This window comes from Chiloscyllium plagiosum, unplaced genomic scaffold, assembly GCF_037043375.1.
Source record: "Chiloscyllium plagiosum isolate Xiang-an unplaced genomic scaffold, Cpla_swu_hap1 HiC_scaffold_39, whole genome shotgun sequence".
In the NCBI taxonomy this organism is placed as follows: domain Eukaryota; kingdom Metazoa; phylum Chordata; class Chondrichthyes; order Orectolobiformes; family Hemiscylliidae; genus Chiloscyllium; species Chiloscyllium plagiosum.
In genome coordinates this window covers 39,314,188-39,383,751 of record NW_028270177.1, presented here as the reverse complement: position 1 = coordinate 39,383,751, position 69,564 = coordinate 39,314,188, and the positions used below count along the sequence as shown (strand labels likewise).

The 69,564-nt window shown below is 43.9% G+C and overlaps 1 protein-coding gene across 1 annotated transcript; it reads left to right on the top strand.

Moving 5' to 3' along the window:
- Positions 1 to 45,790: 45,790 nt before the first annotated feature.
- On the top strand, positions 45,791 to 68,005 carry LOC148138669 (complement C1q tumor necrosis factor-related protein 3-like). Its single transcript, XM_087981144.1, has 4 exons — positions 45,791 to 46,069; positions 46,153 to 46,215; positions 59,633 to 59,726; positions 66,607 to 68,005. Exons 1-4 carry the CDS (start codon positions 46,052 to 46,054, stop codon positions 67,005 to 67,007), a joined length of 576 nt encoding a protein of 191 aa, XP_087837270.1. The 5' UTR covers positions 45,791 to 46,051; the 3' UTR covers positions 67,008 to 68,005.
- The last annotated feature ends 1,559 nt before the right edge of the window (positions 68,006 to 69,564 follow it).

Below are 69,564 nucleotides of genomic sequence, written 5' to 3'. Positions count from 1 at the left end.
AATCTGTTCACAACAAATACACATTTATATGTAAACAGCAGCTTTCACATATTGAATTCTCCCATTTAAAGGGCCAGGTTAAAGGTTTGGTGTTTGCCTAATGATTCTCACGCCTGTCTGTATGGATATGACAATTTGGAATAACGCAAGTATTTCTGTGCATCAGATCTTTCAATAAAACTTCTTCCAGCATTTCAATAAAGCTTTTCAGTAAATCTTCTTTCACACACAGACGCATCTCCTCTCTCTCTCTCACTCACTCACACACACACATATTCCCCCCCAATACACACATAAACACACATACAGACAGGTTCCCACTGGATACATAGACACAAGCGTCCCACCGACACACACACACACAATCGTCCTCCAGATATACACACACAGTCACAGACACATCCACCCCACCTCCAGACACGTGCGTAAACCCCTAACACACAGGCACATGCATTCACACACCCACAATGCAAATGCACGGGTTCCCCTGTCTCACACACACAGACACATCCCCCATGTGAGCACGCATGCTCAACACATGCAGATGCGCCCCTGACACACACATGCAAACGTGCCCTCCCCCGACGCACACACACATCCGGACACGCCGCTCCATCACAGAGATGCAGACGTGCCCATTCGGACACACATGCAGATACACCTCTCCCTGACACGCACACACACAGACAAGCCTCCTGACATACACACCCACGAGCACCCATCCCCTCCAACACACATGCCCACATGCAGATGCACCACCCTGACACATACACATGCGCCCCCTCACCTCGACCTGTACAAGCTCATGCGAGTCCCTGACATGCACACACACACCCCAAACACATAAAATGCATCCTCATGTTATGAAGATGTGGGTGTCCTATACCTTTAAGAAAGTTAAAAGCTAGCAGAACGACCTGACTGCACCAAGCGTTCTGAACAAGATACTATGTCACCTTTTGGTCCAGCAGCTAGCGGGCTGGTTGCGTGGAGACAAAAAAAACAAATTTGAATTTGGCCAATCAGTTTAAATTATACCCCGATAAATTCCAAACTCCAATTGAGTATATTGATAATATTAAAAGCCAATGACACAATCCGATGCTTTGGGGGTATAAGACTGGGGAAAATTGAACAGTTGAGGGAGAACTGCCAAAAGACCAACAGATGCAGACTGCCGGAAACATAGCTCTTTTAAAGGTACCTTTATTGATCAGTGATCTGTGAAACATAATCCCTCAGAAGAAGAAAAGAAGACAGAGGAAAATATGAAAAGAAGATTTGACAGCTGGCTGGTTTTGACATTTGAATTTTTGGTCAATCTTAATCGGGAGTTTTATCGAACGAGTATTATAGAAGGGAAAGTAAAAGATAGGTTAGAGGAAGGAGTTGTAAATAGTTGTTAGTTAATTATTCTCTCTTATACTTTAAGAAATAAAGTTGTTAATTTTTCCTTCAAATAGTGACCTTTGGGATAATGCTTGGCTTCTCAAATTTTCACAGAAATACTGCATGGAATAAAGCTTTTCTGTGTTGCTCCTTTAAATTAAGCAGTGTGGTTTATCTATGTCGTAACACTCCCATCACACACATACATGCCCCACGACACACACATGCGACCAAAACACACATGCAGACGCACCCCCAGATACACACACACCTACCCTTATCAACCACGTGCGCCAGTGCCACCCAACATGCAAACGCACAGGCGTTCCCCTGACATACAAATGCAGACACTCCCCTGACACACATGCGCACAAACATGCGTCCCCACTAGACACAGGCAGACATGCCCCTGATGCATACATGCCAACGCAGGTGCACCCTTGAGACATACATGCCCATGCAAACACACACTGACACACACGTGCCCACACAGACACGCCCCCAACATGCACACAAACACACATGCCTGCACGTGTTCAATCAACATACATGCACACACCCCCGACACACCCATGCATGCAGATGTGTCCTCCTGACACACACATACATGCAGACATACCTGGAGATGGAACAGTCCCCTAAGACACGCACAAACACAGGTGTGTGTCTGTCCTCCCAGCTCACATGTGCCTCTCTCCCTCTACATAACATGAGCACATGCAGATGACCCCTCCCAGACGCGCATACAGATGCGCCCCCGACACACACACACATGCAAACTTGTCCCTCCGACACACGAGGCACCCCCGATTCATACCCATGCAGATAGCCCCCTCCGTCACATAGATGCAGATGCCCGACACACACACCTATTCAAACTTGTCCCCCTAACACACGCCCAGATGCAAGTGGGCATGTCCTTCACACATGCACATCCGTGCATCCCCCTCTAACATACATGTACGCATGCAGACATGCCACCCTCACACACACATGCCCACGTGGACACACACATACCCATCCAGATGCTCTCCCCAACACACACTCCCACTTAGACGTGCCCCTGATAGACATATGTATGCATACCCTCCTTGACACACATGCCCACACAGACACACCTGACACACACCCACTCAGACGCGCCCTTGACACACACACCCATGCAGACACACCACTGACACACCCACGCCAACACAGACATGCCCCCGACAAACACACGCACACATTCGCTCCTCTGGCAAACACGCCCACACAGATGCACCCCTGAGACACACGCCCATGCAGACACGCCCCTGACACACACCCATGCAGACACACCACCAACACACACACTTCAACGCAGACACGCTCCTGACACACGCCCACATAAACTCGTCCCCAACACACAAGTCCACACAGATGCACACCTGACAGACACATGCAAGCATACACACCCCTGACACACACGCCCAGGCATATGTGCCCATTACAGACACATGGCCACACACACACGTCAACGCAGATATGCCTCCAAAAACACACGCCCACGCTGACGGACCCTTGACACACACAATTACGAAATGCACTCCCAACATACACGCCAACACAGACATGCCCCCAACACACACATGCCAACATAGACGATCACCCCCCCCCAACTCACGCCATACAGATGCGCCCCCATGGCATACATCCATGCAGATGTGCCCCACGACACATGTGCAAACAGACATACACACGAATAGACACACTTGCCTCACACGCATGCGCCCAATGGTGTCCCTGATACATACGGGCACGTATATGCGTCCTCCTGACAACATACACACACAGACATACATACGCACTCGTGTCTCCCCCAACACAATCACAGACACACGCATGCCTCTCGCCCTCAACACACACGCAGATTTACAAGGTTGTTGCCAGGTTGTGCTGGGATGGGACTACATTAGGCTAGGATATCTGGTCAGCATGGACGGGTTGGCCCGAAGGGTCTTTTACCATGCTGTACATCTCTACGACTCGACAGACATTCACACGTATGTGTTCCCCACAACACACTGATGTACATTTCTCCCAACAAGATGCGTGTGTAGATGGCCCCACACAACATACACATGTCCCCCCAGTACACACATGTACGTGACCCCCCCACCACACAGACACCTATGTAAGTCCCTCCAACACACACACACACACACAAGGACAGGTTGGACCGAAGAGTCTTTTTCCATGCTGTACATCTCTGACTCTATGACTATGACGTGTGTCCACCATACGCGTCTCTCCAAAAAACACACACATGCATACGTGCATTGTCCGCAACACACGTATGTAATCCCCCAACACACACGTGTCCCCCTAACACATACACTTATGCACATGTTCCCTCAACACACACACATGTATGTGTGTCCATTTCAACACATATGCACATGCCCCCTGCAACACACTCACATGTCCCCACAATACACACACACACACCCAAACACATGCACGTCTCCTGCAACACAAACACACACACACCCACATGCGTTCCGCCAAACAAAACTTTGTGAGTGTGCGTTCCCCAACACACACTCACGTCCATCCTCCCAGCACGCAAGTGCTTACCCAACTTGCACTCACACGTGTGTGTCCCCCACAACACACACACGTAGGTGTCCCAACACACACATGTACATGTGACCTGCCCAACACCCAGTGTGTCCACTGTAACACACACTCGCACGTGTATCCCCAACATACATACGTGTACGTGTCCCCCAAACACGTGTACATGTGACCCCTAACAAGCAGACATGTATGTGTCCCAAATAAAACACACATATGCATGTCCCCCAACAAACACACACATTTACAGCTCCCCCAACAAACACACCTCGTGAGTTCCCAACACACACTACGTTCCTAAAACACACACACACATACGTATCCCTCAAATACATATGCATGCACATGCCACAAACAGAGACACATATGCACGTCCCTCAAACACACACAGATGTGTGCATCCCTCAAGTACACACATACAGGCGTACATGCAACGTCCCTCAAACACATACATGCACCTCAAACATACGCACACGCATCCCTCAAACACACACACACATGCATGCGATCCTCAAACATACACATTTGTGTGTCCCTGAAAAACACATGTGCACACCAGCACACCCTTAAACAGAAACGTGCTTGTGCATGCGCCGCTCAAACACACACATACACGTGCCCCTCAAACACACATGCATGGGCGTGCGCAACCTTCCATCACACACATGTATCCTTCAAATACACACAAACACATATACACACACACGAGCACGTCCCTCAAACACACACACGTGGCATGCAAGTATCCCTCAAAAACATGCATGCGTGTGTCCCTCAAACAAACACATGCATGTGCATGTACACATCCCTCAAACACGCACACACAGGTCACTCAAACACACACACATATCTTTCAGACACACACAAATATGCATGGCCCTCAAAAACACATGCATGGCATGTGTGTATCCTTCAAAAACATGCATGCATCCGTGTCCCTCAAAAACACATGCATGCACACATCCTTGAAACACAAACGCAGATGTGTGCAAGTCCCTCAAACACACACACACAATGCATGCTTCCCTCCAACACACATGCACATCCTTCAGACACACACACACCAGCACGTCCTTAAACACACACACCCGTGTGCGAGCATCCTTCAAACACATGTACACATGGGTCCCTCACAAACACACACACTCCCCTCAAACACGTGCACATCCCTTAGACACACGCACATCCCTCAGACACACATGTCCATCAAACACACACACATACACGCATGTACCTCAAACACACATGCATGGCACACATCCCTCAAACACACATGCATAGGCATGCACAACGCTCAAACACACACACATATGTACATCCCTCACACGCATGCCATGCATTCCACAAGCACGTGTCCCCCTGAACACATTGGTTTCCCCCACCTCAAAACACACACACACACACACACACACACACACACACACACACACAAACACAGCCACACACACCCTCCAACTCCTCCGAGACTTTCATTTCCCCGGCTCCCAATGCCTCACCTTCACCATGAACATCCAGTTCCTGTACACATCCATCCGCCATGACGAAGGCCTCCAAGCCCTCTGTTTCGTCCTCTCCCACCAACCCAACTAATATCTCTCCACCTCTTTTACCTTCCTCTCGATCTCATCTACAACAATGAAATCCTGGAACATTGAGAGAGCCAGTCCTGTCTCTCTCTCAGCCAAGGGAGAGAGTGAAAACTGCAGATGCTGGAGATCAGAGTTGAAGAGTGTGGTGCTGAAAAAGCACAGCAGGTCAGGCAACATCTGAGGAGCAGGAGAGTCAATGTTTTGAGCATGAGCTCTTCATCAGAAATCGGGGATGGGGGGGACCAAGGGGGCTGAGAAATAAATGGGAGGGGGTTGGGGCTGCGGGAAGCTAGCTGGGAATGCAATAGGTAGATGAAGGTGAGGGGTGATGGTGATAGGTCAGAGTGGAGGGTGGAGCAGGTAGGTGGGAAGGCAGATGGACAGGTAGGACAGTTCAACAGGGCAGTGCTGGGTTGGGGGTTGGATCTGGGATAAGGTGGGGGGGAGGTAGGGGGAAATAAGGAAACTGGTGAAACCAACATTGATCCCATGTGGTTGGAGAGTCCCAAGGCACTGATGTCTAAAGGAATCTTGGGGTCAAGTCCATAGCTTCCTGAAAGTGGCCACACAATTAGATAGGGTGGCAATGAATGCACATGGCATGCTTGTCTTTATTGGTCAGGACATTGTGTCCAAAAGTCGGAATGTCATGTTACAGCTTTTTAAGTCTTTGGTTAGACTGCACGTATGGTATTGTGTTCAATTCTGGTCAGCACATTACAAGAAGAATGTTGGAGGCTTTGGAGAGGGTGTAGCAGAGTTTTACCAGGATGCTGCCTGCATTATTAGATTAGATTACTTACAGGATGGAAACAGGCCCTTCGGCCCAACAAGTCCACACTGACCCGCCGAAGCGCAACCCACCCATACCCCTACCCCTACATTTACCCCTTTAACCTAACACTATGGGCAATTTAGCGTGGCCAATTTACCTGACCCTGCACATCTTTGGACTGTGGGAGGAAACCGGAGCACCCGGAGGAATCCCACGCAAACACGGGGAGAACGTGCAAACTCCACACAGTCAGTCGCCTGAGTCGGGAATTGAACCCGGGTCTCTGGCGCTGTGAGGCAGCAGTGCTAACCACTGTGCCACCGTGCCGCCCACTATAGGGTATGAGCTACAAGGACAGACTGGAAAAACTAAGACTGTTTTCTCTGGAAAGGTGGAGCTGAGGGGAGACTTGATAGAAGTCTATGAAATTAGGAGATGCATCATAGGGAACACGGTCAGAATCTTTCTCCCAGAGCTGCAAGCTCTAATACCAGGGGGCATGCATTTAAAGAAAAACAGGGAAGGTTCAAAGGAGATGTAAGGGACAAGTGTCTTTACACAGATTTGTAGGAGTCTGGAACACGCTGTCAGGGGTGGTGGAGACAGATATGTTTAGGGGCTTTTAGACAAACACATAAATATGCGAGGAATGGAGGGATATGGATCAAGGGCAGGCAGAAGGGAATAATTTAATTTGATGTTGTGTTCAGCACAACATTGTGGGCTGAAGAGCCCATTCCTGTGCTGTACTCTGTTCTATGTTCTAACGCGGTGGCAAAGTGTTTGCCACACAGGATGGCAAGGTTACCCCCACGCTCCCACCCCCCAAGATCGTGATGTGCGATGCAGTTTGATTACAGACAGCGTAGAGGTCCTTCTCAAATTTTGTAGCTCCTTTGGGGTGTTTGGTAAGACAGAAATCTGATTATTAATAAGGTGAGTTGGATAGTTCAGAACGTGTTTATGTGTTCAGTAAGAATCCCCCTCAAATGGCACCACAGCTGCCTGGCAAGAAACTCACTTTGCTGCTTATGAAAGTATGAAAGATGGAGCGAGTTGACTCAGGCATCTAGATGGGCCTTGCTGAACTCCTTGTCTGATTCGCCACAAATTTCGCTCAAACTCCGATAAGATTCTGCCCATTAGAAGTTTAGATTAGATTAGATTAGATTAGATTAGATTACTTACAGTGTGGAAACAGGCCCTTCGGCCCAACAAGTCCACACCGACCCGCCGAAGCGTAACCCACCCAGACCCATTCTCCTACATTTACCCCTTCACCTAACACTACGGGCAATTTAGCATGGCCAATTCACCTAACCCCTGCACATTTTTGGATTGTGGGAGGAAACCGGAGCACCCGGAGGAAACCCACGCAGACACGGGGAGAATGTGCAAACTCCACACAGAGAGTCGCCTGAGGCGGGAATTGAACCCGGGTCTCTGGCGCTGTGAAGCAGCAGTGCTAACCACTGTGCTACCGTGCCGCCCATATGTTGTATTTAACATTTCTCAGAAACCATATGGTTGCAAATAATTGCTGGTCTTGTTTGCTTAAACTCACTCCAGAGTGTTTTTCCAACTGAAAGAGGGTTCTTTCTGCTTGGACGTTGTTTGGATTCTCAATTGAGAAGAAACCTAGAAGCTCCCTTAACGGGAAAAAGCTTTCCAGCTCCAAGCTCCTGCTTCCTGAAATGAAGCCTTGTTTTTGGAACCAGTGTGGTACCTGGAGCCCTGGGCCGGCTGCACTCTCATTTAGAAGCCTCAGAAAGAGTTAATTGATAATTCCTGAACAATCACATTATTTGCAACCATATGGTTTCTGAGAAATGTTAAATACAACATAAATCCTCCCATAAATCCTGTTTCTCAAAATTCCCTCCAACAACTTGCAAACCACCAACGTCAAGCTCACTGGTCTATAGTTCCCTGGCTTGTCCTTACCACCTTTCTTAAACAATGGTACCACGTTAGCCAACGTCCATTCTTCTAGCACCTCACCTGTGAGTACCGATGATACAAATATGTCAGCAAGGGGCCCAGCAATCACTTCCCTACCTTCCCACAGTCAGTGGGTACGATGTTGTGGCCATTACAAAAGAATGGCTGCAAAGGGATCAGGGCTGGGAACTAAATATCGAAGGATATGGATCCTATTGAAAGAACAGGCAGGTGGGTGGAGGGAGCAGGATTTCCTTGTTAGTCAAAATCGAGACTAAATCAATAGCAAGAAGTGATATGGGAGGGTGCGGGTGGAAGGCAGAGAATGTGTTTGTATAGAATTGAGGAACTGCAAAGAGAAAAAACAACCCCAATGGAAGTTATGTACAGACCTCCAAGCAATCGTCAGTATCTGGGGGAGAAAATAAATCCGGAGATAGTTTGAGAGGGAAAAGCTTGAATTGGATGTAATGGTATTATAATGGAGTGAAGGAGAGTACAATGACATGAGGGAGAATCAGGCCAGAGTTGATTGGAAGGGAATCAAGCAGAGAAGACAGTAGAGCAGCAAGGGCAGGGGTTTATGGGGTCATTTGGGAGGCACAGCAGAAATTCATCCCTAGGAAGAAGAATCAGACTAAAGGGAGGACAAGCTGACCATGGCTGACAAGGGAAGGCAGGAACACCATGAAAACAAAGGAAAAAGTACATAATGTGGTGAAGATTAGTGGGGAGCCAGAGGATTGGGAAGACTTTAAAACCAGCAGATGCTAACTAAAAAAAGCAATAAGGGGAGAGAAGCTGAAACATTAAAGTAAGCTAGCTAGTAATATAAAAGAAGATTGCAAGAGTTTTTTAGATATAGAAAAGGTAAGAGAGAGGCAAGAGTGGACACTGGATTACTGGAAAATGAGCTGGAGAAGTAGTAATGGGGAGCAAAGAAATTACAGAGGAACTGAATACATACTTTGCATTAGTCTTCACAGTGGAAGACACCAGTAGCAGACCAGAACTTCAAGAGAGTCAGGGAGCAGAGATGAGTGCAGTGGCCATCACTAAGGAGAAAGGGGCTAGGGAAGTTGAAATTTCTGAAGGTAGATAGATCACCTGGACTGGATGGACTGCAGCTCAGGGTGCTGAAGGGAAGAGCTGAGGAGATCTTTCAGAAAAAAATCACTGGAAGGTCCCAGAGGACCAGAAAATGGCTAACATAACACTTCACTTTACAAAGAGAGAGACAGTGAGAAAGAGAAGACAGGAAATTATAGCAAGGATGAGAGGATGAGACTGTGGAGTACTTAGAATTACATAATAAAATAGGACTGAGTCAGCATGGCTTTATCAAATAATGCCTGACAAATCTGTTCGAATTCTTCGAGGAGATAATGAGCTAGTTAATCACAGGTCAACCAGTGATGTGATTTATATGGATTCCCAGAAAGGAGGCTGCTAGATAAGACAACAGCCCATGGGTGTTTGGGGCAAGGTAAAGACATGGATACTGGATTGGCTCACTGGTAGAAAACAAGGAATGGGATTAAAGGGGTCTTTTTCAGGATGACATCCGGTGAGTAGTGGAGTTCTGCAGGGACAGCTATTCCCATTATACATTAACGATTGAGACAAGGAACTCAGTGCATTGCTGCTAAGCGTGCAGACGACACAAAGATGGATGGAGGGTCAGGATATGTTGATGAGACAGGGAATCTGTAGAAGGACTTGGACAAGCACGGAGAGTGGACAAAGAACTGGCAGATGGAAGACAATGTGCGATATTGAGAGGTTATGCACTTTGGTAGAAAGAATACAGGCACAGACTATCTTCCAAATGGGAAAAGACTTCGGAAATCTGAAGCACAAAGGGATACAGTAGTCCAAGTTCAGAATTCTCTTCAGCTTAACATGCAGGTTCAGTTGGCAGTTAGGAAGGCAATGCAATGTTAGCATTCATTTTGAGAGGGCTAAAATATAAGAGCAGAGATGTACTGCTGAGGCTTATAAAGCTCTGGTCTGACCTCGTTTGAAACACTGTGAGCAGTTTTGTGCCCCTTATCCAGCGAAAGATGTGCTGGCTGAGGAAGATTTCTAGAGGAGGTGCACAAGAACGATCCTGGGAATGTAGGGTTTGATGAATTAGGAGCGGTTCAGAACTCTGGGTATGTACACAAGAGAATTTAGGATGAGTGGGGATCTGATTGTAATTTACAGAAATACAGAAAGGCCTGAATAGAATCGTCATGGAGAAAATGTTTCCATTATTAGGAGAGACTAGGAGCCAAGGACACAGCCTTGTGAAGGTATGACCCTTTACATCTAAGATGAGGAGGAAGCTCTTCGGCCATCTGAGTAGGGAGCTTGATAGGGAAATGGGAAATAACATTACTCTGGGTTCACATCTCATCCAGACAAAACGGGATGAACTGTGAAATAAGTTGGAATAGCCTCAGTCAGTTCCAAATGAACTGGGCCTACAATACAAAACTAGCATTGCCCAACAGAGTGTGGCTGGTGGCAAAAGAAATTTAACACTAAGCAGGTACACACGATGTCTCTGAGAGATGGAGGCAGAAGGGTCTGCTTATTTCAAAGAGTGGGCATGGTGGAGGGAAGAGTGGATGATCTCTTTTTATTCATCCTGGCCACCTGAACGAGGTACCATTTAATTATTCAACACAATGTCTTCAATAAGGTGGGTTAATTGGGTGGAGGCAAGGTCTCCTGCTCATACATCTGTCCCCTATTAAGGCACAACATCTTCAGGTGTGAGAAGGGAAGGTGAGAGGAATCACACTGACATTACCACAATCCACAGCATCAGAAAGTTTCAGAAAATCCCCAGGTCACCTTAACTTTCCAAGTGAAGAAAGATAGTTTATTATAAAAGCCATGACAATGCTGAAGTACAGGTGACTGTCTTTCACCTCCATCTCCTCAATGTTCATTGCATCCCGACATTTTAATAACAAATTCTCTCAATTTGGAGTTTGAAAAATGCTTTCAGTAATGACTTTAAATGTCCATTTTCTATTTTATCAGAATTGGATGTGGTTTTTGATGTGCAGCGCTGCACAATGAATCATGTGCTGACTCCTGTGGTTCCGATCGTGTATGATGTCGTCAATGTGAATCTCGGACAGGGGTACAGTAACAACACTGGAAAGTTCACAAGTCCCAAATGTGGGCTGTACTTTTTCAGTTACTCTTCACTGCCAGGGAAGGGGCTGAAGACAGATGTGGCCCTGATCATGAACAATAAGACAGTCAGTGTAATCCCGAGCATCCTTCCAAGTAGCAATTCACAGCTGTCAGCCAAAACTGAGCTCCTGAATCTTCAGAAAGGAGACCAAGTGTGGGTCAAGCTAGTTTCTGGGAATCTCTGGAGTCGAGATGGATCATTCAGCTTCCAGGGATTTATACTGACTCATTTTGTTTAATAATGGATTGGAAAGATTGAGAAAAATGCTTCACTTCAGTGTTGGTGGGTCAGAAGCTTTTGCCACAAATTGGTCAATATTTTCTGACCATCCTGCCAAACCTTACCAAAACAGCTCACCTATAACAAGCTAACCGACACCAAAGTGGAAAATCTATCCTGATTATCTCTGAGAATAACATTTGATTTCAAGAGAATTTATGAATTAACAAATGCTTAATATCTGCTATATAGCATGCTTCAGGAACTTATCCTGTTAACAAATATCTCTTTAGATAATGGCACAGACAGTAAGGGAGACACTGAAAGACAGGGACTAAGAAAGAAGGTCAGACCGAGGGAAAGATATAAGAACATAAGAACTAGAAGCAGGAGGAGGCAATTCAGCCCCAGAACCTGCTCCACCATTTGATACAATCATGGCTGATCTCATCTCAGCCTCAACTTGCCTGCCCACTCTCCATAACCCGCCACCCATTATTAATTAGCCATCTGTCTATCACCTCCTTAAATTTACTCAATGTCCCAGCATCCACCACCCTCTGCAGCAGTCAATTCCACAGATTCATGATCCTGTCAGAGAAATCAATTCTCCTCTTCTGTTTTAAATCTGTTCAATTGGTTGAAGCAAACTCAGTTTTGAGATGGTGGAGATGCAGATCCCAATGCAAAAAATATATCACAATGAAAAGCTTTGAAAGTAAGTTCTCCATGTGGGAGCTATACCGAGAGAAAAAGTTGTAGAATTGACACCATGCTGGTAAAGCTTATGGCGAATCCACATTCGCATGTGGTGTCAAAATCTGTTCACAACAAAGACACATTTATATGTAAACACCAGCTTTCACATATTGAATTCTCCCATTTAAAGGGCCAGGTCAAAGGTTTGGTGTTTGCCTAATGATTCTCACGCCTGTCTGTATGGATATGACAATTTAGAATAATGCAAGTAGTTCTATGAATCAGATCTTTCAATAAAGCTTTTCAGTGAATCTTCTTTCACACACAGACACATCCCCTTCACACACACACACACACAGACATATATCTCCCAACACACACATACACACACACAGGTGCATCCACTCCACCCACACACACACACACACAAACACACACTCGTTCCCCAGGTACACACACACAGACACAGATATATCCACTGCCCCCCCGACACGCACGTAAACCCCCAACACACAGGCACATGCATTCACACCACCACAATGCATATGCACGAGTACCCCCATCACACACACAGACACATCCCCCCTGAACACACACACACGCGCGCACGAATCCTTGACACATGCAGACACGCCCCTGACACACTCATGCAAATGTACCCTCCCCCTACGTACACACGCATCCAGATGTGCCCCTCTGTCACACAGATGCAGATGTGTCCAGCCTGACACACTTGCAGACATGCCTCCACTCCCGACACACACACACCTACACACACCCCCGCGCACACACGTCCCCCTCCAACACGTACGCGTGCATGCAGATGCACCACCCTGACACATACACATGCGACTCCAAGACATGCACACACATGTCCCCAATAGATAAACGCCCCACATGTTACGAAGATGGGGTGTACTGTACCTTTAAGAAAGTTAAAAGCTAGCAGAACGACCTGACAACACCAAGCCTTCTGAACAAGATACAATGTCACCTTTTGGTCCAGCAGCGAGTGTAGCTGGTTGCCTGGAGACACAAAAACAAATTTGAATTCAGCCAATCAAGTTTAAATGTTACCCCAAAAAATACCAAACACCAATCTAGTGTGAATTGACAATTTAATATTGACAATATTAAAAACCACTGACACAATCCAATGCTTTTGGGGTATAAGATTGGGGAAAATTGAACAGTTGAGAGAGAATTCCAAAAGACCAACAGATGCAGACTGCCAGAAACACAGCTCTCTTAAAGGTACCTTTATTAATCAATGACCTGTGAACATAATCCCTCAGAAGAAAAGAAGACAGAGGAAGATACGAAAAGAAGATTCGAAGGCTGGCTGGTTTTGAAATTTGGTGATAAATCTTGATCAGGAGTTTATCGTTCAAGTATTATAGAAGGGAAAGTAAAAGATAGGTTAGAGGAAGGAGTTGTAAATAGTTAAAAATCACACAACACCAGGTTGTAGTCCAAAAGGTTTATTTGGAAGCACGAGCTTTCAGAGCACTGCTCCTTCATCAAGTGATCACAATCACCTGATGAAGGAGCGGAGCTCCGAAAGCTAGTGCTTCCAAATAAATCTGTTGGACTATAACCTGTTGTTGTGTAATTTTTAACTTTGTACACCCCAATCCAACACTGGCGTCTCCAAATTGTAAGTAGTTGTGAGGTAATTATTCTCTGTTATACTTGAAGAAATAAAGTTGTTATTTTTACTTTAAATAATGACCTTTGGGATAGCTCTTGACCTCTCAAATTTTCACAGATTACTGCACGGGATATAGCCTTTCTGGGTTGCAGGTTTATATTAAGCAGGGAGGTTTACCTGTGTCGGAACAGTTTCGGGGCTTGTCGTCGGGTTTTGAATGGTTTAGGGGGCTTTTGTCCGCGATTTGAACAGTTTTGGCCTTGGGATTGTGATTTGAACAGATTTGAATAGATTTGGGGATATGAAACATCCCAGCAGATTTAAACATCTGCAGGTAGGGTCCTAGTCTTTAAATAAAACGTAGGTGATACAATTTGTTTGCTTTCAGTGATTTGTGGTTGGTTACATTAAAAGTGAGAGAAATGGCTCTTAAAATTGCTAAAGTGGTTCTGGGATTTGAAGATAATTCTCAAATTTTGCCAAGAAAGTTTAGAAGGAAAGAAAAAGGTCATAATTCTAGAATTAGTGAAAAAGTTAGATTTGGGTTTAACCAAGGACAAAAGTAAACCTGAAATTGTAAGGGAATTTCTCAAACGGGTAGGTGTGTCAGAGAAACAGACAAGTGCAGTAGAGGGAGAAAAACTTCAATTACAATTGAGAAAAAGGGAGTTAGAAGATAAATAAAGGGAGAGAGAGGAGAGAAAGAGAGGAAAAGAGAGAGAGGGGGGGGGTCTTGGCTGAGCAAGGAGAGAGAATTTGAACTTGAGAAGTTGCGATTTAGTCAGCAAATTCAAGTTAACAGGATAGAGATTAAAAGAGAAGGCAGTGATATATACAAATATGTCAAAATTTTGCTACATTGTATTGATAAAGATGTTGAAACCTTCCTTATTTCATTTGAAAAATTGGCTACGCAGATGGAGTGGTCCGAGGATTTATGGGTAATGCTAGTTCAGACTAAACTGATAGGCAGAGCTAGTGAGGTATTTGCCGCGCTGTCAGATGAGGGGGTTAATAGATTATGAAGAGAATAAACAGGCTATTTTGAGTGTTTATGAATTGGTACCAGAAGCATGTAGACAGTGGTTCAGAAACATAAAGAAGGAACCAGGTAAGACTTAGATTGAGTTCAAAAGAATTAAAAATAGTCATTTTGATTAATGGGTGCATGCTTTGCAAATAGATAGAACCGTTGACGCTCTAAAGGAGATTACTCTGCTGGAGAAGTTTAAAAACTCACTTCCAGAGATGGTAATAATTCAGGTGGAGGAATAGAAAGTTCAGGAAGTGAGAAGAGCAGCAGAATTAGCAGATGAATTGGTGCATAAGAGGGCAGTTAACAGTCAAGCACATTGCTGTGGGTTTGGAGTGGAGTCACATGGAGGCCAGACCAGGTAAGGTTGGCAGTTTCCCTTTCTAGAGGACATCAGTGAATCAGATGGATTTTTCCAACAATCAACAGGGATTCATGGTTATCATTAGACTATTAATTGCAGATTTTCAATGAATTCAAATCCCACAATTTGTTACAGTGAGATTTGAATATTACTCAGGTTTCTGGATTAAACAGTTTAGTGATAATACCACAAGGCTGTTACCTTCCCTTGTCAAAGACAATTTGGGATGGACAATAGATGCAATCCAAGCCAGCAGTACAGACAATCCCATGAACCGGGAAAATAAGAATTCCAAAGTTTTCGGGATTTGGTGACGGATGGTATGGCCACCAATAGTGGAATGATGGACATTGTGGATGGAAAAGTAGCCAGGATAGGAGGAGTGCAGAGATCCCGGACGGTTGTAGAGTTGGAAAAGATTACAGACACCATGGAACGATTTGAAAACAATGATGAACATTGTAAGATCAGGCATCACCAGACACTGAGACAATGGAAGCGAACAAGTGGGAGATGGGTAAACAGAGCTCAGTGCAAGTTAGGACACAAGTTGTTTATAAGCAATTGAGCAGTTGCCTTGTGTGAATCCATGAGGTGAACCTTTAATCTGATGCAGCCAGCAGACTGCACTGCTCACATGGAGGGTAGTGTGAAGAGTTTTGGTCGAATGAGGTCTGTAAATCACATCTCCAGTCCTCCTTTCACTTTTGCAGAGTTTGACTACTTCTTAGCAAAGGCTTCAGTATAATCTTCCACTCAATTAAACAGCCAGATGAGAAGTACAAAGCTCATCACAATACCATGGGACAGGCAATGTGGATCAGTGGGACTTTTGCTGCCCAGGTTATTGAACATCTGAATGTCCTGATGCTATCATCACTCTCACTCTATCTAAAGTCATCTTAAGTTTCGACCTTGTTTCCATTGAAATTCAGGACTTTGGATCAGCAATAAATGCCATGTTACAGGAATCTCTCTCTCCCTAAACATGAACCCTAGGATCACAACTGACAGCCACGGTTTATTCCAGTTGTTAGTATTCACTCAGAGATATTGCATGTAGCTTTCTGAGATTCACACCTCATGCAAGGAACCTTTCCAACTGGAAATACATTGTGGCTGGCACAGCATGTCATTCCCCACCTCTTAACAAAGCACAGTCCCAGAAAATTCACTCTTTTACACATCTCCTAACCTTTGGTCACAGGGACCTGCTGCTCAGCTCTCAGTCTTCATCCATTCAAGGGAATGAGAACAAAACTGAACAGCCACAGTCATTTTCTCATTTGGCTGTTCTGAATCTGCAGAGGACTTGCAATCATTGAGAAGGGATTTATGCATTCTATGGAATTTGCCTTTAACAGCCCATGAACCTTATCATGGCTTTCAAATCCCATGAATGCTTCAACAGTTGGATACAGGTCAAAGAAGCCAGTTAATGAAAGAAAATTGGTTGGAGTCATTGACAGTTCAGTCTGATGTAACGTAACATGAATAACTTATTGATGGATTCAGAGCTCCACCAGGCAGCTTTTATACTGCATTCACAGTGAGACTCTCCAGAGTGTAATGAAGAACTCAAGCCTATGTTAGGGTGGGAGTAATTCAGTCACTGCCTGTTATTGGTAATATCAAAATTGAAAGAATGGTAGATGCTGTAAATCAGAGACAAAAGTCAAAATTGCTGGAAAAACTCAGCAGGTCTGGCTGCATCTGTGGAGAGAAATCAGGGTTAACGTTTCAGGTTAAGTGACTCTTCCTCAGAACTGGGCAACATCAAGAATTTGGTAAAATCAAATTGATTCTAAATGCCAGCTGTGGGGCATTCACATATCACAACCTCAATACAGCATAGGGAGATTTTCAAAGTGTAGGCATCTGTCGGAAAAGGTCAATTGTTTCTTTTTTTTGAACTCTGAGTGGATGGTGACCTTCACTCTGCATTTTACACAAAATTAGAGATGATACTGGCAAAAGGCATTTCTGGGTTTGTACTTCCTTATATTTGTGATATACTTAAAGTTATATTCCCCGTTGCATAAAATGAGGAAGTGAAGTATCACAAACTGTTTGTTATCATTCTCATGAGTGATTTTACAATGCAGTCTTTTATAATCCATCTGACTGATGGATGGTTTTGGATCACTGATTCAATTGATTTATTGAGGCACTGACGAGCAACAGGTACGTCTTCTGGAACCATTAAGAATTACAGTTGAAGAGGTGGCCATTTGGCCCATTATACTTTGCATTAAAGCAATCCAAAATGATCAGAGTACCTGTTCTCTTCTCAGTGCCCTGTATATTATAACTGTTTTCTTGCAAAGTGCAATGTTCCTGACCTCAACTAAATCCAATTGAAATACAGTCCATGCTTTGGCAACCCTGAGTAAATAAATGTTCACAAACTCCCCTCCACGCTTTGTCAAGCAATTTTTGTTTTTGATGACCCGTTGTAACTAAGTCCCAGAGAACGTTCTGTTTGCTTTTAGACTCTTACCAAAAGGCACACGATATTAAAAACCGTCCACCAAACACTGTCTTCATGAAAATCACCCAAGTATTTTGAGTCCTTTATCATAATTCTAAGTTTCCATCTGCATGTCATTCTGTTTGTGCCTTTGGTTTTGATAGCCTTTTGTAAACATCTGAAATAGCCATATAATATGCAGGAGTATATCGGTACAGACAGGACCTTGTGAACCCAGAGGTTTTGGAACAAGGGAGAATGTAAAGCTGGTTCCCTTTGGGAACACGAGGCCACACTGTGTACACGGAGACAGTATGTTCAGGCATCAGCCAGAACAGAACAAACATAAACCCATCCCTTCGAAAAGAAGCTCCATCTGTCAACCAATTGAGTTCAAGTTGTTAATTTGAGAAGTTATCTGTTTAGAAAGGGGAAAATGCACAGCTTGTTTGATAATAAATGGAAAATAAAAAGGTAGAAAATGATGAAAAAAAGTATTTCAGCCACTTTCAGGCCCCCCTGCACCAGGCTCCCACCCTCAGCTACTGTCAATGTGTCTTCTGCTGCATCTAACCCCATCAACATCTCAATATTCTCTCTCATTACAGTTTACCTCTCCTTGGAAGTTAAATATGCTGTTCACCTCAACTACTACCTCTAGTGAGTTTCAACTTTCTCTTCCTGAATTTTTGGCTGAACAACTGCTCTTCCTGCATGAATCAGAAACTTCCTAAATGTCTAAAATACACCACCCTACCCAACACCAAAAAAAAGCAGAACAAAATGGCCACAGAATGCTTAAAGAAATGATAAACGATGGTCACAACCAGCACCATCAATGCAATCGGAATATTTAACGCCAAGGCAGAATGACTGTTATTTTTTCTAAATCTCAATCTCTTAAAAAAGCAAACACTCTGGTTGCAGATACAGACACTTACCAGCAGGTGGCAATAGATCCAACCCCACACAACTGTGAAACAAAATCTTCTCCTTTCTCCAGCACTTAAAACATCAGGAGAATTAAACAGGAAAGACTTCCAAAACATTCAACCAGATGGATCCAAAACACCATGCTTCTATAGATTACCAAAACTATACAAACCAGGGACCCCCTCAGATCCATAGTCTCTCTCCCTAGTACACCAACATACAGAATATCTGAAGAGCTTCATCATAAACTAAAACATCTAATTGAAGATTCACGCCACTCCATTCACTCCACCCAAGAATTCCTGAACACCATCAAAGACACTGAGATAGAAGAGGATGGAATAATGGTCTCCTTTTGACATTACACACTGTTTCACATCAATTAACATCGACTTAGCCAAAGAAACACTGGCATCACTATGAGGAAACTAGGACCACAAACACCAGACAGCACCAACTTCATCAGAAAAGACAACATCCTCAAACTAGTGAACCTGTACCGCACCACCCACTTCCCATTCAACAAAACCTACAAACAAGTCAACAGAACACCTATGGGATCACCAATATCAGGGCTCATAGCGGAAGCAGTAATACAGAGACTTGAACAAGCTGCCCTCCCATCTATCCAACCCAAACTTTGGGTCCACTACATCACAAAACGGAACAAATTAGAGGAAACATACAACAACATCAACAATATCCTGACAGGCACCAAATTCACAAAAGAGGAGGAGAACGACATCAGACTCCCATTCCCAGATGTGACAGTTGAACGGACAGTTCATGGAGAGCTTCAAACCAGCATCTACAGAGAAACAACAAACACTTAACTTCAGCAGCAATCATCCCAACACCCACAAATGGAGCTGCATCAAGACATTATTCAACGAGCTACATCACACTGCAACACCCAAGAACTACAAAAAGCAGAAGAAAAATATCTATACAATGTTTTCAAGAAAGACGGGTACCCAATAAACACAGTCTGCCGATTCCTCAGAAACAAACCCAAACAAGCAGATACACAAAAACTATAGCTGAAAATGTGTTGCTGGAAAAGCGCAGCAGGTCAGGCAGCATCCAAGGAACAGGAGAATCGACGTTTCGAGCATAAGCCCTTACGTTCTGTCAGCAGAAATGACCCTAAGCTTCTGGTTGCCTGCCACCTGAAGAAGGGCTTATGCCCGAAACGTCGATTCTCCTGTTCCTTTGATGCTGCCTGACCTGCTGCGCTTTTCCAGCAACACATTTTCAGCTCTGATCTCCAGCATCTGCAGCCCTCACTTTCTACACAAAAACTATAGCCACATTACCTTACATGAAAGACATATCAGAAATGTCTTCCAGACTATTCAGACCATTGACATCATGGTAGCCCACAAACCTACCACCACATTTAAACAGCAACAATTAAACCTAAAGGATCCAATAGATCCCGCCAGAAAACTAACGTCATTTACAAGATACCATCCACGAACTGAAAAAAAACACTGCATCGAACAAACTAGCAGGAAACTGGCCACCAGGATACATGAACATCAGCTGGCCCCAAAAGACACAACCCACTATCACTAGCTTCTCTACATACAGACAAAGAAGGACACTACTTTGACTGGGTCAACACACACATCCTAGAACAGACGAAACAAAGACACGCACGAGAATTCTTGGAGGCATAGCATTCTGACCAGAACTCGATCAATAAACACATTTATTTAGACCCTATCTATCTTCTCTTTAAAAAAAGAACCGGAAATGACATCACCCACCTTAAGAAACCAAGACCTATATATAGGGAGGCGGGACATACCACCAGCGCTTCACCGGAGACTCTCACTGATGATGTTACCTAGTATGGTGACGAAACATCTGAAAGCAAACCTTCAAACTCAGCAAGCTAACTTACAGACTTAACATCGACCTGGGCTACAAGTCTTCTCAAAAAGCGAGACATTGAGATATCTTTCTATATTTACCCATCAAAATCTTGAGGGCCTCTATTTGGTTATCTCTCAGTTTTCTATTTTCCAGAGGAAAGAGCCCTAACACATTGAAGCCTCCTGATAGGTATCCCATGTTTATATACAACTACCCATCAATATGGATCGTCATCACAATACAGGTCGTTCTGCTATAACGTGTGTTTCATTAATGCAAATTTGTTATAACGTGATTGATGAATTAGGGACACTTTCTATAGCGTGAACTTCTAAAGCATGTATTGTTTATAACACAATTCTGGCCCCATTAGTTTAAATGGTGCTGCTAATATGCAATTTTCTTTTAACACAGGATTGCACGAGATTGGAACTATGTTTTATAGCAGAACTGACTAGTTCCATAGCAGAACTGACTGTACAGTGTTCCGCAGTCAGAGCTTCAAGTTGTATTGAGAACGTGGGTGGCCCTGTCAGGAGATTTCTGTCAACTCTTTCAAAGAGCAATGAAGTGACAGCTGACAGATGCATTGTTTACAATCTAAACCAGCCATTCCGGCTGGCTGCACTAAAGGGAAATTCACTTTTGGTGACTGATTGTGCACAAAGCAGCAATGATAGGCCTTCTTCATAACCTGAAAGAGTCAAACACACACACCTGTCTTGTAGATGGGGATGGAAAGAATACATTTGTTTAAAAGAATGACAAGGGGCAGCACGGTTGCTCAGTGGTTTGCACTGCTACCTCACAGCACCAGGAACCAGGGTTTGATTCCTCCCTTGGGTGACTGCGTGGAGTTTGCACATTCTCCTTGTGTCTGCGTGGATTTCCTTCAGGTGCTCCAGTTTCCTCCCACAGTCTAAAGATGTGCAGGTTAGGTGGATTAACCATGGGCTCTGCAGGTTTACAGGGATAGGATTGGGGGATCGTTACAGATGGCATGCTCTTCAGAGGTTCAGTGTGTACTCGATGGGCCAAATGGCCTTCTTCCACACTGTAGGGATTCTGAGTCTCTGACAATCTGTGCAGCTGAGAGTGTTACAACCAGTCAGCTTTAAAGTTACAGCAACGATCTGCTGTATTGAGGTTTTCAGTATATTGTGTGGGCTCACTGCAGACTAAAGCTGAAGGGAGAACAGTGGGATAATCAGGATAGAACACCATTTCTTAAGTAAGTGTGAGCAGGTACTGGTTTATTATTTTAGTTGATTAGTTTATCAATTTATTTAAAAGCTAATTTTCATTGGTCTAGCAATATCCATTCTCCCATGATACGCCAATTGTTTCACACCAATTGAACTACCTTCCTCCAATTCAACATTAGGAAAACTGAAGTATTCACTTGGCAATCAGAGGCTTACACTTTGTGAGTGAATGTGAAGAGACTTTATTTCACCAGAACTGATGCCAAGGCATGGAAAGAGGGGCCACCCTGATGGACTCTGAAAGACTGTGCTCCATGTGATGTGATGTCACTCTAACACATTTCCTTGCTGAGTGATATATCTGATTGGTTTGGGACTAAAGGCTCACAACATTTGTACAAGTATGATCTGCACTTTACACTGGATCTTATCTGTTACTGTTTCTGCTCAGAGTGAACTGGCACCCTGGGTGGGCGACCTTCTACAACCAATCTCGAGCCGTTTTCCACATACACAGTGAAGAATTCTTTCACATTTGTGAATATTGCACAGTCCTTGCATATCAGTAACAATGCAGTGTCCATGTGTCCATACTACATTGCCAGCTTATTTGTCAATAAACCATTCAAAGATATGAAAGACATCTGCACTACAGCACTATATCATGGTGATCTAAGCTTGTTGTGTGAACTTTTGACCTCAGCAAATTGTGCAATTGAGTTCTGTTTTAAAGATACCAAGTTTGTTAAAATCAATGGTATTGCTGTGGGATCCTGCTGGGCCCAGCTCCCCTGGATAACTTTGTTAGATTCCATGAGAAACGTGTCTTTGATGGGGTGACGCATAACTTTCTCCATCTTGCATATTCTGATGAATAGATGGTGCATTTGTTATATTTGAACAGACAGCAGCATCTAAACATTTTACACTGAGCCCGCTGTAAGATTGGCCTTACCAGCAACCTTGTAACTAAGGCCCAAGCTGTTTGCTCACCGTGTCATTTTGATGCTGAAATAAAGCACATCAAAGCCATTCTACAGGAGAGTGGCTGCTCTGATCAGATCATTTCTTGCTGCATATTGCATGATGACAGGTCCTGGGTCCTGAATCATGCCCAGTCTACCCCTGCTTACCCTGGAAGAATAAGGTATATCAAAGAATTGAGCAATGAGTGAAGCTACTTGTTTCACACTGCTATTATGTAGCAGCAACACTGGGGTGTTCACCACTAACAGAATGCTGCCATCAAACCAAAGCAAATTCTGCCAATCACACACCTCAACAATGTCACACATGAATTCCAGCCCCAGTGTGATGCCAGAAATGTAGGCATCTTAAACATTGGCACATTGTATCAAACAGTATGTCCTTCAGCCAATCACAGGAAGCAAGGCACCAAACGTACCCAGGATTCCTGAGGAAGGGCTCTTGCTGAAACATCGATTCCCCTGCTCCTTGGATGCTGCCTGACTTGCTGTGCTTTTCCAGCATCACTCTCGACACCAACCATACCCAACCAGCTGAGCTTACAAAACACACAAGGTATTCAACATTAGATATGATTCTGCAATTAGACTATATTTACTTGGTAATCCTGCACATGCAAACAATTACAGAGACAATCAATGTATGATTGTCAGTTGGGCTTGCAGTGAGTCAGCCTACCTGCTCTGAAATTTAAACAAAGCTTAGCAGTTAACTGTCAAGCATCACTTGCTCGTGCATTTTCCAAGGTGACACCTCCAGCTATCACAGCCTACATGTCAACTAATCAGCATTCTCCGTCATGCAGTATAAATGTTGGTTTGCCCGTCAAATCGGTATTCTTGCAAAATGTCTGATCAGTGCAAATTCCCGCCTCAGGTCTGTGTGGAGTTTGCATATTCTCCCCGTGTCTGCGTGGGTTTCCTCCGGTTGCTCCGGTTTCCTCCCACGGTCCAAAAATGTGCAGGTCAGGTGAATTGGCCATGCTAGTGTTAGGTGAAGGGGTAAATGTAGGGGAATGGGCCTGGGTGGGTTGCTGTTCGGAGGGTTCAGCTGCTTCATCAATAACCTGCCCTCCATCATAAGGTGAGAAGTGGAGATGTTTGCTGAGGGTTTACACAATGTTCAGCGCTATTTGTGATTCCTCAGATACCGAAGCAGTCCATGTCCAAATGCAACAGGAGTGGGACAATATCCTGCAAGAGCACCTCAGATGATAGGAATACTGCAGTCAGTAACTCACCTCCTGACTTCCCAAAGCCCATCCACCATCTACAAGCCACAAGTCGGAGTGTCATGGAATACTCCCCACCTGCCTGGATGGGTGCAGCTCCAACAGGACTCAAGAAGCTTGACAGCATCCAGGCCAAAGTAGGCTGCTTGGTGGGCATCACAGCCACAAACATCCATTTCCCCCACCACAGTGCTCAGTAGCAGCAGTGGGTACTGCCTACAAGATGCACTGCAGAAATTCATCAAATATCCTCAGACAGCACCTTCCAAACCCACAGCCACTTCCATCTGGAAGGACAAGGGCAGCAGATACATGGGAACACCACTATCTTCAAGTTCCCCTTCAACCCACTCACCATCCTGACTTGGAAATATATTGCCATTGTCATTGGGTCAAAATCCTGGAATTCTCTCCCCAATGGCAATGTAGATCAAACTACAGCAGGTGAACTGAAGCTCACCACCACCTTCTTGAGGGCAACTAGGGACAGGCACTTATTGCTGGTCAGCCAGCAACGCCCACATCCCACAAATGAATAAAGAATAAAGCTTAAGCGCAATGTCTCGTTTTTACTATTTGTAACCTTACACTACACACTGGATGGCAAGGTGGCTGAGTGGTTAGCACTGCAGCCTCACGACACCAGGACTCGGATTCTATTCTACTCTCGGGAAACTGTCTGTGTGGAGTTTGCACATTCTCCCGGTGTCTGCCTGGGTTTCCTCCAGGTACTTCCAGTTTCCTCTCACAGTCCAAAGTTGTGCGGGTTACGTGGATTGGCTGTGGGAAATGCAGTGTTACAGGGATGGGGTGGGAATGTGTGGAATGCTTGTAGGGATTCTATGATTCCATTAGAGTCAATGGTGGTGTAACAAATGGACTTTAAACTGAATTTGTGAAATTGAAAGATTGTAGATTGTAGCTTGTAAATGACTGGGAAAAGCAGAATTAGTGCCAAAAGTTGTTGTTCAAAGAAAAGGTGGAGTCACAGGTCAACAGGATAGTGAAGAAGGCTTTTGGTATGCTTGCCTTTATTGGTCAGTGCATCGAGTATAGAATCGTAGAATCCCGACAGTGTGGAAACAGGCCCTTCGGCCCAACAAGACCACACCGACCCTCCGAAGAGTAACCCACCCAGACCCATTTCCCTACCCTATTATCCAATATTTACCCCTGACTAATGCACCTCACCTACCCATCCCTGAACACTATGGGCAATTTAGAATGGCCAATTTACCTAACCTGCACATCTCTCGACTGTGGGAGGGACCCAGAGCTCCCAGAGGAAACTCATCCTGCGGTGTCATGTTGCAACTGATTAGGACGTTGGTTAGGACATTTTTGAAATGCTATGTTCAATTCTGATGTCCCTGCTTTCGTAAAATGTTGTGACACTTGAAAAAGCACAAAAACCTTTACAAGGATGTTGCCAAGTTTGGAGAGCTTGAGCTATAGAGAGCGCGCGAGTGCACTAAACTATTTTCCCTGGAGCGTTGAAGTTTGAGGGATGACCTTATAGAAGTTTATAAAATCATGAGGGCATGGATAGAGTAAATATACAAAGTGTTTTTTCCCAGGGTGAGGGAGTCTAAAACTGGAAGGCATAGATTGAAGGTGAGAGGGAAAAGATTTAAAAGCGACTTGAGGGGAAGCTTTTTTATGCAAAGGGTGATACTTGTATTGAAAGAGCTTCCAAAAGACATGGTGGAGGCTGGAACAATTACAACATTTAAAAGGAATCTGGATAGGTATATAAATAGGAAGGGTTCAGAGGGTTATTGGCCAAATGCTGGCAAATGGAACAGATTAACTGAGAATATCTGGTCAACATGGATGAGTTGGACCAAAGGCTCTGTTTCCATGCTGAACAACTCTAATATACTTAAAAAGGTGAGGGAAAATTGAAAGTGGTTGTGAGCTGAAATTGTTGAACTCGACGTTGAGTACAAAAAGTTGTGACGTATCTCACCAAAAGATGAGGGACCATTCCTTCAGCTTCATTAGAACAGTGTGGAGGGTGGAAGTCAGAGTGGGAGTGGAGTGGAGTCTTAAAGTGACAGGCGACAAGAAGCTCAGGGTCATGCTTGTGAGTTTGGTCGAGGTGTTATTCGATCTTGGTATGGTCTCTCCAATGGAACAGAGACCGCGGCATGAGCAGCTTACATATTGGCATGGCCCAGTTAATAATGCTCTTGTTAGGAACACTCTTGCCTTTAGGTCAAAAGTTTAGAGGTTCCAATTCCATCCTAGAGCATCAGCACAAAGATCTGAGCAGACACTATGATGTGGCACTGAGAAAGTGCTACGCCACTGGAAATTTGATCTTTTGGATCAGGTGGATATAGAAAATCCCATGGCACATCATAAAGCAGCAGAGATATCCCTCACTCTAATCACAGGAAAGAGCAAATTATCTGATGATTGTCACGTTGCTGTTTGTGTCAGGTTGCTGTGTGCAAATTGCCTCCCATGTTTTCCATATTACAAGTTTCTTCAAAAGGTGCTGAATTAGCAGTGAGGTCGTTGGGACGCTCTGGGGTTGCACTGTAAATTTGTGTCTCTCTTTCCAAGCTCACATCTACCTCATTCATTTAATAAGAGACCAGAAATCACCAGATGTAGAACAGTTTACTGCACATGAACAGCATTGCTATTCTCTGTCCATGTCTATCCAAATTTAGCTTTCAGACTTTTGCTCAAAAACTGACGACAGAGAAGGTTGTCTTTTCCACATTGATTCTCACAAGCAAATCACCAACTGTTGCATACAAACGGTTCCAGCCGGACTGTTCATGGTATTAACAAAACTGAGGCAAGGTTTCGTCTCCCTTTGCCATTGTTATTTGCAACTCAGCACCGCAGGGGTGGGTGAGATTGATGCAAAGCCCAAGCAAAATCAGTGAATCAGGAAACTCTCGTGATTGTTTCTGGTTACTTTGTCATAGGCAAACTGATGGCCCTCGTGGTCTGTGTGTACAGAGATGGATGAGAATGGATCATATGGTTTAGCTGGCATTTGGTGTTCCTGGCTAGTTTTCTTCCTGTTTTTCCAATGTACTGCTTGTTGCAAGAGATTTTGTATACCACATTGCTCTGACATGTTGGGGGTATGGGGTCCTTTGCAAGTCTGCAAGTAGTTGGCATGGTGTGGCTGCTGGTTGCTGTGCTACATAATACCCAGTGGCTGTAACAGCCACATACTTAATTTTTAATGTGCTCTTCCCATAGGGTAAGGTGGCCAGTATGTTGATTGACACAGTGTCTTCTTGGTATTGACTGTTGGACAGGCAGCAGCAAATGAAGCTGATGGAGTATTCGTTGTGAGCAAAGACTTTGTGGAAGTGTTCTTCCTCTTCCTTGTGCAGTTCTTGTGTGTTGCAGTGTGTCACAGCTCAGTTACATAGTTACATTCCTGAAGAAGGGCTTATGCCCGAAACGTCGATTCTCCTGTTCCTTGGATGCTGCCTGACCTGCTGCGCTTTTCCAGCAACACATTTTCAGCTCTGATCTCCAGCATCTGCAGTCCTCACTTTCTCCTCAGTTACATAGTGTCCTGGCATAGCTCCGTTTGTAGACTTTGGGGTGGTTCCTGTTGTAGTTGAGGATCCGGTCTGTGTGGGTGGGTTTCCTGGATACTTTGGTTGTAAATCCCCCATTGGCCATCGGTTCTACCATGACATCTAGGAAAGGGAGTTGGTTGTAGTTCTCTCTTCCTTGGTAAATGTAATCCCTGTGAGTATACTGTTCATGAGGTGGTGTGTTTCCTCTCGTCTTGAACATTTGATGATAACAAGTAGGTCGCCCACAAAACTCATATCCACAGTTTCAGTTGGATTGGGGAAGGGCTGTGTTTTGAAGTCTTTACATGACTATGACAGAGTAACCATTCTTGGACGAGCCAGCCAGAGATACCCAAGAGAGTTCTTGGAAATCTGGTTTTCTACCAAACAGGCCATCAACAAACACACAGACCCAGAGAACAAACCGCTACAGAGAAGAGCCAGAAATGACACTCACTCCAAATGACTGCACCACAGAAAAGCCAAATGGGACAGAACAACAGCGTTACACAGAAATCACAATGATGATGTTACCCAGCATGGTAATGAAACATCTGCATGATAACCCAGCAACTCGGTGAGCTAACCAAATACCTCATCCACAACCCGAGCTACAGATCTTCATGAAAACCTTAAAAACCATAGAATCAGTCAGCTTCATTCAACAATTGGTATCATCAACCTTCTCTCCTTTCACTGATACTCCTGTAGTTTTTAAGTGAATATTATTTCAGAAAGATTCTAAAAAGACATGCATCTTATACCTACATGTGGCTTGTTCTTGTTGCATTCGTACAATGCAGTTCCTAAATATCACTTGGGATTTCTGATTCGCACAAAGACAGATTGTTTGCATCTCAGCTTTTAAATGGAAATTATTGCTCAGTACAGGGTAATAACTAAACCTGTTCTTTAATCAAAGTAATAGTTTAAAACTGTACAGCCAGCTCCATGTAACAAATTCAGGGTTCGGAGTTACATTCAGACTGGAATGTTTGGATCTGAGCAGCACTCCTTTTGTGCTGTTGTTTCTCTTTACCTCTGACCTTCCTATTGGAACAAGGGTATTAAGAAGATGCATTATTCTGTATTACAGTTATTGCTTCAAGAGCAAGGTGTACAGTTCACCTCAATGAACATGATTCAATGCCATTGAACTTGAACGTCTCTTGGATATACAAATATCACCCCTTGAAAGACACCTGGATCATTGCATACAGTGTCGATAAAGTGTTAACTAAACTGCTACACAGATTGCTTTAACATTTCCTGGTGGCCATTATACTGTCACTGAGCTGTCATGGAATTAGTATGACCACAATACAGTCATCCTTGTGTATGTAGCTTTAATGTCAAGATGATTTACTCTGCTCCACAAATCAGTTCTTTGTATTTATCCATGACTGAAGTGGAAGGTGTCTCATGTGGTATAAGCATGACCTCTGCCAAGCTGCTACAGAAGATTTCCTGGAATTCAGACCAAATGACCGTTGACTCTAACTGATCATTCCTTTCATCACCTTTTGCATTCTCTTAAAGGATGTGGGCATCACTAGTTCAGCCAGCATTTACTTGTCCACCCTAATTACCCTGGGCAGGGGAGAGGTGGTGTGGGTCTTGACAAGTACATAGGTCAATAAGTCCAGGGGTCCTCATGGGATCAATCCCAGAATACTGAGGGAGGCAAGAGAACAAATTGCTGGAGCACTGACAGACACCTCTGTATCCTATTTGGCCTCAGGTGAAATCCCAGAGGACTGAAGAATAGTCAATGTTGTCCCATTGTTTCAGAGGGGTAGCAGGGATAATCCAGGAAATTATGGGCCTGTGAGTCTCACGTCAGTGGGAGGGAAATTATTGGAAAAGATCCTCAGGAACAAGCTCTATACGGATTTAGAAACAAATAGTCTTATTAGCAATAGGCAGCATGGTATTGTGCAGGGAGGTCATGCCTCAATAACTTGATTGAGATTTTTGAGCAGGTGATGAAGATGATTGATAAGGGGAAACTGATTGATGTTGTCTACATGGACCTCAGTAAAGCCTTGACAAAGTCCCTCATGGCAGACTGCAACAAAAGGTGACATCACATGGTATCATGGGGGGAGCTGGCAAGGTGAATACAGATTTGGCTTCGGCATAGGAGACTGACAGTAGCGGTAGATTGATGCTTATCAGAACGGAGAGTTATGATTAGCGGGGTTCCACAGGGATCAATGCTTAGGCCTCTGCTGTTCGTGGTCTACATTAATGATTTGGAGGAAAACGTAGCTGGTCTAATTAGTAAGTTTGCAGACGATACAAACGTTGGTAAAGTTGCAGATAGTGAGGAGGATTGTCAAAGGATGCAGCAGGACATAGATCAGTTGAAAGCATGGGCAGTAAAATGGCAGATGGAGTTTAATCTAGATAAATGTGAGGTGAAGCATTTTGGAAGATCAAGTATAGGTGGAAATTATACAGTGAATGGTGGAACCTTTAGGAATATTGAAATGCAGAAGGATCTGGGTGTGCAGGTCCACAGATCATTGAAGGTTGCAGTGCAGGTTGATAGACAGTAAAAAAGGCTTATTGCGTGCTGGCCTTCATTGGAAGGCGCATTGAGTGTCAGGATAGGCAAGTTCTGCTGCAGCTTAACAGAACTTTAGTTAGGCCACACTTGGAATATTGCATACAGTTCTGGTTACCACACGACCAGAAAGATGTGGATGAATTGGAGAGTGTATCAAAAAGATTTACCAGGATGTTGCCTGGGTATCCCAGAAAGGTTGGATGGACTGGGTCTGTTTTCTTTGGAAGGTTAAGGCAGGGTGGAGGCCTGGAGGTTGGGGGTTGGGGGGGGGGGGAGCGGGGGGGGCAACCTGATAGAAGTTTATAGGATTGTGAATGGCAAGGATAGAGTGGGAAGTATGAGGCTTTTTCCCAGGGTGGAGGGGTCAATTACTAGGGGACACAGGTTCAAGGTGCAGGGATGGGGGGGGCGTGGGGGGATGTCTAAAAAAGAAGTGCGAAGCACAGTTTTCAACAAAGGGTGGCGAGTGTTTGGAACACACTGCCAGAGGAGGTGGTGGGAGCAGATCAAATAGAAAATTCAAGAAACACCTGAACAAATACATGAATAGAAAGGGAATAATGGGATACAGATCCTGGGAGTGAAGACAGTTTTCGTGTGGAAGGGCAATTGTGTTGGCACAAGGGTAAAGGGCTGAAGGGCCTGTTCCTCTGCTGTATTGTTCTTTGATCTTTAAAAGAACAATGATATAGTTTCAAGTCAGAATGGACAATGTCCTGGAGAGGAACGTACAGTGAGTGATGCTCCCACTCCTGTCCTTGTCCACCTCAGTGTTGGAGGTCGTGCGTATGGATGGTGTCTTTGAAGGAACCTGAGGGAGTCATTGCAGTATCTCTTGTCGGCATGATAGATGATGATATGTATTAGATTTGAAGAAATGAAGACCTTCAGGGCTTTGAAAGCTCAAAGTGATTAAACAATTGTGAAATGTCATATTTGTCCATATTGATTAAAGATTTCACCTAGTTTTAAAAACATTAAAAGGTTAGTCTGTCCTTACTTTAACTTTGATCTTAATGATGCCATTTTTTTAAAACTGACAATTGTAAGAAACCAATTCCCTTGAGGTGCTTTTCAACACTCTGGTTTGCTGCCTGTGAAAATCCTCCAGCATGATTGGCTCATACCTGCTTGATGAAAATACTGCTGCTGGATACAGGATATGATATAATGGATGGATACAGAGGGAGGAGACTGTGGTGTTTGCAGTGGTCAAGTGGATTAATACAGTTGATGTGAGCAATGTATAAAAACACCTTCTAAATGGGCCCAGAGATGCGATCCAAAGATAATATATAATCAACCAATATCTTTGGCCTCTCCAATTGCCAGAGGGATTTTAGTAACTTGATTACTGTGGTATACAATGAGACGTGAGCAATTGATTGGGATGGAGTTGAAAGCTGGTCACAAATATTTTACTGATCTCTGCAAAATGTTCCTGAGGTCACTTTCCGTGGCACCAAACACAAATATAATTGGAATGAATGTCAATCTCCACTTGGCTTCTTGTACAGTAGTTCCACATCGATTCAGTCTTCAAAAGCAGTGTAGATTGGACAAAGTCAATAACACAGATTGATCTCTATAATCCCTGAAATAAGCTTCAGTTTCCGCTGTGTGGCACTAAATGGCTATTCCTCCTTGTGAAACTGGGAAACCAATGTGGAAATGTCAATCTGTTCATATCCTAGTACCATCTACATCACTGCAGAAAACCTGAACACAACTCACATTGCAAAATGTCTCCCTCTCCCTTAATTCACCTCAACTATACAAAGCATAGAAGAAAAAAGACAATTCACGTGTACTAAAAACATTTTCCAAATACTGCCTGAGCCATTGTTTTAGAAAAAAAGTGGTTTCCCCAGAAAGTTCATCAAAAGAAGCCATTAAAAGGAAATGAATTAAATCTTTCTTTGCAATTATATCTTTCAGTCTCCTAGGCCCAACCACCTTTCATCTATCATAACCTTTCATCTATCATAAGATCAGAAGTGGGAACATTCACTGATGACTGCACAATGTTCAGCATCATTCGTGACTCCTCAGTAACAGACACAGTCCATACTCAAATGTAGCAAGACCTGAATAATATCAAGCTTAAACTGAAAAGTGGCAAGTAATATTCATGATGAAGCTCTTACGCCTGAAAAGTCGATTCTCCTGCTCCTCAGATGCTGCCTGACCTGCTGTGCTTTGCCAGCAATACATTCTCAACTCTGGTCTCCAGCATCTGCAGTCCTCACTTTCTCCAAGGAATAATCATGCCACACAAATGGCAGGCACTGACTTTCTCCAATAAGAGAGAATCTAATATCCTGAACGTCACCATTGACAAAAACTGAACTGGAATAGCCATATAAATGCAGTGGTTACAAGACCAGGTCAGAGGCTCAGAATCCTGAAACAAGTAACTCACCTTCTAACTCCCCAAAGCTTATCCACCATCTGCGAGGTACAAGTCAGGAGTATAATGGAATACTCTGAAATAAAACTTAAGAAGCTTGACACCTTCCAGGACAAAGCAACCTGTTTGATTTGCGCCACATCCACAAGCATCCACTCCCTCCACCACCATCCCTCAGTAACAGCAGTGTATTACTGTCTACAGGATGCACTGCAGAAATTGACCAAACTTCCTCAGATAGCTCCTTCCAAACCGATGACTACATGGGATGAGGGCAGCAGATAACTGGGAACACCACCACCTTCAAGTTCCCCTCCAAGTCACTCACCATCCTGACTTGAAATGGATGAAAATGATTCTTTGGCAATAGTCAAAAACAGAAAGGAAATGCTTTTTACCCTGGCATTATTCATCCCTTAACAAACAGATAATCAGAACAATGTCCCATCTCCAAGCATCACATTGAAGTTTTCAAGATACCAAGGGCGAAAGATATGGTAGATTGAGATTGACTATTCATGATGGATGGGGAGTCAAGAACTGGAGGGTATTTGGGTAAAAAATAGAGCCAGATCTTCAAGGAGTGAAATTCGAAACACATTGACATAGCTTGAGGGTGGTAGAAATTTGGTATTCTTCCACAAATGAAAACAGATGTTATATCAATTGTCTATCTTAAGTGCGAAATAGCTGTTTTTTGTTACCCAGGTACATTAAGGGATATGGGATAAAGATGGGTATATAATGTAGATCATAGATTTGCCAGAATCTCATTACATTATAGAACTGGTCTGAGGAGCGAAATAGCCACCTGTTGTTTCGGTGTTTAACAGCACCTAGAGAGATACACAGGATGCAGAGACAATTAGCATCTGCATCAACAGAATGTGGTAAAAACAAGGACTGCAGATGCTGGAAACGAGAGTCTAGATTAGAGTGCTGCTGGAAAAGCACAGCAGGTCGGGCAGCATCAGAGGAGCAGGAAAATCGACGTTTCGCGCAAAAGCTCTTCATCAGGAATAGAGGCAGAGTGCCTGCAGGGTGGAGAGATTTAACCTTCAGTTAACCTTCAGTATTAGTTCTCAGAACAAACAGGTCAACTGTTGCTTGCTGCATGCCTCATCGCTTTATTCGGCAAAGAGGCCTCTACATAGGAGCAGCAAAACCTGCCAGTCTGAAGAGCAGGAAGGGTCAGCATGACAAACCTCCAGGAACCTACCAATACAGTGAGCAGGATTGGTATTATATATATTAATTCAATGACAATATCAAAAAAATTCTATCAAGACCTTTACTTAAACATTTTCCAAGACCTTCCCAGGATTGTCTTCTGTTGTTCAGGTGAGCTGTGTTCTGTCTGCTCCCAGTTCTCTCTCTGCTCAAGTTCTCCCTGGTAGTAACATATGCTGTACAGCAACAGACTCTGCAACCATTCAGGCTACTCCCCATTTACTTCAGAGACATTTTCAATCAATCTGTTCTGCTGTGTTAGGACATACCAGATGCAGGTGGGTCTTATACTCAGGATTTCGGTCTCAAAACTAGGGAAATTACCGCTTCACCATGAGACACCAAACAACCACCTAATTTTTAAAATTCCTCTAATGGTAATCCAGTGAAATTAGCATGTCATCAGTCTCAAGTTACTTAGACAGACTCAAGGAACTGAAGGCCTTTTTCTGTTTTGTCCACTTCTATGATTCTATGGCCACAATCCCTCCACCCCACCCCATTTGAATAGTTATTTTGATCAACTTATTCAGATATTTTGTGATACACCTCCCTGAGAAAAATTCAGACTTTGGCTGTGATTACTGTATGTACGTACACACACACACACCTGAAATTATTCACCTAACCAGGATCTAATGACTGGTCACAATAGCCCAATCCAATTGGCTTCTTGTTATCACCCAAATCTCTCTCTGAATAAACTCCCTGGGGCCTCGCATTCTACAGAACTTTCTCCCCACTGCTTGAATAAAGCAGCAGTGTAAACACAATTCACAATGAGCTCCAGTAACTCGAAGAAGTGCGGCAACTTTGTCTGCAATCCTTGGTTGAAAAATGTCTTTTTTCAATTTCAACCACAAACTAAAATACAGAAATGAAATGATATGGTCTTTCCATTTCTACAATAATTTGTCTGTATAAGTATTTCCAAATTTCACTCTTCATTGTCTATTTAAGTCTCTGTTTTTAGAATCTAAATTCACCAACCAACAGAACAGTTTTCTCTATCTACTCTATCTGCTCCCGTAGTAATGTGAAAACTTCAAACAAAACACCCTGAACTTTCTAAATTCCAGGGAATTCTAACTTGCTTTGTGCACTCTCCAGGTAATTTGTTGGCCCAGTACAGATTGCTGAAGCAAATTATCCAGGAGACACTCAATAAATTCTTACCTTCCTGACATGCTAAGCTGGTTATCCCAATCTAAACAGAAGTCAAAATTCCCTTTGAGAATAATCCCCTTTGCTGCATCATTACCTTTTCTCTGTACTTATACAATCTACTACTTCACAGCTGCTACCAACTCCCATTACAGTTTTAAATCCTGTTCCAAACAGCACTGGTGGTGCAGTGGTAGTGTCCCTACCCATATACCAGCAGATCTGGGTTCAAGTCTGCCCTGGTCCAGACTGTGTAATAACATCACTGTAAAGGCTAAATCAAAAAGTAGATTAAACAAAAAAAGGCATCCTGCTGTCGGGGGTTCTTGGGGCACAGTGGCAATGTCATTGCCTGTGAGCCAGGAGGTCATGTTTCAACTCCCATGTATTCCAGACGTGTGCGATAACATCTCTGAATATGTTGATTAAAAGTAACTAATTCCTGTTGTGTTCCGTCATTCTATCCATAAAACCTTCTCTACCTGTTTGCCTCGAGTGGAATTCTTGCTTATCACTGATTTTATTTTTAATGACTAATGCTCCTTCACCACTCCACCATTTCCATCATCAATTCTATTTTAATTTAGTATATGTGGTTCATGTTTCTGATCAACTTGCAGCTATATCACAATAATATCTTCCCCAATCGGACCTTCTCAGTTAACTTGCCGTTTGCAATTAATTCCAGGTGTGCCTTGACCTCCATGTCCTTCCCAGAAGAATATTTATTTTGGTCAAACACCCCAACCTGAATTTATGTTCTCAAGTTTTACTCACATGCTTCCTATTTCTCTTTCCTGTTTTAATGGCATTAGGGTTTGCAGAGTTAAAGGGTAATACGTCAGCATGGATCAAGGAACGGTAACTGACGAAGCAGAGAGTAGGGGTGAAGGAGGCATTTTCACATTGGCAGGTTATAACTCGTGGAGTGTCACAAGGGTCAGTAATGGTGCCTTAACTGACAGCAATGACCCAAACTTGACTCAAGGTACCATCGTGGAAAGGCAAATAGGTTTGACTAACCAACCAGATGGACAGAAAACACGGTCTTACCTCATATGGTACAGAGCCAACATGGGAATGGTGATTAAAACAAGGATTTGGAAGACTCTAAGTGTACATTTTCATCAAGAAGCAAAGAGACATGATTTTGAAGAATCATGATTTTGTGCTTTTTGGGGAAAATGTAAAGTTTGTGAAGTTCGGGAGAATACTCTCATTGCTGTGCTGTTCTGTGGCCAGACTGAGCTGGAAATTTCCTCACAATCAATTTTCCCAATTTAGATTGTACCTGCAATTGACATATTGTACAAATAAATTAAAGCAAACAGCAAATCGTACACTTTCCTGGTCTCACCACCATGTCCTACAAATGCAAGTTGTTGTTACTGCCCTGGGTTCGTGCAGATCGCAAGTGACTTTACATCAAACCCCTTTTCTATTTGTGAGGTGTGATAAACAGCTTCGCACCATATCTGACTGATGAGATGGTGTGTTCGATACAATATACAAGACATTTATTCTCTATTTAACCAAGTTATATCTCATCTGACTGGGAATGCTTGACAAGCAGCTTTAGTCTGAATCTACCCCACTCGGGAGAATACAATGATGACTTGTGAGATTGAATCCTCTGTTATCCACTGCCTTGTTGACCACAAAATCCCACACAATATGACATAGTCAGTCTGAAATGACCATTAGTGAAAAGTTGAGTTATTTTGGTCTTTGATAGCTGTTCACTTGTTGAGTATGGGTGTGACTTTGCTACTTGCTTAGAATTAGTGGAACAGTGTCTGTGGTTTGCTGCTGCTGCTGTGTGAGAGTGAAAGGCGACTGCACCAAGCCCAAGCACCTCATGGTGCAAATTCACACAATTAATCAACAGATATCCCTCGTGTGAATCCCAAATAACTACTCAAAGTGAAGGGCAGAGTGCCCCTCAGGCTTGGAACTAGACATGAATGCATTTGGTTTGAAACACTATTCAGGGCTTAGCTGAGAATGAATGCCAGAGGCTACAGTTTCTGCTCCAGACTCCTCATTCCTGATGAAGGGCTTTTACCCAAAACGTCGATTCTCCTGCTCCTCGAACACTGCCTGACCTGCTGTGCTTTTCCAGCACCAAGCTCTCAACTTTAACCTCCAGCATCTACAGGCCTCACATTCTTCTCGACGTAAAGACAACTATAGAAGTTACACCTCATGAAACTGTGGCCAATTCATCTTGGGAGGAAGCCAGAACACCGGAAGAAACTTGCACAGACCCTGGGAGAATGTGCAATAATCTCCACACAGACTATTGCCCATGGTATGAATTGAACCTGGGTCCCTAGCATGGTGAGGTAGCTGTGCTAACCACTGAGCCATTGTGCTGCCACAGTGAAAATATCAGAAAAAATGCCCCTGAAGTTTCTACATTCCAGGGAATAAAATTCTGCGTTGTGCACTCTCCCCTGGGAATTTGGTTGGCCCGGGACAGATTGCAGCAGAAAACTATCCAAGAGGCACTCAGTATGTTCCTACCTTTTTGACATACTGAAACTAAGTCACCCTTCATTTACACATGAACAGTCCATGACTATAGTACTGCCTCATATAGTATCAGCCACCAGAGGGTCAGTAGTTCTGGTTAACGTCCCAGTCAGAGAACTCATGTTCTATGAGATCCAGCTGGCTGACCTCGTTAAAATCGTGACTTTACATGAAGATGTAAACTGTGAGGAAGGCACAAAGAGGCTGTAAAAAGATCATAGACACACTCATTGCCAGACTAACAAGGTGACAGAGGGAATATCATGTGGAGCAGGGGTGTTATCACACAGTGGTAGTGTCCCTTCCACTGGGCCAGATGCCTGAATTCAGCTCATATCTGCCCAGAGGAGTGTCATAATATATCCAAACAAGTTGTCGTAAGTAACTCAGATGGAACAGTCTGAGGTTATTCACTTTGACAGTGAGAATTGAAAAGCAGCCTATGTTTAAAGGGCCAGAAACTATTTTGTCTTGATCTTCAGAGAAACTTTAGTGTACTTGTACAAGGAAGACAAAACTAGCATGTGGATAGGGAGGAATTCACCCTCCTCACCTTCATTGCAAGGAGCACGGAGTACAAGAGAAAGGATGGTAAGGCTTTGGTGAGACCATGTTCACAGGACTGTATGCAGTTGATCTCCCATTGGTTTCTGGGCTGAGTGGGTCAACCTGTGATTAGAGGTTAAGTAAACTGGTTCTAAACACCCTGTGAAGGGTCTGTTTCCGTCCTGTACATCTCTATGACTCTAAGTTTAGAAGAATGAGAGGGGATCTCTTTGAAACATTCAAGATTCTGAAATGGATTGAAAGGATAGGCATTGAAAATTGGTTTCCCCGGGCTGAAGAATCTAAATCACAACGAGAGACTTGGGGTAAGAGGGAAATCATTTAGGACTGATAGGAGAAAAGTTTACATCACTCCAAAACTTAGGAATCTTTGGAAATGTCCAACTCCGACCTCTATTAGATCCCCCTCAACCACCTCTGCGCCAAAGTAAACAACCCAAGCGACCCCGGTCTCTCTTCACAGTTGAAATGCTGTAACCCAAACAACATTCTGGTGAATTTCCTTTACACTCCCTTCAGTGCAATCACATCCTTTCTACAGTGTGGTGTTCAGAAATGCACATGTACCCCAGCTGTGGCCTAACCTAAGTCTTTTACGGTTCCAATGTAATCCCTCTGCTACTATAATCTATGCCTTGAATGACAAAGGAAAACATCCTATATGCTTTCATTCAACTATTAACCTGCCCTAACCCCCTTGGGGATCTGAGGACAAATACCCGAAGATCCCTCTGTTCCTGAGTTTCCTCATTGAGTACTCCCGTGTCTTGTTATTTTTACCAAAGGCCATCACTTCACATTTCTCAGGATCAAATTGCATCTGCCATTCACCTGCCCATCTGACCAATCAGTTTATATTCCACCTGTATGTTAACATCTTCCTCCTCAGTGTTGACCACACGGCCAGTCTTTGTGTCATCCGCAAACTTACTCATCATCGTCAGTCTCCTCTAGGTGCTGTTGCCTGCCTATTCAGAGTCCTCCTCCACTCGCCTGTTACTCTAGATGTTGTGACTGCTTGTATCAGGGTCTGCTGTTCACCTGACACTCTGGGTGTCACTGATTACTGCATCAGCATCTTCCTCTTACCTGTTCCAATTACATAGGTTGCTTCTTGCTTTACCTGCAGTGCTAAAATAGCAATTTCTAGATGATTCCACACAGTCTTTCTTTTTGTTTGCCTTCAATAATTATTTACATTATACTTCCATTTGATGATCTACTTGCCAGTTAAAGTCCTTGTGACTTCACTGTTTATTCTTTCTGATAAGACCGTGGTCCCGGCCTAGTTCTGATGAAGCCTATCCCAATACTTTCTTCATGTCCCAGACTGGTGCCAGAGTCCCAGGGAACAGAATCCCTCTTTCCTGCACCTGTCTTTCAGTCAGATAAAACTCTTCTCCTGACCACACTCTGGAAAAATGAGTTTGGCTGGGGGTTGGAGCAATTAATCTAAATTGTCAGCACAATAGAGATGCAGGAGGATGAGGGGGATCCAAGATGGCGGCGACCCAGCAAGTCTGAGTCTATAGTGCTCTTCCCAAGACTTGGGTAAAGTGGGTCACCCACCCCCATCACACTCACCAAATCATTCATAATAGCTGTTTAATTTAATTAGTTGCTTGGTATTACATTTAAACAGTCTAATATTTAGTAAAAATGATCAAAGGGAAGGGAGCCCGCAACTCTCAGCAAGCAGGAACCCCTCCCCCACCCTCTCCAGCTGCAGCAGAGGCGTCCACAGCCGCCTCGGGGGACTTACCTACAGTAACAAGCCTTGTGGAGATGATCTCCAAGCTGGATACGAAGATCGACACTTTTATCGAGGAGTCCCGAAATCGATGGGACTCACTCTCGGCCGCGCTGCAGAAGCACGACCGAGACATTAAAGAAATCGAGCGCCGAGTCGGAGGGGCGGAGCAAAAGGCTGCTACCTCCGAAACTACAGCGCAATTGGCCGTGGATCGGGTCCGGACTCTCGAACAGCGAGTCCGGACCTTAGAGAATTACATTGATGACCTCGATAATCGAGGTCACCGAAAAAATATTCGTTTGCTGGGCCTTCCCGAACGGGAAGAGGAAGGCCAGCTTACAGCATTCCTCCAGCAGTGGCTGCCACAGCTTTTAAATCTGGAAGCTGGATCAGGCCAGGTAAGGGTAGAATGGGCCTACCGGGTCGCAATACGCGGGCCCGGCTCGAACCAGCACCCACGCCTGGTCCTGTTCTGGCTGCAGAGCTACAAGGAGAGGCAGATACTCTTAGAAGCCTCTAGAAATCTTGGAAAAGACCCCCAAGCTATGATCTATAAAGGATCCAAGTTCATGTTATTCCAGGACTTTTTCCCAGCTCTTTTGCGAAAGAGGAAGGCATTCGTCGAGGCGAAGAAGCGTTTAAGGGACTTAAATATTCAGTGCTCCTTACGCTACCCAGCGACGCTACGCTTTAACCATGAAGGATCCGTGTACAACTTCAAATCGCCAGAAAAGGCTAAGGAATTCTTGGACTCTCTTAGATAAACTGTAAGATATAATGGATGTTGGTTTGCCTTTCCCCCCGCTTTGGTTTATATTTCCCCCCTTTTTAATACTGATTAATATTATCATGGGGGGGTGGGGAGAGGGATTTGGTTTTCTCCCCTCCTTGGGGTTGTTTTCTTTTATTATTTTATGTATATATGTGGGATGTATATATATATGTGTGTGTGTATATATATATATATATATATATATAAAAGCTGGGGAGTTTGGTTAATGTTGGTGGGGGGAGGTGGTTACCTTATTCAATTTTACCTCTTTCTTTAGGAGCGGGGTTGTTTCTCCCTTGTTATTTTGTATTAGTATATTTAATTATTATTTGTGGAGGTTGTAATTTTATAGTTAAAATGTTTATATATGGTATTAACATTACCAAATATATCCAGGTGTTGGTATGGGTGGGTGTAGGGTGCTCACTGTTAACTCTAACTTTGTATTAAATCTGAATTCTCCTCATTTTATTGAGGAGCGCCTGAGTCAAGGGTGGGGCATTGGTTGGAAGAGGATATGATGGACTTTTGGAGAGGAAGTGACACCCCCTGGGAACAAGGGGGAAAATCTCCACTTAGATACGTTTTATATTTTTTTTATTTAGAAATAGTTTTTTATTGTATTGGTGTGAGTGTATTAGAAAGGCTTTATTTTTGTAAATTTTATATGCTCTATGCTCGGGATGTTCTGGATAGGGTTTCCCCTCCCGAGGGGTCTCGGATTTGCCCAGATGATTATGGTTGATCAGTCGGTTAAGTGGTGCACCTGGAATGTCAAGGGGAGTAATTCGCCAGTCAAAAGGAAGAAAATATTATCAAATCTTAAGAAGGAAAGAGTTGATATAGCTCTCCTACAGGAGACACACCTGTCGGATAAAGAACACTTGAAATTACGACAGGGTGGATTTGATCAGGCCTTTTTTTCTTCTTTTAGCTCAAAAAGCAGGGGAGTTGTTATTCTTGTTCGGAAGAATTTCCCTTTCAAAATCCTAAAGCAGATAAAAGATGAATCTGGACGATATATTTTGATTAAAGCCCTCATAAATGGAGAGGAATATGGGATTTTAAATTTGTACTGCCCCCCGGCACACCCCTTTAAATTTATAACAGAGGCCTTTTCAAAATTGATGGCTTTTGATGCCCGTCAAACAATTATAGGGGGAGACTTTAATTGTATTATAGATCCGGAAATAGATAGGATTCCCAAGAGTACTGCAGGAGGATCTCCCAGATCTAGACAATTGATGGATCTGAACAAAGAATTAGGATTAGTAGATGTATGGAGATGTCTTCATCCACAGGGCAGAGAATTTTCTTTCTACTCCAATCCACATAAATGTCATACTAGAATTGATATGTTTTTTGCCCCCTCGATTTTTTTAAATTCTATATCATCCTGTAAAATAGGTAGTATAGCAATTTCCGACCACGCTGCTGTATATATGAAAACTAAGGCGAGGAACAATGGGACATCCCCTCGGCATTGGCGTATGGACCCCTTCCTAATGAAAGATAGTAAATTTGTAAAGTACTTCTCTCAAGAATTTAAAACTTTTTTAGAAATTAATTGAGGTACAGCTAGCAACCCTTCAATGATGTGGGAGACCATTAAAGCTTACACGCGAGGTTTGATCATCTCCTACTCAGCGACCCAGAAGAAATTGAAGGGAAAACAACAGCGTCTGCTTGAAGCTCGCTAAAAAGCAGCTGAAACAGCATACACTGATAGACCTTCTATTATTAAATTGCAAAGGATTACGGCTCTTAGGACAGCTCTAAACACTACGCTTACTCAAACGGCTAAGAGGGAAATATTATTTGCAAAACAAAGGTTATATGAATATGGCGACAAACCGGGTAGATACTTAGCATTTCTTGCAAAGAAAAAAAAGGCCCCTCAGATTATTACGTCTATCAAGGAAAGTACGGGCATTCTGATTCATGATCATAAAAAGACTAATGCGATCTTTAGAGAATTTTATTCTCAGTTATATAAATCGCAGGATTGTGAAGAGAGGACGAGGAGGATACAGTCATTTTTAAAAAATTTGACCTTTCCAGGCCTAACTCCGGAACAGGTATTGGTCCTAAATGCTCCTCTAACAGTCCAAGAAATACTTGATGCAATTAGGCAACTTCAGAGTGGTAAGGCACCGGGCCCAGATGAATTCTTTTCAAGCTGAATTCTATAAAGAATTTACAGAAATATTGGTTGGTCCACTTATGGACATGTATAACTATGCATAGTCAGGGCTGTCTCCCGCCTTCGCTGAAAGAGGCAAATATCTCTCTTATCTTTAAAAAAGGAAAGGATCCAGAAGATTGTACATCGTATAGACCAATATCCTTGCTAAATATAGATTTTAAAATCCTTTCTAAAACGTTAGCACTGAAACTAGAAAGGGTACTGCCACATATTATAAAGGAGGATCAGACGGGGTTTATTAAGGGCCGTAGATCATCCAATAATATTAGAAGGGTTTTGAATATGATTCAAGCCTGCCATCAGGGAAAGATACCAGGAGTAGTAGTTTCATTAGATGCGGAAAAGGCATTTGATAGGGTTGAATGGTCATATTTGTTTTACACATTGGAAAGGTTTGGCGTTGGACAGGTGTTTACCAAATAGGTCTCAACATTGTATAGTGATCCCAAAGCAGTTGTGGTTACCAATGGATTAGGTTCGGATAGCTTCAGTGTGGGTAGGGGCTGCCGTCAGGGATGTCCCCTCTCGCCATTGTTATTTACGCTAATAATTGAACCACCAGCAGAAGCTATACAGGCTGATCCTAATATAACGGCCCCGAGGATTGGTACAGGTAAACATAAAATTACCCTTTATGCAGATGATGTTCTTCTATTCCTCAGTAACCCTTTGATGTCCCCACCTCGCCTAATCCAAGTTATTAATACATTTAGCGCATTCTCAGGCTATAAAATTAATTTTTCAAAATCGGAGGCTATGCCAATGGGTGGCCTTGCTATGATACCCCACTTAGTGGGCGGATCCCTTTTTCCCTTTCGTTGGTCCCTGGAGGGCTTCTGAAATGTAGGCATTTTTATTACTCCAGTATTTGGTCAGTTGTATAAGGCTAATTTTGTGCATTTACTGGAAAGGATAAGACAGCACCTCCAGCAATGGGGAGACCTTCCAATTTCCTGGTTGGGTAGAATAGCACTAATCAAAATGAAAGTCCTGCCCCGTCTCCTATATCCTATGAGAATGCTTCCGGTGATGCTGCCGAGGACGGCTCTACGTAAATTATATGGCTGGCTGAGTTCCTTTATCTGGAATCATAGACGGCCCCTCATTAAGCTGGAGAAGCAACAGCTTCCACAGACAAGGGGAGGATTGGACTTCCCAGACTTTAGCAAATATCAGTTAAGTTCCCTATTAAGTTACATAGCTGATTGGGTCTTGTCTGATCCACAATCAATCTGGTTGGACATCGAGGCCTCTCAAGTAAAATACCCACTTATTAACCTTTTATTCTCAGACAAGAGGAAAATCATTACAGATTGCTGTAAAAACCCTATAATACTAAACACAATTAAGGCTTGGAATATAATGCGGCAAAATGAGGGCAATTCACATAAAACATCCCCCTATGCACCGATAGTGGGAGCATGGGGATTCCAACCGGGGTTTACAGATGCCACTTTTAAACTCTGGAGATCCAGGGGTATCTCATGTTTCGGGGACCTATTTAAGGATGGGGTCCTGATGTCTTTTGAACAGCTGCATCAGAAATTCAGATTACCTAATGGAGACCTCTTTCGATACTTCCAAATTCGAGATTATATACAGAAGAAGACTACGTTATTAGATAGTTTTTATAAATCAGATAGAGAATGTAGTGTCCTACGACCAGTGGGGTATCTTCCCTCAGTACTATTTATCATTTACTACATGATGAAGTATTGGGAGATATGGATAATCTGCTTAAAACATGGGATCAGGATTTGGGCCTAGAAATCTCTATAGAAACATGGAATGATATTTGGGAAAACGCTAGAAGAATTACTATCTGTAACAGAACCTAGGCTATCCAGCTGAAGATACTTCATAGGGCCCATATAGCACCGGTTCGACTGGCAAAATTTAAGGCAGGAGCATCTCCAATGTGTCCCAAATGTAAAATGAAGGTGGGCACTCTTGTACATCGCTTATGGACCTGTCATAAGATCCGTAGATATTGGACTAAAGTAGCAAGTACCCTGACAGAAATTTTAGGAACGGAAATTAAAGTGGACCCTGTATCTCTCCTTTTGGGCTTTTCGAACTTTCCCTCCCTGGACATGTACAGGAAGAGACTATTTTCTATTCTTTCTTTCTGTGCAAGGAAAAATATTTTGGTGAACTGGGTGGCTGAGGGTCCCCCTGGACTTTCAAATTGGCACAGATTAATTATGGAATGTATTCCCCTTGACTTCCTTACAAATATGGTGCACCAAAAGACCGAATTATTTTATAAAATATGGCAGCCCTTTTTGAATTATATAAATACAGATATCTCGGCTATCCTAACAAGGGCTTTTATTTAATTGAGATTACAAACCTGGCTGGTCCGGGGCCCCTTAGGAGAGGAATCCCGCACGAATACGGGTTTTATTACATCTGATGTTAACACATTCCGAGCATGTAAGAGACTTAAATATACACTCTGATTAGTTATAGGTTAGATTAGTAGGTAGTTGAGTTTTTTTTTCTTTTTCGGTATTTTTTTTCTTTCTTCTTTTGTTAAATTTTGGCTATTGTATATTTGATTTAATTGTATATCAATGTTTATATTTGAGAGTTTTGTTTATTTTTGTAAACTTGTAAAAATGTTAAATTTCTAATAAAAATATCTATATAAAAAAAGAGATGCAGGAGGATAAACAGTATATGGTGTATGATTTGATTGGAGGAACAGTTGGAGAGGATTCATGGCAGCAAAGATCATCTTCATGTATTGAAAAATACGAAAAGGACAAAAGCACTGTCAAGAGAAACTGAATGCTACACTTGACAGAAGAATCCTCGAACTGAACAGCACTTGGTTGCTACTGGAGACAACATCTTAAGTTATTGGAATTTGCAGGCCATGTATTTGGGTGTTTTGGTTTCAACAACTGCATGTTTATCAAGATTTGAATGTCATTAAATGGTGGGTTGCGGCTATGGGCACTATTCTTTATAAAATCTGAACGAAGGAACAGGAAACAGCAGAAAAAGAAAGCTAAGAAAGAGCTCAGATCTGTAAAATCTGGACATCTGGCAGAGGCTAAACATCATTAGGTTCAGAACAAATTGAAGGCAAGGCACATTGGTCTCAAAGTCAATAAGAATGATTTCGGTTGGATTGGTAGGTTCAAGAAGCAATGAAGGTGGATGTTTTGCATACCGGGTTCCTTCTACCTTATTTAAAAGAAAATGTCTTTGTTTCAGGGAAACCAGTGTTTAATCCTGTTTCACTGTATCTATCAGATATATGTCTTGGAAAATACACAGGTAAGGATAACATACTAACTGAATGTGTCTGTCCTATTCTCCCTTTATCTTGCATGTTTATTTCCCTGTTTTTCCTCTCCATTTGTGTTTCCTTTGCCTGACTGTTATGTTTCCCTGTTCCTTTTTACATATTTCCCCTTGATTCACACGGCTGTATAGATGCTTGTCTGGACTTGCTTAGTGATTTAATGCCAGACCTTGTTCGATCATATAAAGTGTTTTCAGTTCTGCTCACATGTGCCACAGCTACATATTCTTCTCAGAATGGACTGGCATCCAAAGAGAACATTTTTTTCTCTGCTGCAATTCTTCTTAAATCTCTCTATCTTGTCTCTATCACTTTCTGTTCAACATGCTCAAGGTCCGTTAGACAGACATCGATTGTCCAGTTTGCTGTCTCCATTACTTTATTCCTTTCCCTTTGTCCAAAATCCCTCTAAACTGTTCCATCCTGCCGTAACCCTGAACTCATTTCTTTCTTTCTTTACTCCTCTAACTCCCTTTATGCTGATTCTGAACATAATTTATTAATGAGACCTCTCACTCCATCAACACAATTCCCCATTAGCTGTATAAAAGTTAAATACTGTGGATGTTGGAGACCATAAGCCATAGGAGTAGAAATAGGCCATTCAGCCCATAGAGTCTGCTCCAGCATTCAAGGAGATAGTAGTGGATCTGATAATCCTCAATTCAACATTTCTGCCTTTTTCCCGTAATGCTTGATTCCCTTACTGATTAATCATATTCAGAGCTGAGATTCATTTTTAATAAGCCAGCCTCATCAGCCTTCCACAGATCCCCTCCCCTTAGAGAAAAAGACTCCTCTTCACCTCTTCACTCTGAGATTATGCCTCTGCTCCTTGACTCTCACACAAGGGGAAGAAACCTTTCCACATCTAACCTGTTAAGTCCACTGAGAAGCTTGCATGTTTCAATAAGGACATCTTTCATCCTTCTTTATGCCAAGTACAGCCTGAACTACTCGACCTCTCCTCATATGACAGTTCCTCCACACCCGGTATCAGCTGAGTGAATCTTTTTTGTACTGCCTCCAATCCCAGTATATCTTCCCAAGATAAGGGGCTCAAAGCAAGACACAATGTTCCAGTTGTGGTCTGGCTAATGCCTTGTATAGTTTTAGCATAAACCTCTCTACTTTTGTACACCATTCCCTTTGAAATAACGGCCAATATTCCATGTGCCTTCTCTATTACCCACTGAACCTGGATGCAAGCTTTTTGTGATTCATGTTCCAAATTGTAAACAGAAAGTGCAGGAAAAAACTCAGCAAGTTTGGCAGCACCCGAGGAGCAAAAAATTGTGAATGTTTTGAGTCTAATATGACTTCTTCTGAACTTCTCCATGAGTTGATATTGTTAACAGTTCTCTCCCATCAGGTTCTGTTCCTTTCTCTTTCTCTACCATCATCATCCCAACTCAAAAAGATAATCCTTAATCCCATTGTCATTGTAAACTTTCACTCCCATCTCCAATCCTTTTTTCATCTTTGATTATATTTTGCTGAACAAATTTGTGGCCCATCCTACGCTGAAATTGATATTTAAATTTCTCCCATCAGTATCTGTTCCTGTCAAAGTCTCAAAAGGACTCTTAATCAAAAACTCACAAATGGCATCTTTTGGTAATGTGACAGAGGTAAACTATCCCTCCCTACCCTCTTTGCAACCTTCAGCAATGCCTGACTATACCATCCTGTGATCAGCTTTAATTGCTTCTCTTCCACTTTTGTATCATTACTTCAGGTGTCCCTTCAGGATATATCTTTGTCCTGCTCCTATTTCCATAAGACCATGTGACCATAAGACACAGGAGCAGAAATTAAGCCATTCGGGTGTGCTCCACCAGTCAATCATGGCTGAAGTTTCTCAACCCCATTTTCCCATCTTCTCCCCATAACCTTTTATCCCCTTAACAATCAGAACCCATCTATCTCTGTCTTTAATATACTCAATGACCTGCCTGCCACAGCCTTCTTTGGCAATGAATTCCACTGATTCATCACTCTCTGACTGAAGAAGTTTCTCCTCATCTCTGTTCTGAAGTGCCTTCCCTTTACTCTAAGGCTGTGCACTCGGGTCCCAGTCTCAAATGCTAATGGAAACATCCTCCCAACAGCACTGTAGCCAGGCCTTTCAGTATTCTGTAAATTTAAATTAGATCCCACATCCTCCAAAACTCCATCATGACTCCCAGAGTCTCAAACGTCCCTCATATGGGATGGATAGGTTGGTCCGAAGGGTCTATTTCCGTGCTGTACATCTCTATAACTCGATGTTACACTTTTCATTCCTGGGATCATTCTCGTGAACTTCGTCTGGACCCACTCCCAAGCTAGAGATAAGGGGCCCAACACTGCACACAATATTCTAAATATGGTCTGGCCAAAGCCTTGTAAAGCCTCTGAAATACATCCCTGCTTTTATGTTTGTGCTCTTCAAATAAAAATCAACCATTTGCCTTCCTAACTACTGACTCAACCTGCAAGTTAACCTTAACACAATTCTGGATTAGGACTTCCAAGTCCATTTACACTTCAGATTTCTGAATTGTCTCCCAATTTTGAAATTAGTCTATGCCTCAATCCTTCCTACCAAAGTGCATGACCTCACACTTTCCCACATTATCTTCTATCTGCCACTTCTTTGCCCACTCTCCTAACCTGTCGAAATCTTTCTACAGAGTTCCAGCCTCCTCCACACTACCTGTCACTCCATCTATCTTTGTATCATCTGCTAACTTAGCCATAATGCTGTCAGTTCCTGCATCTAGACCATTAATGTAAAACGTGAAAAGTTGTCGTCCCAAAACTGATCTTCGCAGAATTCCACTAGTCACCAGCTTCCATCCTGAGAACAACCCTTTTATCCCCACTCTCTGGTTGTCAGGCAGAAAGAAATCTTCTATCCATACTCATACCTTACCTCTAACACCACGGGCTCGATGGGCTCTTTCATATCTACCTGATGCTTCTAAATATCATCTGAAAACGCATCAATCTCCACACCAACAACTCCCAGCTCCACCCCATTATCACCTCTCGATACCCTCATCACTTCTAAACTGTCAGACTGTCTGATATCCAGTACCATATCAGCAAACATTGCTTCCAACTAAATGACAGGAATCAAAAGCTCCTATCTTTTAATCCTTGTGACAAACTTCAGTGTTGACTTACCAGCTCCATTCTTCTGTCTGGTAGCTGTTTGAGGCTGAACTACCCTGTTCACAGCCTGGGTACCAGCTACACATGTATGTTTAGGGAGGAGATGGTTATATGTTATTGAACTGGTAATCCAGAGGTCCAAGCTAATGTTCTCAGGATCACGGTTCAAATCCCACCATAGCAGAAGGTGGAATTTAAAGTCAATTTCTATATTGCGTCATAGAGCCATACAGCACAGAAGCAGACACTTCGATCCAACCAGTCCTTGCCAAACATAATCCCAAACTAAACTAGTCCCACCTGCTGCTCCTGGCTCATATCCCTCCAAACCTTTCCTATTCATGTCCTTATCCAAATGTCTTTTAAACATTCTAATGGTACCCATATCCACCACTTCTTCAGGAAGTTCATTCCACACATGAACCAACCTCTGTGGTAAAGAAAAAGCATCCACCCATGCCTTTTAAAAATCTTTCTCCTCTCAACTTAAAAATGTGCCTCCTAGTCTTGAAATCCCCCATCCTTGGGAAAAGACAACTCCCATTAATTCTATCAATACCCCTCACCTCAGCTCTGGGGAAACCACAGTGATTATCATGAAAAGAACACATTTGGTTCACTAATGCCTTCTCAGACAATCTCCAGTTCTGAGGAACATGTGACTCCACACTCTCATCAACTCTGACTCTGAACTGCCCTCTGAAATGGGGAAACAAGCCACTTACTTCAAGCTCAGTTACGGATGGGCAACAAATGTTGGCCTTGCCAGTGATATATACATCTCAAGAAAATAGTTTTTCAAAAAATATGATTTTTGAGTTGAATATTAGATTACTTACTGTGTGGAAATGGCCCCTCGGCCCAACATGTCCACACCGACCCTCCGAAGAGCAACCCACCCAGACCCATTCCCCTACATCTAACACTACAGGCAATTTAGCATGGCCAATTCACCTAACCTGTATATTTTCTTTTTAACTGTGGGAGGAAACCGGAGCACTCGGAGGAAACCCACACAGACACGGGGAGAATGTGCAAATTCCAAACCGACAGTTGCCTGAGGCGGGAATTGAACCCAGGTGCTAATCACTGTGCCACCATGCCACCCATATCTGATCAGATATCCACACACTCATCAAGATTATTTATTTCCACCTCCATCATTTCACCACCAACATTCCCTGCTCATTTGCTGCTGAAACTCTCAGCCACACCTTTGCTCCCTCTAGAATTGCCTATTTCCATGCACTCCTCATCCACACTCTCATGTCCTGAATCTCACAAAGTCCTGCCACCCACGGGCTTGCTCACCTCCTCTGATTCCAAGTTAAGAAACACATTCATTTATAAATTCTCATCCCTGTTTTCAAATCCTTCCATGACTTTGTTCCTTCCTATTTCTGTAATATCCTCCAGCCCACAATGTTCTAAGATATCTGTGCTCATTTAATACTGGCCTCTTTGGCCAAACCCTAACCCTCATTTTAATTGATTCAGCATTGGTGGCCAAGTCTTCAGCTACCTCTTGTTTTACCTTGAACTCTCTCCATTTCCTTTCTCCCTCTGTATCGTTTCTTCTGCAAATCTTTGTGCCCTCTCCCTGTTGCCTGTTCACTTTGCCCCTTTGTATTTCCTATCTCCCCTTCCAGCTGCCGCCTCCGTTTTCCCATGTCCTCCTATTACACTCCCCTAAGTGTTCCCATATGATTTACCACATATCAAATTTAATTAAATTAACTTAACTGGATTTTCATCATATGTACCTGTGATGTGTGCAAGAAAAATGTCCAATAACAAATGTGAAGTTATGGGGCAGAGCTAGGAAAATGGCAGCAGTAAGACATTCATTCAGAGAGCTGACACAAAACTGAATCGTCCAAATGGTCTCCTTTGGCACTGACCAAATTCTATAATTCTAGGAACATTTGAGATTACTTGCATTCTATCCTAAAGGGGCTGAATGCGGAGCTCAGGAAGTAAGTGACAGGTTTACATAATGTCCACACACCTACATTTCTGCAAAATCAGAAACCTGGCTGATCATTTGGATATTCTGCCCGTGCCCAGCTCAGCCTCACACCAACCATTAAAAAAAATGAATAGAAAGGAAATAAACTTTGTGGGAAAACTTGCAAGCACTATCAAGATCGCCAGCTAAAGCTCCTTTTTGAACCAAAGAGATGATAAGCCCCTTCGAGAATGAGATTGGGGAAATAATAACTGGGAACCAGGAAATAGCAGAGGAGTTGAATAACTACTTTGCACCTGTTTTCATAGTAAAAGACATTCATACCATTCCAAAATTACTAAGTGTTCACCAGACAAAAGCAGGAGAGGAAATAGGACTAATGTAGTTTGCTAAACTTGGATGGCACGGAAGAATTGTACCAAAGGGTCTGTTTCTGTGCCCTTTGATTCAGTGACTCTGAAATATTAGAATTATCAAAAGAGAAGAGGTGCTGGAGAAACTACCAGGGCTAAAGACCAATAAAGTCCATAGGCCTAATGGAATGCTTCTCAAGACATTAAAGACAGGAGCTACAGAGATAGTGGACACACTGGTAGGAATCTTCCAGGAATTCTTCAAGTCTGAAAAAGTCCCAGAGGGTTAGGAAACTGTCAATGTGACACCTTTATTTAAAAAGGGAAGGGGGTAAACAAAACCAGACAATTATAAGCCAGTTAGTTGAACTGATATTGCTCCTGGAGAAATATTGTTGCAACGTAAAGGATATAATAGCAGACCATTTCAAAATGCAGAACAGCTCAAGCAGAGGTAGCATGGCCACACAAAGGGGAAATTGTGCCTCACAATTTTACTAGAATTCTTTGAGGTGGCAACAAGCAGAACAGATAAAGGAGAAGCAGTGGATGTTATACATTTGGATTTTCAGGAGGTGTTTAATAAGGTATCACACATTACACTACTTTACAACAATGACTGCAGATGCTGGAAACCAGATTCTGGATTAGTGGTGCTGGAAGAGCACAGCAGTTCAGGCAGCATTCAGGGAGCTTCGAAATCGAAATTTCGGGCAAAAGCCCTTCATCAGGAATAAACTGCAGTGAGCCTGAAGCGTGGAGAGATAAGCTAGAGGAGAGTGGGGGTGGGGAGAAAGTAGCACAGAGTACAATTGGTGAGTGGGGGAGGGGATGAAGGTGATAGGTCGGGGAGGAGAGGGTGGAGTGGAGAGGTGGAAAAGGAGATAGGCTGGTAGGACAAGTCCGGACAAGTCAAGGGGACAGTGCTCAGCTGGAAGTTTGGAACTAGGGTGAGGTGGGGGAAGGGGAAATGAGGAAACTGTTTAAGTCCACATTGATGCCCTGGGGTTGAAGTGTTCCGAGGCGGAAGATGAGGCGTTCTTCTTCCAGGCGTCTGGTGGTGAGGGAGCGGCAGTGAAGGAGGCCCAGGACCTCCATGTCCACGTCAGAGTGGGAGGGGGAGTTGAAATGTTGGGCCACGGGGCGGTGTGGTTGATTGGTGCGGGTGTCCCGGAGATGTTCCCTAAAGCACTCTGCTAGGAGGAGCCCAGTCTCCCCAATGTAGAGGAGACCGCATCGGGAGCAACGGATACAATAAATGATATTAGTGGATGTGCAAGTAAAACTTTGATGGATTTGGAAGGCTCCTTTAGGGCCTTGGATAGAGGTGAGGGAGGAGGCGTGGGCGCAGGTTTTACAGTTCCTGCAGTGGCAGGGGAAAGTGCCAGGATGGGAGAGTGGGTAGTAGGGGGGCGTGGACCTGACCAGGTAATCACGGAGGGAACGGTTTTTACGGAAGGCGGAAAGGGGTGGGGAGGGAAATATATTCCTGGTGGTGGGGTCTGTTTGGAGGTGGCGGAAATGTCGGCGGATGATTTGGTTTATGCGAAGGTTGGTAGGGTGGAAGGTGAGCACCAGGGGCGTTCTGTCCTTGTTACGGTTGGAGGGGTGGGGTCTGAGGGCGGAGGTGCGGGATGTGGACGAGATGCATTGGAGGGCATCTTTAACCACGTGGGAAGGGAAATTGCGGTCTCTAAAGGAGTCCATCTGGTGTGTTCTGTGGTGGAACTGGTCCTCCTGGGAGCAGATACGGCAGAGGCGGAGGAATTGGGAATACGGGATGGCATTTTTTCAAGAGGTAGGGTGGGAAGAGGTGTAATCCAGGTAGCTGTGGGAGTTGGTGGGTTTGTAAAAAATGTCAGTGTCAAGTCGGTCATCATTAATGGAGATGGAGAGGTCCAGGAAGGGGAAGGAGGTGTCAGGGATGGTCCAGGTAAATTTAAGGTCAGGGTGGAATGTTTGGTGAAGTTGATGAATAGCTCAACCTCCTCGCGGGAGCACAAGGTGGCGCCAATGCAGTCATCAATATAGCGGAGGAAGAGTGGGGAGTGGTGCTGGTGTAATTACGGAAGATCAACTGCTCTACGTAGCCAACAAAGAGACAGGCATAGCTGGGGCCCATACGTGTGCCCATGGCTACCCTTTGGTCTGGAGGAAGTGGGAGGATTCAAAGGAGAAATTGTTAAGGGTGAGGACCAGTTCGGCCAAACGAATGAGTGTCGGTGGAAGGGTACTGTTGGGGATGTCAGGAGAGGAAAAAACGGAGGGCTTGGAGGCGCTGGTCATGACGGATGGAGGTGTAGAGGGATTGGATATCCATGGTGAAGATGAGGCGTTGGGGGCCGGGGAAACGGAAGTCTTGGAGGTGGTGGAGGGCGTGAGTGGTGTCTCGAACGTATGTGGGGAGTTCCTGGACTAGGGGGGATAAGACAGTGCCGAGGTAGGTAGAGATGAGTTCAGTGGGGCAGGAGCATGCTGAGACAATGGGTCGGCCAGGGTGGCCAGGCTTGTGGATCTTGGGAAGGAGGTAGAACCGGGCAGTGCGGGGTTCCCGGACTATGAGGTTGGTAGCTGTGGGTGGGAGATCTCCTCCTGAGGTGATGAGGTTCTGTATGGTCTGGGAGATGATGGTTTGGTGATGGGGGGTGGGGTCATGGTCGAGGGGGCAGTAGGAAGACGTGTCCTCGAGTTGGCGTTTGGCTTCAGCAGTGTAGAGGTCAGTGCGCCAGACTACCACTGCACCCCCTTTATCCGCTGGCTTGATGGTGAGGTTGGGATTGAAGCAGAGGGATAGAAGGGCTGTGCATTGTGAGGGTGAGAGGTTGGAGTGGGGGAGGGGGGTAGACAGGTTGAGGCGGTTAATGTCTGGCGGCAGTTGAAAATGAAGAGGTCGAGGGCAGGTAATAGGCCAGCGCGGGGTATCCAGTTGGATGCAGGCATTGGAGGTGGGCGAAGGGGTCCTCGGAAGGTGGGCGGGAATCCTGATTGTGAAAGTAAGCTCGGAGGCGGAGGCGACGGAAGAATTGTTCGACGTCACGGCGTGTATTAAATTCATTGATGCGTGGATGGAGGGGGATGAACATAAGCCATGATGTGAAGGTGCTGGTGTGAGACTGAGATGGACAAAGTTGAAAAGCACTCGACACCTGGTTATAGTCCAACAGGTTTGTTTGAAAAGACAAGCTTTCAGAGCCTTGCCCCTTCTTCAGGTGCTGGTGGTGAGGGATGATATATCAGACACAGAATTTATAAACAAAAGATCAGTCATACAACTGATGCAAATGTACTGGGCAAACCTAGATGACTTTTAAGTCTTTAATCAGTTAGATTGGAGATGCAGGTTTTAATCAGTTGGAATGGAAGAGCATCCTCTCTCACACGCACACAGTCTTGCCCCCTCTCTCACACACACACGCCCTCTCTCACTCTCCCTTCCCCTCACACACACACTCTCCACCTCCCCCTCCCCCACCATACAAATAAATCTGTGGGGTGAATTTGCAGATTGGCATTTGTAAATACATTCCATTTTTTTTCAAAAAGCACATAAGCTGTAGATAGTCAGTCAATTTTATAAATTCCGACATTAGAAATAAAACCAGTCTGACTCCAGGTTAGGACAGACAGACTCTAAACAAGACCTCACAACAAAAATACATTGTCTGACCTGAGATGTCACCACTTCTTTACTGATCAAACCTTAAGTTATCTCAGGGCAGTGACTTGAAAGAAATTTTGGGATTTACACATTAATCAGTCGAAACCTGCATCTCTACTCTAACTTCGCATTTACATTTCTGATTCTTCTAATACTTTACATTAGTTCCACAATTTCCTGTTTCCTGGACTGAGCTGCTTCCTTGACAATCTCTTGGCACATCCATCCTCCATCAGGATGGTCTGAAGACACTCTGCTTCAGGCCACTCTTGAAAGGAGGCCTCCACAGTCCTCATTGTGCACCTCTCTCCATCATCGGGCTGAGTTTGTTCTCACTTTAAGTAAGTTATCCTTTAACTCATCTCACTCTCCAAGTTTTAGGGAATGGACATGGACAACTGATTAAAGACTTAACAGCCACCTAGGTTTATTCAATACATTCATGGTAGTTGTGTGACCCCTTGGTCTTTTACTTATAAATTCTGTGTCCGATATATCCTCCCTCACTACTTCCTGAACGGGGAGCGAGGTTCCAAAAGCTTGTCTTTTCAAAACCAAATCTGTTGAACTATAACCCAGTGCCGTGTGATTTTTGACTTTATTACATAACAGCATATGGTGTTGGAGTTAGTATATTAGCATAAATATAGGACTGGCCAGCTTATAGACAAATTTGGCATGAGGGGGCATTTGCAGGGTGGCAACCTATAACTAATGGTCTGCCACAGAGATCAGTGCTGGCACCACAATTATTTCCCGTGCTTCTTAATGACTTGGATGGAGAAAGTGAATATCCTAAAGCCAAATTTGTAGATGGCACTAAAAATAAGTGGGAAGGCAATTGGTGAGGATGACACAATCAATTTGGAGAGGGATACAGACAGGTTAAGTGAGTGGGCAAACACTTGGCAGCTGGAAAATGTGAGGTTACGCCCTTTGGCAGGAAGAATAAAGGAGCTGAATACTTAAATCGGGAAAGACTGCAGAAAGCTACAGAACAGAGGGATTCAGGAGTCCTCTTCCATAAATCACAAATATATCCAAGTTCAACGGGAAATAAGGAAGGCAAACGGAATGCTGGCCTTTACTTTAAAGAGAATGACATTTCAATGTAGGGTGCTATTGTTCCAAATTGGCCTCCTCCCACCTCCATCAGCACGCCAATCACTCACCAATCCCGTCCTAACTTACCAATCCAGCTCCAACCATCGCAACACCACCAATTTAAAACTCTCATCAATAATTTATTATCTTGTTACAACATATCCCTTCCTAATCCAGTTATCTTGCCCTCAGAGAATATATAATTTATCACACAGGCAGAATATAAGTATCTGGATGAACATCAGAAAATTTGTGGAAGTAACAGAAAAATGTGTTCATCAAGAAAATATATTTCACCCTCCACCCAATACAGCATTGGTACAGAGGTACTAGTGGCATGTTGATTTATGAATAGCTGAGGAAGGGTCACTGGACTCAAAACATTAACTATTTCTCTCTACACAGATGCTGCTAGACCTGCTGAGTTTCTCCAGCAATTTCTGTCATTGTCTAACTCAGCCTGGTATATATTTAATAAGTGTGCCTCCATTGCTTACTGGGGAGAGAATGCAACAATCACCAAAAACACCTACAATCATCAAGAGAATAAATTCTCCTTGATCGATCTTCAATGGGAAACCTTTAGTTTTAAACCGAGCCCCCTACTTGTAGATTCCCTCAGGAGATGAAATATCTTTCAGGGCCTCAAAGCCTGCTTCTATCTTCTTCCCAAACTTCACAAACAGGATTGACCCATTTCTCACCCTGCTCCTGCCCCTCTGAAATCAGGTCTTCATATTTTGATTCTACTTTTTCTCCCTTGGTCAGTCTCTTCACACGTACATTTATGGTTCTTCTGATATTTTACATTAGTCCCACAATTTCCAGTTACCTGGACTGAGCTGCTTCCTCTTCACCACGGATGTGCAATCCCTCATCAGGATGGTCGAAAGGCACTCTGCTTCTTTCTTGAATGGATGCCTCAACAGTTCCCATCATGCACCACACTCCATCACCTGGCTGAGTTTATTCTCACTTTAAATAAGGTATCCTTTAACTCATCTCACTCTCCAGGTCAAGGGAGTGGATATGGACACCTGCATGGGTCCTAGTTCTGCCTGTCCCTTTGTTGAGTCTGTGAAACATTTCTTGTTCCAGTCCAACTCAGGGCCCCCTCTCACAACTCTTTCTCCAATACATTAATGATCACTAACGCTCTCATCTGGAATTTGAAAAACATATCAGTTTTGACTCGAACTTCCATATTTCTTTCACCTTTGCCTGGTCTATCTCAGACACTCCCCTTCCCTTCCTCAATTTTGATGTTTCCATTTCTTGATAAGAGGTTGTCCACCAATACCCAATACAACCTCCCGAACCCCCTACAGTTAACACCTCCTCATACCCTGCTATTGAAAGGATTCCATTCCATTTGCCCTGTTCGTCTGCAGCACCTGTTCTCAGAATGCCACCTTCCACAGGGGTGCCAGCAGCGTGCACTCCTTTATCCTCAACCAAAGATTCCTCACCACCATGGGGGGGACAGGGTTCTCAGTCAGGTCCAATCCATTTCCCATAATTCTAGCTCCACCTCTTCTCCGTCTTCCCAGAATAACGATAGTCATAGAGTCATCGAGCGTGCAGCACGGAAACAGACCCTTTATGCCAACCAGATATCCTAAACTAATCTAGTCCCATTGGCCAGCACTTAGTCCACATCCCTTGAAACTCTTCTTATTCATATACCCATCCAGATGTCTTTTAAATGTTGCAATTGGAACAACCTCCACCATTTCTTCATTCCATACACAAACCACCTTCTGCATGAAAAAGTTGCCCCAAAGGTCCCATTTAAATCTTTCCCCTCTCACTTGAAAACCCGGCCCTCTAGTTCTGAACTACCCCACCCCTGGGAAAAAGACCTTGTCTATGTACCCTATCCATACTGCTCATGATTTTATCAACATAAAACCTCTATAAGGTCATCCCTCAGCCTCCAATTCTCCAGGGAAAACATCCCCAGCCTATTCAGCCTCTCCCTATAGTTCAAACCCTCCAACCCTGGCTAACTCCTTGTAAATCTTTTCTGAACCCTTCCAAGTTTCATACCATTTTTCCTACAAGAGAGACCAGAATTGCACACAATATTGCGAAGTGGCCGAACCACTGTCCTGTACAGCCACAACATGACCTCCCAAACCCTATACTTGATGCTCTGACCAATAAAGAAAGCATACCAAATGCCTTCTTCACCATCCTATCTACCTACGACTCCACTTTCAAGGAGCTATGAATTTGCACTCCAAGGTCTCTTTGTTCAGCAACGTTCCGCAGGACCTTCCTTTGTCCTCAGTTTCCACTCCACCAGTCTCCTGCATTCAAAGGACCATCCTCAGCCATTTCCTGAACCTCTCACAAGATGCTACCAGCAACATCATTCCCTCCCCTCCACGATGAGCATTTCCAGGGATCACTCTCTTTCTGGTTCACTCTTCCATCTTTCCTACCAATTCCTCATCCCCACTTTCCCCGTGATATTGATGAGACCAAAAGCAGGCAGGGTAACTACTTTGCTGAACACCTTTGCTTTGTCTGTAAGAATGATTCTGACCTTCTAGTTCCTTGTCATTTCAATAAACCATCTTGCTCCCATGCTGATGTGACTGCCCTGGGTCTGCTATATTGTTTCAACATAGCTCAACACAACCTGGAGGAACAGTATCTCATTTTCTACCTCGATAGATACGTTACTGCCTTCAGGACCCAACATGGAATTCAACAATTACAAACTGTGAACACACATTAAACCCCCCTCCCTGTCTTGTTAGCTTTGTGCCCAGTACAGCTGACCTATTTTCTCCTGTTCAAACTGATCATGAACACTATTTGACATTTCAGTCTCTCTTTTACAATTATTGAAACCCCCATTGTCTTCTGCTCTGGGCACCCTCACAGTATGTTCCTCTTGCTCCTTCTCTCCCTCTGTCAACAGCATAAAAACCATCACTTTCCAACACTTTTCAGTTCTGAAGGGCCATGTCTGACTTGAAATGCTAACTCTGTGTCTCTTTCCAACAAATACTGCCTGACCTGCTATATTTCGCCAGTATTTTCTGTTTTTATTTAACATCCTGCAAACACTGATGTTCGGCTGTGCATATCAGAGAACAAAAAAACACTGAATTCAGTTTTTCAATTTGTTTCAGGGAGTTGCAACAGAAGAAATGAAACTTAATAATCCACCGAAATTGGTCACAGAAGCAAAACCCAGGATCAGACCTACTTACGCTTGGAATAAAGGTTAGTTCATGCAACATTTCCAACAAGTTTCAACAACAAGTCACAAGACAGTGTACAGAAAGGGTCAGGGATCTGTCTTCAGGCACATCAGATGAGAAGGCAACACAGGACCAAGAGTGTTATCTTAAATGCACACAGTCCATGAACGAGGGCAATGAGCTTGTAGCACAGATTGAAATAGAGTCATAGAGAGGTATAGCACAGAAACAGAGCCTTCAGACCAACCCGTCCGGGTCGACAAGATATCCCAACCCAATCTAGACCCATTTACTAGCACCTGGCCCATATCCCTCCAAACCCTTCCTATTCATAGAACCATCCAGATGCCTTTTAAATGTTGTAAATGTGCCAACCTCTACCACTTCCTCAGGCAGCTTATTCCACATATGCACCACCCTCTGCACAAAATAATTGCCCTTTGGGTCTCTTTTATATATTGCCCTTCTCACCCGAAACCTATGTTCTGGTTCTGGACTCCCCCACCCCAGAGAAAAGATTTTGTCTATTTATCTTATCCATGCCCCTCATGTTTTTATAAATCTCTATATGGTCACTCCTCAGCCTCCGATGCTCTGGTGAAAACAGCCCCAGCCTGTTCAGCCTCTCCCTGTAGCTCAAATCCTCCAACCCTGGCAACATCTTTGTAAATTTTTTCTGAACCCTTTCAAATTGCACAACATCCTTCCAATAGGAAGGAGACCAGAATTGCACGCAATATTCCAACAGTGGCCTAAACAACATCCTGTACAGCTGCAACAATGACCTCCCAACACCTGCACTCCATGCTCTGACCAATAAAGGAAAGCCTGCGACTCTACTTTCAAGGAGCTATGAACCTGCATTCCAAGGTATCTATGTTCAGCAACGCTCCCCAGGACCTTACCATTAAGTGTTTCAGTCCTGCTAAGATTTGCTTTCCCAAATTGCAGCACCTCGCATTTATCCGAACTAAACTCCATCTGCCACTTCTCAGCCTATTAGCCCATCTGATCAAGATCCTGTTGTAATCTGAGGTAACCTTCTTCACAGTCACTAAACTGCCAATTTTGATGTCATCTGCAAACCTACTAACTATAACTCCTATGTTCACATCCAAATCATTTACATAACTGATGAGAAGTTGTCGACCGAACACCAATCCTTGTGGCACTCCACTGGTCACAGGCCTCCAGTCTGAAAAACAACCCTCCATTACCGCCCTCTGTCTTTTATCTTCAAGCCAGTTGTGTATCCAAATGGCTAGTTCTCCCTGTATTCCATGTGATCTAAACTTGCTCACCAGTCTCCCATGGGGAACCTTGTTGAACGCCTTACTGAAGTCCATATAGATCACGTCCACCCCTCTGCCCTCATCAATCGTCTTCATCACTTCTTTAAAAAAACTCAATAAAGCTATGAGACATGATATCCCATGCACAAAGCCATGCTGGCTATCCCTAAAATGTCCTTGCTTTTCCAAATACATTTAAATCCTGTTCCTCAGGATTCCCTCTTGTCCACCACCAATGGACTTGTCCACCACCAATGTCAGGCTCACTGGTCTATAGTTCCCTGGTTTGTCTTTATCACCTTTCTTAAGTAGTGGTACCACGTTAGCCAACCTCCAGTCTTCTAGCACCTCACCTGTGAGTATCGATTATACAAATATCTCAGCAAGGGGCCCAGCAATCACTTCTCTAGCTTCCCACAGTCAGTGGGTATGATGTTGTGGCCATTACAAAGACATGGCTGCAAGAGGCTCAGGGCTGGGAAATAAATATCGAAGGATACGCATCCTATGGAAAGAACAGGCAGGTGGGTGGAGGGAGCAGGATTTCCTTGTTAGTCAAAATCGAGATTAAATCAATAGCAAGAAGTGATATGGGAGGGTGCGGGTGGAAGGCAGAGAATGTGTTTGTATAGAATTGAGGAACATCAAAGGGAAAAAAAGACCCCAATGGGAGTTATGTACAGACCTCCAAGCAATTGTCAGTATCTGGGGGAGAAAATAAATCCGGAGATAGTTTGAGAGGGAAAAGCTTGAATTGGATGTAACGGTATTATAATGGAGTGAAGGAGAGTACAATGACATGAGGGAGGATCAGGCCAGAGTTTATTGGAAGGGAATCAAGCAGGGAAGACAGTAGAGCAGCAAGGGCAGGGTTTATGGGGTCATTTGGGAGGCACAGCAGAAATTCATCCCTAGGAAGAAGAATCAGACTAAAGGGAGGACAAGCTGACCATGGCTGACAAGGGAAGGCAGGTACACTATGAAAACAAAGGAAAAGTACATCATGTGGTGAAGATTAGTGGGGAGCCAGAGGATTGGGAAGATTTTAAAACCAGCAGATACTAACTAAAAAAAGCAATAAGGGGAGAGAAGCTGAAACATTAAAGTAAGCTAGCTAGTAATATAAAAGAAGATTGCAAGAGTTTTTTAGATATATAAAAACTAAGAGAGAGGCAAGAGTGGACACTGGACTACTGGAAAATGAGCTGGAGAAGTAGTAATGGGGAATAAAGAAATTACAGAGGAACTACACAGATACTTTGCATTAGTCTTCACAGTGGAAGACACCAGCAGCCGACCAGAACTTCAAGAGAGTCAGGAAGCAGAGATGAGTGCAGTGGCCATCACTAAGGAGAAGGTGCTAGGGTAATTGAAATGTCTGCAGGTAGATAGATCACCTGGACTGGACAAACTACAGCTCAGGGTTTGAAGGGGACAGCTGAGGAGATCTTTCAGAAAAAAAATCACTGGAAGATAAAATAGGATTGAGTCAGCACGGCTTTGTTAAACCATGTCTGACAAATCTGTTGAATTCTTTGAGCAGGTAATGCACTGGTTAAACAAAGTTCACCCAGTGATGTGATTTATGTGGATTCCCAGAAAGTTTTTGACAAGGTGCCACACAAAAGGTTGCTAGAGAAGACAACAGCCCAGGGGTGTTAGGGGCAAGGTAATCACATGGATACAGGATTAGCTGACTGGTAGAAAACAGGGAATGCGATTAAAGGGGTCTTTTTCAGGATGACATCTGGTGAGCAGTGGAGTTCTGCAGGGGCAGCAATTCACATTACACATTAACCATCTAGACATCTAGCATTGCTGCTAAGCGTGTAGCTGACACAAAGATGGGTGGAGGGTCAGGTTATGTTGACGAGACAGGGAGGCTGCAGAAGGACTTGGACAAGCATGGAGAGTGGACAAAGAACTGGCAGATGGAAGACAATGTACGATATTGAGAGGTTATGCACTTTGGTGGAAAGAATACAAGCACAGATTATCTTCCAAATGGGGAAAGGCTTCGGAAATCTGAAGCACAAAGGGATTGAATAGTCCAAGTTCAGAATTCTCTTCAGCTTAACATGCAGGTTCAGTTGGCAGTTAGGAAGGCAATGTAATGTTAGCATTCATTTTGAAAGGGCTAGAATATATAAGAGCAGAGACGTACTGCTGAGGCTTATAAAGCTCTGGTCTGACCTCGTTTGAAACACTGTAAGCAGTTTTGTGCCCCATACCAGGGAAGGATATGCTGGTGGAGGAGGATTTCTGGAGGAGGTGCACAAGAACGATCCTGGGAATATAGGGTTTGATGAATTAGGAGCGGTTCAGAACTCTGGGTCTGTACACAAGGGAATTTAGGATGAGTGGGGGTCTGATTGTAATTTACAGAATATTTACAGAAATACAGAAAGACCTGAATAGAGTGGACATGGAGAAGATGTTGCCATTGTTAGGTGAGTGTGACAGCCAAGGGCACAGCCTCGTGAAGGTATGACCCTTTACATCTAAGATGAAGAGGAATTTCTCAGCCAGAGGTTACTCTGTGGAACTCATTGCTTCAGAACGCTGTGCAGGACAAGGGGCAGCACAGGGGCTGATTGGTTAGCACTGCTGCCTCACAGCGCCAGGGATCCAGGTATGATTCCAGCCTCAGGCAATTGTCTGTGTGGAGCTTGTACATTCTCCCCGTGTATGTGTGCGTTTTCTCTGGATGCTCTGGTTTCCTCCCGCAATGCAAAGATGTGCAGGTGAGATGCATTCATCAGGGGATATGTAGAGTAATAGGGTAGGAGAATGGGTCTGGCAAGGATACTCTTTGGAGGGTTGGTGTGGACTGGTTGGGCCAAACAGCCTGTCCCCACACTGTAGGGATTCTAAGATTCTATAAGTTCCTGAGTTTATTTAAGACAGAGATAAATAAGTTTTTGATCAATAAGCGAATCAAAGGTGAGGGAGAATAGGATAGTAAAACACATCAATCATGATCGAATGGTGGACCAGACTCGATGGGCCAAATGGTCTAATTCTGCTCCTGTATCTTATGGCTTGAAGGGCTTATAAAAGCAGGACATTTCCCAGATCGATGAAATAGCCATTATTAACTAAAAACACAGTGTGAGGATATGCTGGATGGGGTGCTGTGAAGACTCAGTGTGGCTCAGTGGCTACATGCATAACATGGAGGTGATAAAACATACAAACCTGGTAGCAATGTCAATGAGGGCTCCTAAAACTGGGCTCAGAACCTCTAGATTGGCATTTGACAAAAGAAAATTAGCCAGAGTCCCCATCTCTGATCACCATCCACTGCTGAAGATGCAGATGCTCAGCAAGGACACATTCAGGGCTGACTGTCCTTTCCAAATGTAACCGAGTACTAGTCGTTCTCAGATAACGTGCATTTTAGCAGCGGGATTTGTTTATAATGTTGATGAGGAAGTAAGGAACAGGAGTTTCAAGGACACAGTAACACAAATCGAGCAGTGGTCATTTCATGCGCTTCGTTTCTGCCCATGCGCCGATGGCTGTGCTGAAGTCTCTGCCCCATCCTGCACATGCGCCGATGGCTGTGCTGAAGTCTCTGCCCCATCCTGCACATGCGCCGATGGCTGTGCTGAAGTCTCTGCCCCATCCTGCACATGCGCCGATGGCTGTGCTGAAGTCTCTGCCCCGTTCTGCCCATGCGCCGATGGCTGTGCTGAAGTCTCTGCCCCATCCTGCACATGCGCCGATGTCTGTGCTGAAGTCTCTGCCCCATCCTGCACATGCGCCGATGTCTGTGCTGAAGTCTCTGCCCCATCCTGCACATGCGCCGATGGCTGTGCTGAAGTCTCTGCCCCATCCTGCACATGCGCCGATGGCTGTGCTGAAGTCTCTGCCCCATCCTGCACATGCGCCGATGGCTGTGCTGAAGTCTCTGCCCCATCCTGCACATGCGCCGATGGCTGTGCTGAAGTCTCTGCCCCCTCCTGCACATGCGCCGATGGCTGTGCTGAAGTCTCTGCCCCATCCTGCACATGCGCCGATGTCTGTGCTGAAGTCTCTGCCCCATCCTGCACATGCGCCGATGGCTGTGCTGAAGTCTCTGCCCCGTTCTGCCCATGCGCCGATGGCTGTGCTGAAGTCTCTGCCCCGTTCTGTGCATGCGCTGTTGTCAGCTGCAGACACAGTAGCTTTCTGTGAGAGGTACTATACAGAGAGCAGCTTTCTGACAGTTACATTGATCAGCATTCTGTGAAGGGTACGCTACTCCTAGATTATCCCTTTCTTTGAAATAAACGGAGGGGCACAGTGACAAGAATGTTAGCAAGAAGCATTCTGGTGATAAAACTGCAGGCAATGAACACAAAGGAAAGGCTACAACAGTGGAAGAGAAGCTAAATATTATAAAGCTTTTTGAGCTGAAGGAGAGAATGTGTGATATAGCTCGCTCAACAGGAATGAGGAGGGAGCACACCTTACGCACCGTCCCTGCATTAACAATACTTTTTCACCGTACTGTGTTAAATTTCCTTTTGTTTCATTGATAAATATGAATTATATCTTCATTCAGGCTGTGCTATACATTGCGTTAGATTTTTGGGTGCTTTTTGACTGACTGTGAGTGATAGTTTTTGCTGGTCTATCCCAATCCCATTTTTCTCATCTGTCCCATCATTTATAGGAAGCGATTTTCTATTTAACGAGTTTTGCTGGAATGTAACTAAGGTGTCACAGGGGATCGACCTGTACCTGAACCCATCTGAATAGGGAACTAGATAGGGAAATGGGAAATAACATTACTCTGGGTTCACATCTCATCCAGACAAGATGGGATGAACGGTGAAATAAGTTGGAATAGCCTCAGTCAGTTCCAAATGAACTGGGTCTATAATTCAAAACTAGCATTGCCCAACAGAGTGTGGCTGATGGCAAAAGAAATTTAACACTAAGCAGGTACACACGCTGGCTCTGAGAGATGGAGGCAGAGAGGTCTGCTTATTTCAAAGAGTGGGCGCGGTGAAGGGAGGAGTGGATGATCTCTTTTTACTCATCCTGGCCACCTGGACGAGGTACCATTTAATTATTCAACACAATGTCTTCAATAAGGTGGGTTAATTGGGTGGAGGCAAGGTCTCCTGCTCATACATCTGTCCCCTATTAAGGCACAACATCTTCAGGTGTGAAAAGGGAAGGTGAGAGGAATCATACTGACATTACCACAATCCACAGCATCAGAAAGTTTCAGCAAAGACTTCTGGAAGCTGAGTAATCTATCGCGACTCCAAAGATTCCCAGAAACTAGCTTGACCCATACTTGGTCTCCTTTCTGAAGATGCAGGAGCTCGGTTTTGGCTGACAACTGTAAATTGCTACTTGGAAGCATGCTAGGGATTACACTGACTGTCTTATTGTTCATGAAGAGTAACTTTCCAAGTGAAGAAAGATAATTTATTATAAAAGCCATGACAATGCTGAAGTACAGGTGACTGTCTTTCACCTCCATCTCCTCAATGTTTAGTGTCTGGGCTTAACTTGATTGCATCCCAACATTTTAATAACAAATTCTCTCAATTAGGAGTTTGAAAAATGCTTTCAGTAATGATTTTCATTGTCAATTTTCTATTTTATCAGAATTGGATGTGGTTTTTGATGTGCAGCGCTCCACAATGAATCATGTGCCCACTCCTGTGGATCCGATCGTGTATGATGTCGTCAATGTGAATCTCGGACAGGGGTACAGCCGCAAGACTGGAAAGTTCACAAGTCCCAAGTGTGGGCTGTACTTTTTCAGTTACTCTTCACTGCCAGAGATGGGGCTCCAGACAGATGTGGCCCTGATCAAGAACACTAAGATAGTCAGTCTCATTCATAGTGTGCTTCCAAGCGACAGTTCCCAGCTCTCAGCCAAAACTGTGATCCTGAATCTTCAGAAAGGAGACCAAGTGTGGGTCAAGCTAGTTTCTGGGAATCTCTGGAGTCGCAACGGATCACTCAGCTTCCAGGGGTTTCTCCTGACTCGTTCTGCTCAGTAATGGATTGGAAAGAGTGGGATAAATTCTTCACTTCAGTGTTGGTGGGTCAGAAGCTTTTGCCACAAATTGGTCAATATTTTCTGACCACCCTGCCAAACCTTACCATAACAGCTCACTTATAACAAGCTCACTGACATCAAAGTGGAAATCTACACTGTTTATCTCTGAGAATCACATTTGAATTACAAGAGAGTTTATGAATTAACAAATGCTTAATATCTGCTCTATAGTATGCTTCAGAAACTTATCCTGTTAACAAATATCTCTTTAGATATGTGACGTGGACAATAAGGGAGACACCGTGACACAGGGACTAAGAAAGAAGGTCAGATCGAGGGAAAGATATAAGGACATAAGTACTAGAAGCAGGAGGAGGCAATTCAGCCCCAGAACCTGCTCCACCATTTGATACAATCATGGCTGATCTCATCTCAGTCTCAACTTGCCTGCCCACTCTCCATAACCCGCCACCCATTATTAATTAGCTATCTGTCTATCACCTCCTTAAATTTACTCAATATCCCAGCATCCACCATGCTCTGGGGTAGTCAATTCCACAGATGCATGATCCTTTTCTGTTTTAAATCTGTTCAATTGGTTGAAGCGAACCCAGTTTTGAGATGCTGGAGATGCAGATCCCAATGCAAAAAATATATCACAATGAAAAGCTTTGAAAGTAAGCTCAGTTCTCCATGTGGGAGCTATACCAAGAGAGAAAGTTGTAGAATTGACACCATGCTGGTAAAGCTTATGGCAAATCCACATTCGCACGTGGTGTCAAAATCTGTTAACAACAAAGACACATTTATATGTAAACACCAGCTTTCACATATTGAATTCTCCCATTTAAAGGGCCAGGTCAAAGGTTTGGTGTTTGCCTAATGATTCTCACGCCTGTCTGTATGGATATGACAATTTGGAATAACGCAAGTATTTCTGTGCATCAGATCTTTCAATAAAGCTTCTTCCAGCATTTCAATAAAGCTTTTCAGTAAAGCTTCTTTCACACAAAAACGCATTCCCTTGACACACACACAGACACACTTCATTCTGACACATACGCACTCCTCCTCCAGATATACACGGACAGATTCAGACACATCTACCCCATCCCCCAACACGCACGTAAACCTTCAACACATAGGAACATGCATTCACACCCCCACAATGCACATGTGCGAGTACCTTCGTCACACACACAGACACATTCCCCCGAACACACATGCGCTCACACATCCTCGATACATGCAGACATGCCCCAAACGCACACATTAAACACACCCTCCCCCAACACACACACATCCAGACATGCCCCCTCCATCACACAGAGGCAGATGTGCCCACTCAAACACACAAGCAGACACTCCTGCCCCCCAACACACACACACACACAAAACCCTCCTGTCACATACACCCGCGAGCACACGTCCCCCTCCAACACACATGCATGCATGCAGATGCACACCACCCTGACACATACATACGTGTTGCCCCCACAGGCATAAGCTCATGCGAGTCCCCGACATGCACACATGCGCCCCCAATACATAAACATGCATCCTCGTGTTATGAAGATGTGGGTGCACTGTACCTTTAAGAAAGTTAAAAGCTCGCAGAACAACCTGACAGCCCCAAGCGTTCTGAACAAGTTACAATGTCACCTTTTGGTCCAGCAGCTAGGGTAGCTGGTTGCCTGGAGAGAAAAAAACAAATTTGAATTCGGCCAATCAGTTTAAATTATACCCCAATAAATACCAAACACCAATCAAGTGTGAAGTGAGTATATTGATAATATTAAAAGCCCCCAATGACACAATCCGATGCTTTGGGGGTATAAGACTGGGGAAAATTGAACAGTTGAGGGAGAACTGCCAAAAGACCAACAGATGCAGACTGCCGGAAACACAGCTCTTTTAAAGGTACCTTTATCGATCAGTGACCTGTGAAACATAATTTCTCAGAAGAAAAGAAGACAGAGGAAGACACAAAAAGAAGATTCGACAGCTGGTTGGTTTGAAATTTGAATTTTGGTTAATCTTAATCGGGGAGTTTTATCGAATGAGTATTATAGAAGGGAAAGTAAAAAATAGGTTAGAGGAAGGAGTTGTAAATAGTTGTCAGTTTATTATTCTCTGTTATACGTTGAGAAATAAAGTTGTTAATTTTTCCTTCAAATAGTGACCTTTGGGATAGTTCTTGGCCTCTCAAATTTCCACAGAAATACTGCACGGGATAAAGCTTTTCTGGGTTGCTGGTTGAAATTAAGCAGCGGGGTTTACCCATGTCTTAACATTCCCATCACACACAAATGTACCCCTTGACACATACACACACGACCAAAACACACTCTTGCATATGTACCCCCAGACACACACATACACACACCTACCCCAACAAACACGTGTGCCAGTGCCATCCTCCAACATGCAAATGCATGCACGTTCCCCTGCCACACGCATGCAGAAACGCCCCTGACATACATGTGCACATGCAGATGTGACCCTAGACACACACACGTGCACACACTGATGCGCCCCCATAGCGCACATGCAGATGC

Coding starts and splice junctions, on each gene's coding strand:
- LOC148138669 (XM_087981144.1), top strand. Junction 46,216..59,632: donor ATGTCTTGGAAAATACACAG/GTAAGGATAACA, acceptor AATTTGTTTCAG/GGAGTTGCAACAGAAGAAAT. Junction 59,727..66,606: donor TACTTACGCTTGGAATAAAG/GTTAGTTCATGC, acceptor CTATTTTATCAG/AATTGGATGTGGTTTTTGAT.